Source organism: Rutidosis leptorrhynchoides, chromosome 4, assembly GCF_046630445.1.
Source record: "Rutidosis leptorrhynchoides isolate AG116_Rl617_1_P2 chromosome 4, CSIRO_AGI_Rlap_v1, whole genome shotgun sequence".
Classification (NCBI taxonomy): Eukaryota; Viridiplantae; Streptophyta; class Magnoliopsida; order Asterales; family Asteraceae; genus Rutidosis; species Rutidosis leptorrhynchoides.
This window is the reverse complement of record NC_092336.1, coordinates 268,400,942-268,473,030: the sequence shown is the minus strand read 5'-3', so window position 1 is coordinate 268,473,030 and position 72,089 is coordinate 268,400,942. Positions and strand designations below refer to the sequence as shown.

General features: G+C 32.1%; 3 protein-coding genes across 7 annotated transcripts; 1 reads left to right on the top strand and 2 right to left on the bottom strand.

The window, feature by feature from the left end:
• The first annotated feature begins 31,497 nt into the window (after positions 1 to 31,497).
• Positions 31,498 to 42,018, top strand: LOC139904544 (E3 ubiquitin-protein ligase UPL5-like). 4 transcript variants are annotated; one of them, XM_071886466.1, is made up of 9 exons: positions 31,498 to 31,780; positions 32,041 to 32,135; positions 32,996 to 33,211; positions 35,627 to 35,667; positions 35,754 to 35,826; positions 35,930 to 36,008; positions 38,397 to 39,589; positions 40,001 to 40,590; positions 41,467 to 42,018. In XM_071886466.1, exons 6-9 carry the CDS (start codon positions 35,944 to 35,946, stop codon positions 41,728 to 41,730), a joined length of 2,112 nt encoding a protein of 703 aa, XP_071742567.1. In that variant the 5' UTR covers positions 31,498 to 31,780; positions 32,041 to 32,135; positions 32,996 to 33,211; positions 35,627 to 35,667; positions 35,754 to 35,826; positions 35,930 to 35,943; the 3' UTR covers positions 41,731 to 42,018. The 4 variants fall into 4 exon arrangements, with proteins under 4 accessions (XP_071742567.1, XP_071742563.1, XP_071742564.1 ...); XM_071886462.1 differs by having other exon boundaries at positions 35,930 to 39,589; XM_071886463.1 differs by having other exon boundaries at positions 35,627 to 35,826.
• A 118-nt stretch (positions 42,019 to 42,136) lies between these two features.
• LOC139845250 (uncharacterized) lies at positions 42,137 to 43,341 on the bottom strand. The gene is made up of 2 exons (XM_071835502.1): positions 43,290 to 43,341; positions 42,137 to 42,743 (listed from the first exon to the last, which is right to left on the bottom strand). Exons 1-2 carry the CDS (start codon positions 43,302 to 43,304, stop codon positions 42,294 to 42,296), a joined length of 465 nt encoding a protein of 154 aa, XP_071691603.1. The 5' UTR covers positions 43,305 to 43,341; the 3' UTR covers positions 42,137 to 42,293.
• Positions 43,342 to 49,127: 5,786 nt separating this feature from the next.
• LOC139843536 (uncharacterized) lies at positions 49,128 to 52,863 on the bottom strand. 2 transcript variants are annotated; one of them, XM_071833638.1, is made up of 9 exons: positions 52,642 to 52,863; positions 52,440 to 52,533; positions 51,468 to 51,587; positions 51,317 to 51,365; positions 51,110 to 51,209; positions 50,921 to 50,982; positions 50,005 to 50,063; positions 49,785 to 49,897; positions 49,128 to 49,515 (listed from the first exon to the last, which is right to left on the bottom strand). In XM_071833638.1, the coding sequence occupies exons 1-8, from the start codon at positions 52,791 to 52,793 to the stop codon at positions 49,793 to 49,795; spliced, it is 741 nt and encodes a 246-aa protein (XP_071689739.1). In that variant the 5' UTR covers positions 52,794 to 52,863; the 3' UTR covers positions 49,128 to 49,515; positions 49,785 to 49,792. The 2 variants fall into 2 exon arrangements, with proteins under 2 accessions (XP_071689739.1, XP_071689738.1); XM_071833637.1 differs by lacking the exon at positions 49,128 to 49,515 and having other exon boundaries at positions 49,540 to 49,897.
• Positions 52,864 to 72,089: the final 19,226 nt, after the last annotated feature.

Sequence of the window (72,089 nt, the reverse complement as noted above, 5' to 3'; positions counted from 1 at the left end):
AAAATGATTTTTATTATGAACATGAAACTATATCCAAAAATTAAGGTTAAACTCAAAGTGAAAGTATGTTTTCTAAAATGGTCATCTAGACGTCGTTCTTTCGACTGAAATGACTACCTTTTCAAAAATGACTTGTAACTTATTTTTCCGACTATAAACCTATACTTTATCTGTTTAGATTCATAAAATATAGTTCAATATGAAACCATAGCAATTTGATTCACTCAAAACGGATTTAAAATGAAGAAGTTATGGGTAAAACAAGATTGGATAATTTTTCTCATTTTAGCTACGTGAAAATTGGTAACAAATCTATTCCAACCATAACTTAATCAACTTGAGATACCATAGACATGTATACAATGTTTTGACCTATCATGTCGACACATCTATATATATTTCGGAACAACCATAGACACTCTATATGTGAATGTTGGAGTTAGCTATACAGGGTTGAGGTTGATTCTAAAATATATATAGTTTGAGTTGTGATCTGAAAGGACCCGTTCATATATAATCGTGACGAGATACCCTGGAAATGAGAGAGAAAATGGTGTCTCGAACAGGTTCGCCGGTAAGTGCTTCAGGTTCTTCGCCAAGAGGGCAATGTGGTGGATGGGAAGGATCGCCTTCTTCTTGTTTCCAATGATTGAGGAGGCTACGAACCCATCCCCAGTTCATCCAGAATAGGTGATGACTGATTGGTTGATCCATTCCGGTCACACTGTTTTCGGAGCTTGAGTGAGATTCCATTTCGGAATCCGAGTGACTTGAACTGATGACAAATTCCATTTCGTACGATTGGATAAAGGATTTTTCGATATAAAATGATTTTTCGGCTATCGGGTGGTATTCTATTTACATAGGATATCTATATATAGAGATCAAAAGATTTCATAGATTACGGAGGAATTTGCGGGATATGTCAGGCAAAGTTTAAAGTAACAGATACGATAAGATATGATTTAGCAGATACGCTAAGATATGAATTTTGTCTATACACTACTCATGGAATTAATGTAGCAAGACGTGTCTAGACTAATAATGATAAGCAGGTAATTTCATATGGATGATAAGCAGATGATTTCCGACTAGAAATGATAAGCAAAACTTTTGACATGCAGACACGGTCGAAGTCCAGACTCACTAATGCATCCTAACGACTTATCAGTTAGACATACTAATGCAGACCTGGTTCGCTAAGACCACCGCTCTGATACCAACTGAAAGGACCCGTTCATATACATTATAAATGATTCACAATAGTTGATTACATCGCGAGGTATTTGACCTCTATATGATACATTTTACAAACATTGCATTTGTTTTTAAAAGACAAACTTTTTTTACATAAAAAATTGACAGGCATGCATACCATTTCATAATATCCACTATCCAACTATAAATTGACTTAATAATAATAATAATCTTTAATGAACTCAATGACTTGAATGCAATGTTCTTCGAAATATGCCATGAAAGACTTCAATTAATATCTTTAAAATGAGCAAATGCACAGCGGAAGATTTCTTTAATACCTGAGAATAAACATGCTTTAAAGTGTCAACCAAAAAGTTGGTGAGTTCATTAGTTTATCATAATCATTCATTTTCATCATTTTAATAGACCACAAGAATTTCATTTCCAGTTCTCATAAATATACGTCCCATGCATAGAGACAAAAATCATTCATATGGATTGAACACCTGGTAACCGACATTCACAATATGCATATAAGAATATCCCCATCATTCCGGGATCCTCCTTCGGACATGATATAAATTTCGAAGTACTAAAGCATCCGGTACTTTGGATGGGGCTTGTTGGGCCCGATAGATCTATCTTTAGAGTTCGCGTCAATTAGGGTGTCTGTTCCCTAATTCTTAGATTACCAGACTATATAAAAAGGGGCATATTCGATTTCGATAATTCAACCATATAATGTAGTTTCGATTACTTGTGTCTATTTCGTAAAACATTTATAAAAATTGCGCATGTATTCTCAGCCCAAAAATATAAAGGGTAAAAAGGTAAATGAAACTCACCATACTGTATTTCGTAGTGAAAATACATATAACGTCATTGAACTAGTGCAAGGTTGGCATCGGATTCACGAACCTAAATTAATTATATATAATTATATGTTGGTCAATATTTATCTAACAATTAGGTCAGGTCATAGTGTACCACAATCCTAATGCTCGAGACTAATATGCAAAAGTCAACAAAAGTCAATTTGACTCACAATGATTTCCAAAATTTATACATGATTATAATATATTTTAAATATCGTCGTTTTATATTTTTAAATATTTTTAAAAGATTTATTAGAGTAATTAATATAATTCATGTATTAATAAATAAAATTTTATATTAAAATTTATATAATAAAATATACTTTTATATATATTAAGTAATAAAATTTATAGGGTTCATTTAATATCATAAAGATAATATGATAGGTATTATTAAAGTAATTTATTATACGTAGTAAAATATGTTTGTATTACATATTTATTTGATAAAATAATATCTATAATGTTAGTAAGTAAAATTTGTATTATTTTGTAATAATAATTATTATTATAAAAATATCAATATTTATAATTACTAAGATGATATTATGATAAAATGATAATTCTAATTATGATAACTTTAATATTTACGATAATTTTTAATATTATCTTTAAAATAATAATTCTATTTAAAATGATACTAAAAATGATATTTTATAGTAACAATGACATTTCTATTAAAATGATAATTTTTGTTAAAATGATAATTTTTGTTAAAATGATAGTTTTGATACTAACGATACTTTTAATAATAATAGTAATGATAATTTTATCTAAATCAATATCTTATAATATTTTAATTTCATCATGATACTCTTACTCATTATTTTCTAATCGTTTCATTTAATAGCTTTTAATCGTCTTTTATATCGTGTTCATAATAATGATAATAATAGTAATCAAAATAATTAGGTGTTACTAATATTAGTTTTAATTAAAATAATACTAATAATGATAATTACTATGACATTATTAACGATAATGATTATATAATAATAATAATAATAATAATAACTATTTTTAAATAATGATATATATATTAATAATGATAATAATAATAATGATAATAATAATAATAATAATAATAATAATAATAATAATAATAATAATAATAATAATAATAATAATAATAATAATAATAATAATAATAATAATAATACTAATACTAATTATAACTTTAATGATAATAACGATAGTAATAATAATAAAAATAACAATTTTTAATGATAAATCCTTTTATTGATAAAGATAATAATAATAATAATAATAATAATAATAATAATAATAATAATAATAATAATAATAATAATAATAATAATAATAATAATAATAATAATAATAATAATAATAAGATAAAACTAGAACGACGATAATAACAACGATAATAATAATCATTTTTAATAATAATACAAAAATTCGATGGACAATAACTTCAAATCCGTTCATCGAAATCATTCGATATCTAAATGAAAAGTTCTTAATTTTTCACTAGCTTTCCAACGACATGCATATCTTATACCTTATCTCAGTCGCATATATAACTAATTCAGGATTCAACATAACCTAACGAAAGGCAATATCAAAAGTACAAACATGCATAATCCTATATACTCGGGCACTAGTCAGGGATACACTATTAGTATGTAAAAGTTAAATTATGAGTACTCACGTATCAATATTGAGATTCAATATTGCAGGAAAGGTACGTAGACGCAACGGAGATGATAAACACTATATTGACCTCACGAGCATACCCATGAACCATACCCAATCACCTCCATAGCTATAACCCATAATTTCCTTAATCCAATCCCACTCGAAAAATAATTTTGAAATCACTCGGACAGCACTCCGACGTAATATTTTATGTATACTAATAATATCTTGAAATAATACGGAGTAAATATATATATATGTAAATCGATTGAGAGAGTTTAGAGAAAAATATTTTCAAGTTTCTATGAAATAATGAAACCTATTGAATTCTATTTATAATAGATTTTTGAATTATTAAAGTGAATTATTAAAGTATGAATTATTAAAGTAAATTATTAAAGTATGAATTATTAAAGTGAATTATTAAAGTGAATTATTAAAGTATGAATTATTAAAGTGAATTATTAAAGTATGAATTATTAAAGTTAAAGTAAAGTAAAAATAAAGTAAAGCTAAAGTTTAAGTATAGTAAAAGTATAAAACTATGTACGTATAATACGCGTATAAATATATATAATATTAATTTAAATTGTTATATATATTTAATAAAATAAAATATAAATATCGTTATATTTATCATACTGGTTAAGTAATGAGTTGTCAAAAGTGGTTCTAGATATTTATAAAAGTTATATACGTTTTAATAATAAAGTTCTTTTTAAACTGAAAACATTTTTGTACGTTTGAAACTAAATCAAATAAATATAATAATTTTGTTTTCCAAAACCAAATATATTTTTAAGAATCATTTTGTTTAAAGGTTAAAATAATGGAAATCGTTATATCATAAAACATTTTAGAAAAGTAGAATCATATATATTCATAATAGGTTTTAAGTTTTTAAATTACAGTCTGTTGGTGAAGCATGGGATAAAGTTCAAAGGTTAAATAAACGTATGAAATCATCTTAATGAAAAATGTCGAGTTACTTAACTTTTCGATATCCAACATCTAAGTTAGTTACACTTCACGTTCTTACTTATAAATCACTTTACCATTTTCCGAATGTTGTCAAAAAGAATAGATTTCTTAAATCACAGTGGACCTCATAACATAGACCCATAATCATATCACAATGTATCTGATAAATCAATCATTTGATATTATCTTCTAATTCTATCTATAAACATATTGAAACAAATACGTTCATGTAAAGTATTATACGTTTAATACTTTATTAATATTCTCAAGTTATAATATATATACATATATATACATATTTATTTATATATAACGGTTCGTGAATCGTCGGAATTTGGTCGAGGTTATAATGAATGTATGAACACAATTTAAAATTCTTGAGATTTAACTTAACAAACTTTGCTTATCGTGTCGGAATAATATAAAGATAAAGTTTAAATTTGGTTGAAAATTTCTGGGTTGTCACAGTACCTACCCGTTAAAGAAATTTCGTCCCGAAATTTGAGTGGAAAGGTCGTGAATGATAATAAGTATGTTTTCATGATGCATACAGGCTGAAAATTAGAGTTTTATCATCAGCGAATAATTTGGATAAACAATCCATTTATATGAAGAGTACGAATGAAGCTAACATAGAAGAGTGAAATGAGTAAGTGTAGATTCATCTTATCATTTGACGTAGATATGATTGATTTCCAGATTTCAAGGGATTTGAAGAAAATCTTTGTAATAAGATTTGATTCTCCGGTAACAAAGGGAATTAGGATCCGCTTTAAATGCGATCGTCCATTTTAATTGTTCTGTCGGAGATTTTCTTATAAATTCACCTCCTTCATTTTCTTACAACTCACACCTTCTGTTGATGCATTTTATGCAAGTCCCTAGACATCTACCCACGTCCATTGCAGGTACAACAGTTTACAGACCACCATGATTGTTCGTTATTATCCTATCCGTGTTTTTATGTGGTTACAGGAACTGTAGGAACGAGATTTGGATGTTTGACTATGTTAAACTTAGTCAGACGTCCGAGTGAAGCCTCACTCGTACGGCTGACAGGCTCATACGCATGGTTGATGCTGAGCTAAGTCACAATTACAACCTAAATGAGAAGACACGAGTGAGTGATCACACGTACGGCTGATGAAGCCAACTCGTATGTGTGATGGATGAATCGTACGGGTGAGTCAACAGCAGGGGTATATAAAGTCTTATGTTCTTCATTTTAGGTTAAGCCTCTCATTTTTTACGCACACTCAGATCTGGTGAGCTCCTCCGATTCTCTCTCAACCCAAATCACCTAGGTGGTGAATAATAGCTCTAGGTGTGTATCTAATCACATTTGATTTAGTTGTGGTATGACTAAATTAATCCCAAAAAGCTTAACCTATTCACTAGAGGGTTTGATTCACTTATTCCGTCATTGTGTGAGTTAAATCTGTTGATTTCTAAGTTCCTAGTCATGTTTCATCACCTTCTATTCTTTCCCCCTCAACTCATATTTTAAAGTATTCATCAATATGCTCCATCCAGTTCTGATTCTCGATATACTTCTAACTTTCATATCGGTCATTCTTCTTTTTCATCTACCGCCGGAAGAATCTATTTACTTCTACTATACTCTTGGGTTTATAGTGTTTCTAGTTCTCCCGTGTCTTTATATTGCTATATGCATTGATATATATGGTTTATAACTTTTGGTTTGTCATTTGGCTTTATATCTTCCCTTATATTTCAAAGTTCTCTGTTTCTATCTTCTATAATCATTATCATCCACAGTTAATGCTCTCTTTTATTTGCTGCAATTTATACCCCAATTTCTATTTCAGAGTTTTGTCCTTTCGTTTCTTCTTCTTGCGATTAAGCACCACTTGTAATGGTCCAGAATTTGCATATTTGAATTTTGGAATGAACATTGTTAATGTTCTAGGAAGAAAACTGTAATGGCACGATCTTGACTTGTCAAATTACCAGAATACCTCAGAAAAAGCCAAATCATCAAGAAATATTTTCTTGATATTTTAGAGGTTAAATAGAATACAAGAGTCGTATAACATGGCACATGATGATGTTATGATCTGTGAATCATCACGTTCCATTTAGAAACTCAGCATGAATTACTGTAATATAATCACGTTGATCAAGTGTCATTATATTATACTAACTCATGCTTCAGTTTCCAATACTACTTCAAAAACATTCATATTTTAAACTCAAAGATTTACAGAGTATAGGAACTAAACAGTTTCCTTTTTGATGTAATACAGATAGCGCAAAGAGATAAATGATTCCAGATAAGAATAGTTATGGAAATATCTTCAGAAATATGGAGGATATTTATAATGAAAGATACGATGATATCTTAGAATTTCTAATATCAGAGGATGATGAAGTATATTGTCTGTAAGGGTTTAGTGTCCGGAGCAAGGTATTCGTTAATGACTTCAGCAGACACTGAATCATTTGGATTCTTTGAAGGCAGGTTCAGTCTTTATGATTTGTCCACAGCCTCCTTCATACTTTGCTTAATCCATTTTCCAGTTCCAAAACTTCTCTATTTATGAGCTTTGCTAATACACTAATCTTTATCATCAAACTTTTTACTGCTAAGGTCGTTTACAGTTTTTGTTGCTTCATCAGCATTTCGAGAACTAGTTCGCGGTTCAGAGTGTTTTTCAGAAACTTCACATTCGAAGTATGTAAGCCTTGGAAATAGACGTTATGTATAACTGTTGGCGTCAACATGCTGTGAGATTTCAAAATACTGATTGCTAATTCCCAATGATTCGTATGGCAATTCTCGTTACAAGAGGTAGATGAGTAAATGATGAGGTTTCGATAAATATAATGATTCTTCAGAATTCCCAAGATCAGTGAAGTTGTTGGTAAGTTTATTGCTAATGTGGTGGAATATGAAAGGTTCTCCGGTAACAAAAGGGTAATCACGTATATCAAAATTATGATAAGGCTACTCCGAATGAAAAAATCGAAGTTGTCTTGCTGGAGCTGTGATATAATTTGCTACTTTGCAAAGGAATTGCAAGGTTATTTTTGCTAATAAATGCCAAAAGATCTGACACAGATATGTGTTGAATTATGACTTTGGTTTCGAGAGCTTTTTAAGTACATAACTGTGGGTAATATGTGGTTGGATCATCATCTCGATTGCTCATTATTTGAAGTGTCTTCAGAGATTTTTGAAGGGTTTGAACACAGATTGTAATCGTTTGTATACATTTGATGTTCTAACACACTTTTGAAGTCAAAGTATAGCTTTGAAATATGTAGGAATCTAAAAGTGATGGTACCGGTTATATCTCAAATTGAATTCTGAGATTTTAAAATCAGAATATGTAATTGGGTTTGAATGAGTATGGTTGTTTTGATTTCTATGAAAGAATGTATATTATTGTGAAAGTAGGAAGTATAATTGATAATTTTCTTAATCTGATTCGAAGAATGTAACATATTAATTGTGAATTTATATATATCTCTCGGGTATTACCTACCCGTTAAAATTTTTTTCACAATTAATATATTGTACATAAGAATTTTATTACAGTCTTTATGAAAATATATATGTATATATTCTCCTCAGATGTAACATAGATTTTAATGAGTTAATACTAAATTAAACTCATTCGATTTACGGTTGGAACTAGAATTGAATAATTCCTTGAAGGCTTTAGAGGTTACATAAGTATTTCTTCAATAATATTGAAATTATGAATCAATACTTCGTTATTTGTTGAGATGTGATGTTGGTTTTCGTTAAATTCTTGTGAACTTCGCAAGGTACGAATGATGTTATCTGAAAAGTTTCGGTTACATCAATGATGAAGTGTAAAATCAAATATACACTTGATTTATTAGGAATTGGAATTTGTTGAATTGAGACAGAGATTGTAGTTAACGATGGTTAAGTCGCGGGCGAGGGATGTACATTATTGCATATTTATAATATGAATTAACCGAGTAGTTAAGATTCACACACAATAGCTTAGCACGGAAAGATTTATTTTTTATTTCAAAATATATATATATATATATAAAATATATATATAATTTCTTCAGAGGGAATGAGTTAATTCTTCATAACTTGTTGATACAATATACACGTTATTGATTCGTAATGATGTCTACAGTGATTCTTGAACTGACGGAGTTTGTGATGTTATAGGTGTTGTTGATTCTGATGTTGACTGTACTGACGATTCTGGTGACGTTGACGGTACTGTTGATGCTGTTGGTAAAATAAGTTTAACTTGTTAATCACACACCATTTTTGTCAGGGTTTCTACTCTTTCTTCTATCATTTTGGTTCGCTTAACTGATTTATGGTTAGGGCTAGATTAGATAATCTCTAAGACTTTAGAGATTATATAATCGCCGCGGAATGTTTCTCCAATGAATTTATGAATTAATACTTCGTCAGTTATTGTTGTTGGTACTCCTTGGTATCTATGGTGCGTATGACGTTGATGCTCGTGGGACAGATTGTGAAGTTGAGGTTTACAATGCGGTTGTGGTTGGAGGTGGTAATGGTACTGTTGGCGTTGATGATGGTGGTACTGGTTATGCTGCTGGTGCTGCTACTGGTGTTTGTAATCTCTGCACCATATTCTCCAAAGCCACTACCCGAGCGCGAAGTTCGTTGACTTCTTCTATTATTCCAGGATGATTGTCGGTCGGAACGAGCGGATAAATAAAATCTAGAATTTGATGTAGTATATAATCGTGACGAGATACCCTAGAAATGAGAGAGAAAATGGTGTCTCGAACAGGTTCGCCGGTAAGTGCTTCAGGTTCTTCACCAAGAGGGCAATGTGGTGGATGGGAAGGATCGCCTTCTTCTTGTTTCCAATGATTGAGGAGGCTACGAACCCATCCCCAATTCATCCAGAATAGGTGATGACTGATTGGTTGATCCATTCCGGTCACACTGTTTTCGGAGCTTGAGTGAGATTCCATTTCGGAATCCGAGTGACTTGAACTGATGACAAATTCCATTTCGTACGATTGGATAAAGGATTTTTCGATATAAAATGATTTTTCGGCTATCGGGTGGTATTATATTTACATAGGATATCTATATATAGAGATCAAAAGATTTCATAGATTACGGAGGAATTTGCGGGATATGTCAGGCAAAGTTTAAAGTAACAGATACGATAAGATATGATTTAGCAGATACGCTAAGATATGAATTTTGTCTATACACTACTCATGCAATTAATGTAGCAAGACGTGTATAGACTAATAATGATAAGCAGGTAATTTCATATGGATGATAAGCAGATGATTTCCGACTAAAAATGATAAGCAAAACTTTTGACATGCAGACACGGTCGAAGTCCAGACTCACAAATGCATCCTAACGACTTATCAATTAGACACACTAATGCAGACCTGGTTCGCTAAGACCACCGCTCTGATACCAACTGAAAGGACCCGTTCATATACATTATAAACGATTCACAATAGTTTATTACATCACGAGGTATTTGACCTCTATATGATACATTTTACAAACATTGCATTTGTTTTTAAAAGACAAACTTTCTTTACATCAAAAATTGACAGGCATGCATACCATTTCATAATATCCACTATTCAACTATAAATTAACTTAATAATAATAATCTTTAATGAACTCAATGACTTGAATGCAACGTTATTCGAAATATGCCATGAAAGACTTCAATTAATATCTTTAAAATGAGCAAATGCACAGCGGAAGATTTCTTTAATACCTGAGAATAAACATGCTTTAAAGTGTCAACCAAAAGGTTGGTGAGTTCATTAGTTTATCATAATCATTCATTTTCATCATTTTAATAGACCACAAGAATTTCATTTCCAGTTCTCATAAATATACGTCCCATGCATAGAGACAAAAATCATTCATATGGATTGAACACCTGGTAACCGACATTCACAATATGCATATAAGAATATCCCCATCATTCCGGGATCCTCCTTCGGACATGATATAAATTTCGAAGTACTAAAGCATCCGGTACTTTGGATGGGGCTTGTTGGGCCCGATAGATTTATCTTTAGAGTTCGCGTCAATTAGGGTGTCTGTTCCCTAATTCTTAGATTACCAGACTATATAAAAAGGGGCATATTCGATTTCGATAATTCAACCATATAATGTAGTTTCGATTACTTGTGTCTATTTCGTAAAACATTTATAAAAATTGCGCATGTATTCTCAGCCCAAAAATATAAAGGGTAAAAAGGTAAATGAAACTCACCATACTGTATTTCGTAGTGAAAATACATATAACGTTATTGAACTAGTGCAAGGTTGGCCTCGGATTCACGAACCTAAATTAATTATATATAATTATATGTTGGTCAATATTTGTCTAACAATTAGGTCAGGTCATAGTGTACCACAATCCTAACGCTCGAGACTAATATGCAAAAGTCAACAAAAGTCAATTTGACTCAAAATGATTTTCAAAATTTATACATGATTATAATATATTTTAAATATCGTAGTTTTATATTTTTAAATATTTTTAAAAGATTTATTAGAGTAATTAATATAATTCATGTATTAATAAATAAAATTTTATATTAAAATTTATATAATAAAATATACTTTTATATATATTAAGTAATAAAATTTATAGGGTTCATTTAATATCATAAAGATAATATGATAGGTATTATTAAAGTAATTTATTATACGTAGTAAAATATGTTTGTATTACATAATTATTTGATAAAATAATATCTATAATGTTAGTAAGTAAAAGTTGTATTATTTTGTAATAACAATTATTATTATAAAAATATCAATATTTATAATTACTAAGATGATATTATGATAAAACGATAATTCTAATTATGATAACTTTAATATTTACGATAATTTTTAATATTATCTTTAAAATAATAATTCTATTTAAAATGATAATAAAAATGATATTTTATAGTAACAATGACATTTCTATTAAAATGATAATTTTTGTTAAAATGATAATTTTTTGTTAAAATGATAGTTTTGATACTAACGATACTTTTAATAATAATAGTAATGATAAAAATAATAAGAACGATAATTTTATCTAAATCAATATCTTATAATATTTTAATTTCATCATGATACTCTTACTCATTATTTTCTAATCGTTTCATTTAATAGCTTTTAATCGTCTTTTATATCGTGTTCATAATAATGATAATAATAGTAATCAAAATAATTAGGTGTTACTAATATTAGTTTTAATTAAAATAATACTAATAATGATAATTACTATGACATTATTAACGATAATGATTATATAATAATAATAATAATAATAACAATAACCATTTTTAAATAATGATATATATATTAATAATGATAATAATAATAATGATAATAATAATAATAATAATAATAATAATAATAATAATTAGATAATAATAATAATAATTAGATAATAATAATAATAATAATAATAATAATAATACTAATTATAACTTTAATGATAATAACGATAGTAATAATAATAAAAATAACAATTTTTAATGATAAATCCTTTTATTGATAAACATAATAATAATAATAATAATAATAATAATAATAATAATAATAATAATAATAATAATAATAATAATAATAATAATAATAATAATAATAATAATAATAATAATAATAATAATAATAATAATAATAATAATAATAATAATAATAATAATAATAATAATAATAATAATAAGATAAAACTAGAACGACGATAATAACGACGATAATAATAATCATTTTTAATAATAATACAAAAATTCAATGGACTATAACTTCAAATCCGTTCATCGAAATCATTCGATATCTAAATGAAAAGTTCTTAATTTTTCGCTAGCTTTCCAACGACATGCATATCTTATACCTTATCTTAGTCGCATATATAACTAATTCAGGATTCAACATAACCTAACGAATGGCAATATCAAAAGAACAAACATGCATAATCCTATATACTCGAGAACTAGTTGAAATGTCCCGTTCTTATTGATTAAAAACGTTCCATATTAATTGATTTCGTTGCGAGGTTTTGACCTCTATATGAGACGTTTTTCAAAGACTGCATTCATTTTTAAAACAAACCATAACCTTTATTTCATAAATAAAGGTTTAAAAAGCTTTACGTAGATTATCAAATAATGATAATATAAAATATCCTGTTTACACACGACCATTACATAATGGTTTACAATACAAATATGATACATCGAAATCAGTTTCTTGAATGCAGTTTTTACACAATATCATACAAACATGGACTCCAAATCTTGTCCTTATTTTAGTATGCAACAGCGGAAGCTCTTAATATTCACCTGAGAATAAACATGCTTTAAACATCAACAAAAATGTTGGTGAGTTATAGGTTTAACCTATATATATGAACTCGTAACAATAGACCACAAGATTTCATATTTCAATACACATCCCATACATAGAGATAAAAATCATTCATATGGTGAACACCTGGTAACCGACATTAACAAGATGCATATATAAGAATATCCCCATCATTCCGGGACACCCTTCGGATATGATATAAATTTCGAAGTACTAAAGCATCCGGTACTTTGGATGGGGTTTGTTAGGCCCAACAGATCTATCTTTAGGATTCGCGTCAATTAGGGTGTTTGTTCCCTAATTCTTAGATTACCAGACTTAATAAAAAGGGGCATATTCGATTTCGATAATTCAACCATAGAATGTAGTTTCACGTACTTGTGTCTATTTTGTAAATCATTTATAAAACCTACATGTATTCTCATCCCAAAAATATTAGATTTTAAAAGTGGGACTATAACTCACTTTCACAGATTTTTACTTCGTCGGGAAGTAAGACTTGGCCACTGGTTGATTCACGAACCAATAACAATATATACATATATATCAAAGTATGTTTAAAATATATTTACAACACTTTTAATATATTTTGATGTTTTAAGTTTATTAAGTCAGCTGTCCTCGTTAGTAACCTACAACTAGTTGTCCACAGTTAGATGTACAGAAATAAATCGATAAATATTATCTTGAATCAATCCACGACCCAGTGTATACATATCTTAGTATTGATCACAACTCAAACTATATATATTTTGGAATCAACCTCGACCCTGTATAGCTAACTCCAACATTCACATATAGAGTGTCTATGGTTGTTCCGAAATATATATAGATGTGTCGACATGATAGGTCGAAACATTGTATACGTGTCTATGGTATCTCAAGATTACATAATATACAATAAAAGTTGATTAAGTTATGGTTGGAATAGATTTGTTACCAATTTTCACGTAGCTAAAATGTGAAAAATTATCCAATCTTGTTTTACCCATAACTTCTTCATTTTAAATCCGTTTTGAGTGAATCAAATTGCTATGGTTTAATATTGAACTCTATTTTATGAATCTAAACAGAAAAAGTATAGGTTTATAGTCGGAAAAATAAGTTACAAGTCATTTTTGTAAAGGTAGTCATTTCAGTCGAAAGAACGACGTCTAGATGACCATTTTAGAAAACATACTTCCACTTTGAGTTTAACCATAATTTTTGGATATAGTTTCATGTTCATAATAAAAATCATTTTCTCAGAATAACAACTTTTAAATCAAAGTTTATCATAGTTTTTAATTAACTAACCCAAAACAGCCCGCGGTGTTACTACGACGGCGTAAATCCGGTTTTACGGTGTTTTTCGTGTTTCCAGGTTTTAAATCATTAAGTTAGCATATCATATAGATATAGAACATGTGTTTAGTTGATTTTAAAAGTCAAGTTAGAAGGATTAACTTTTGTTTGCGAACAAGTTTAGAATTAACTAAACTATGTTCTAGTGATTACAAGTTTAAACCTTCGAATAAGATAGCTTTATATGTATGAATCGAATGATGTTATGAACATCATTACTACCTTAAGTTCCTTGGATAAACCTACTAGAAAAGAGAAAAATGGATCTAGCTTCAACGAATCCTTGGATGGCTCGAAGTTCTTGAAGCAGAATCATGACACGAAAACAAGTTCAAGTAAGATCATCACTTGAAATAAGATTGTTATAGTTATAGAAATTGAACCAAAGTTTGAATATGATTATTACCTTGTATTAGAATGATAACCTACTGTAAGAAACAAAGATTTCTTGAGGTTGGATGATCACCTTACAAGATTGAAAGTGAGCTAGCAAACTTGAAAGTATTCTTGATTTTATGAAACTAGAACTTTTGGAATTTATGAAGAACACTTAGAACTTGAAGATAGAACTTGAGAGAGATCAATTATATGAAGAAAATTGAAGAATGAAAGTGTTTGTAGGTGTTTTTGGTTGTTGGTGTATGGATTAGATATAAAGGATATGTAATTTTGTTTTCATGTAAATAAGTCATGAATGATTACTCATATTTTTGTAATTTTATGAGATATTTCATGCTAGTTGCCAAATGATGGATCCCACATGTGTTAGGTGACTCACATGGGCTGCTAAGAGCTGATCATTGGAGTGTATATACCAATAGTACATACGTCTAAAAGTTGTGTATTGTACGAGTACGAATACGGGTGCTTACGAGTAGAATTGTTGATGAAACTGAACGAGGATGTAATTGTAAGCATTTTTGTTAAGTAGAAGTATTTTGATAAGTGTATTGAAGTCTTTCAAAAGTGTATAAATACATATTAAAACACTACATGTATATACATTTTAACTGAGTCGTTAAGTCATCGTTAGTCGTTACATGTAAGTGTTGTTTTGAAACCTTTAGGTTAACGATCTTGTTAAATGTTGTTAACCCAATGTTTATAATATCAAATGAGATTTTAAATTATTATATTATCATGATATTATCATGTATGAATATCTCTTAATATGATATATATACATTAAATGTCTTTACAACGATAATCGTTACATATATGTCTCGTTTAAAAATCATTAAGTTAGTAGTCTTGTTTTTACATATGTAGTTCATTGTTAATATACTTAATGATATGTTTACTTATCATAGTATCATGTTAACTATATATATATCCATATATATGTCATCATATAGTTTTTACCAGTTTTAACGTTCGTGAATCACCGGTCAACTTGGGTGGTCAATTGTCTATATGAAACATATTTCAATTAATCAAGTCTTAACAAGTTTGATTGTTTAACATGTTGGAAACATTTAATCATGTAAATATCAATCTCAATTAATATATATAAACATGGAAAAGTTCGGGTCACTACACTAGTCAGGGATACACTATTAGTATGTAAAAGTTAAATTATGAGTACTCACTTATCAATATTGAGATTCAATATTGCAGGAAAGGTACGTAGACGCAACGGAGATGATAAACACTATATTGACCTCACAAGCATACCCATGAACCAAATATTATCAAAACCACTTGCAGTCCTTGGCAATTTAGTGATGAAATCCATGGTAATATTTTTCCATTTTCATTCCGGGATTTCGGGTTGTTGAAGTAGACCTGATGGTTTCTGATGCTCAGCTTTGACCTTAGAACACGTCAAACATTCTCCTACATATTTAGCAACATCGGCTTTCATACCCGGCCACCAAAAATGTTTCTTAAGATCCTTGTACATCTTCCCCGTTCCAGGATGTATTGAGTATCTGGTTTTATGAGCTTCTCTAAGTACCATTTCTCTCATATCTCCAAATTTTGGTACCCAAATTCTTTCAGCCCTATACCGGGTTCCGTCTTCCCGAATATTAAGATGCTTCTCCGATCCTTTGGATATTTCATCCTTTAAATTTCCCTCTTTTAAAACTCCTTGTTGCGCCTCCTTTATTTGAGTAGTAAGGTTATTATGAATCATTATATTCATAGATTTTACTCGAATGGGTTCTCTGTCCTTCCTGCTCAAGGCATCGGCTACCACATTTGCCTTTCCCGGGTGGTAACGAATCTCAAAGTCGTAATCATTCAACAATTCAATCCACCTACGCTGCCTCATATTCAGTTGTTTCTGATTAAATATATGATGAAGACTTTTGTGGTCGGTATATATAATACTTTTGACCCCATATAAGTAGTGCCTCCAAGTCTTTAATGCAAAAACAACCGCGCCTAATTCCAAATCATGCGTCGTATAATTTTGTTCGTGAATCTTCAATTGTCTAGACGCATAAGCAATCACCTTCGTTCGTTGCATTAATACACAACCGAGACCTTGCTTTGATGCGTCACAATAAATCACAAAATCATCATTCCCTTCAGGCAATGACAATATAGGTGTCGTAGTTAGCTTTTTCTTCAATAACTGAAACGCTTTCTCTTGTTCATCATTCCATTCAAATTTCTTCCCTTTATGCGTTAATGCAGTCAAGGGTTTTGCTATTCTGGAAAAGTCTTTGATGAACCTTCTGTAGTAACCAGCTAGTCCTAAAAACTGGCGTATGTGTTTCGGAGTTTTCGGGGTTTCCCACTTTTCAACAGTTTCTATCTTTGCCGGGTCCACCTTAATACCGTCTTTGTTCACTATGTGACCGAGGAATTGAACTTCTTCCAACCAAAATGCACACTTTGAAAACTTAGCGTACAATTCTTCCTTCCTCAATACTTCTAACACCTTTCTCAAATGTTCACCGTGTTCTTGGTCATTCTTTGAGTAAATAAGTATGTCATCAATGAAAACAATGACAAACTTGTCAAGGTATGGTCCACACACTCGGTTCATAAGGTCCATGAACACAGCTGGTGCATTAGTTAAACCAAACGGCATGACCATAAACTCATAATGACCGTAACGTGTTCTGAAAGCAGTCTTTGGAATATCATCTTCTTTCACCCGCATTTGATGATACCCGGAACGTAAGTCAATCTTTGAATAAACAGACGAGCCTTGTAGTTGATCAAATAAGTCGTCGATTCTCGGTAGTGGGTAGCGGTTCTTGATGGTAAGTTTGTTCAACTCTCGGTAGTCGATACACAACCTGAATGTACCATCTTTCTTCTTGGCAAACAAAATAGGAGCTCCCCACGGTGATGTGCTTGGTCGAATGAAACCACGCTCTAAAAGTTCTTGTAATTGGCTTTGCAATTCTTTCATCTCGCTGGGTGCGAGTCTGTAAGGAGCACGAGCTATTGGTGCAGCTCCTGGTACAAGATCTATTTGAAATTCAACGGATCGATGTGGGGGTAATCCCGGTAATTCTTTCGGAAATACATCGGGAAATTCTTTTGCAATGGGAACATCATTGATGCTCTTTTCTTCAGTTTGTACTTTCTCGACGTGTGCTTGAACAGCATAGCAACCTTTTCTTATTAGTTTTTGTGCCTTCAAATTACTAATAAGATGTAGCTTCGTGTTGCCCTTTTCTCCGTACACCATTAAGGGTTTTCCTTTTTCTCGTATAATGCGAATTGCATTTTTGTAACAAACGATCTCTGCTTTCACTTCTTTCAACCAGTCCATACCGATTATCACATCAAAACTCCCTAACTCTACTGGTATCAAATCAATCTTAAATGTTTCGCTAACCAGTTTAATTTCTCGATTCCGACATATATTATCTGCTGAAATTAATTTACCATTTGCTAATTCGAGTAAAAATTTACTATCCAAAGGCGTCAATGGACAACTTAATTTAGCACAAAAATCTCTACTCATATAGCTTCTATCTGCACCCGAATCAAATAAAACGTAAGCAGATTTATTGTCAATAAGAAACGTACCCGTAACAAGCTCCGGGTCTTCCTGTGCCTCTGCCGCATTAATATTGAAAACTCTTCCGCGGCCTTGTCCATTCGTGTTCTCCTGGTTCTGGCAATTTCTAATAATGTGGCCCGGTTTTCCACATTTATAACAAACTACATTGGCATAACTTGCTCCGACACTACTTGCTCCGCCATTACTCGTTCCGACACCATTTGTTCCTTTAGTTCTATTAACCCCTGGTCCGTAGACCTCACACTTTGCCGCGCTATGACCATTTCTTTTACACTTGTTGCAAAATTTGGTGCAGAACCCCGAGTGATACTTTTCACACCTTTGGCATAGCTGCTTCTGATTGTTATTGTTGTTGCGGTTATTATTGTTGTTGGGATGATTGTTGTAGTTGCTGTTGTTATTGTTGTTGTTGTTGTTGGGCCGTTTGTTGTAGTTGCGATTGATGTTGCGATTGTTGGGATAATTGTTGCGATTATTGCTGTAATTGCTGTTGTTGTTGTATTGGTGATTCTTATCACCGTTTTCCTCCCACTTTCTTTTGACTTGCTTCACATTGGCCTCTTCAGCAGTCTGTTCTTTAATTCTTTCTTCAATCTGGTTCACTAGTTTGTGAGCCATTCTACATGCCTGTTGTATGGAGGCGGGCTCGTGTGAACTTATATCTTCTTGGATTCTTTCCGGTAATGCTTTCACAAACGCGTCGATCTTCTCTTCCTCATCTTCGAACACAATAGGCACAATTCTGTGAATCGTCTTTCGTACGTGGTAATATCAAATCCTTGGGTTCGTAACCCTCTAAGTTCTGTCTTGAGCTTATTGACCTCGATTCTGGGACTGTACTTCTCGTTCATTAAGTGCTTGAATGCTGACCACGGTAGTGCGTACGCATCATCTTGTCCCACTTGCTCTAGATAGGTATTCCACCATGTTAACGCAGAACCTGTGAAGGTATGCGTAGCGTACTTCACTTTGTCCTCTTCAGTACACTTACTTATGGCAAACACCGATTCGACCTTCTCGGTCCACCGTTTCAATCTGATCGGTCCTTCGGTTCCATCAAATTCCAAAGGTTTGCAGGCAGTGAATTCTTTGTAGGTGCATCCTACACGATTTCCTGTACTGCCAGATCCAAGGTTATTGTTGGTATGTAGCGCAGCCTGTACTGCGGCTATGTTTGAAGCTAGAAAAGTACGGAATTCCTCTTCATTCATATTCACGGTGTGTCGAGTAGTCGGTGCCATTTCCTTCAAAATAGTCAAATGGAACAAGTTAATCATACAGAATATTAAGAGTAGTTAATAGTATTTTGTAGCATAATATGAACTCATTTATAAAAGCTTTTTCTTCATATTAGCATTTTATAAGTTTAAATTCGGGTAGTACCTACCCGTTAAGTTCATACTTAGTAGCTAATATACAATTCAACTACTACAATTCTATATGAAAAACTGATTGTAATAATATTTCGCGTTCAAACTTTTATACAATATTTTACAAACTTACAATACCGCTTATTTTACATAAAGCATGAAATATAGCACACAATAACTTTGATACAAGATAGTTGTGAAGATAATTCTAGCTAGTACACAAGTCGTTCATCAAAGGCAATAAAGACACGTAATTCATACGTCCAGAAACAAGTCATGCATTCTGGTTTTACTAGGACTACTTCCCATCCTTGGTCTTGTGGAACATAACCGTTATGGCCGTTGATAAGACAGCGTGTTGTAACGTCGTCAAAGGGACGAGGGTTACGTAATGACCAACAGTCTCGTAATAACCTAAAAACCTCATTTCTTACCCTAATTACCGACTCCGTCACTTGTGGGAACGTTTTATCTAATAGTTGTAGCCCGATGTTCTTGTTCTCACTTTGGTGAGAAGCGAACATTACTAACCCGTAAGCGTAACATGCTTCTTTATGTTGCATGTTAGCCGCTTTTTCTAAATCACGAAGTCCTATATTCGGATATACTGAGTCAAAATAATTTCTTAACCCGTTGCGTAAAATAGCATTTGGGTTCCCCGCAATATATGCGTCAAAGTAAACACATCGTAACTTATGGATTTCCCAATGTGATATCCCCCATCTTCCGAACGAAAGCCTTTTATAAACCAAGGCATTCTTGGAACGTTCTTCGAATGTCTTACAAACTGATCTCGCCTTAAATAGTTGTGCCGAGGAATTCTGACCGACTCTAGACAAGATTTAGTCTCCGGGTAGGTCTCTTAAAATATTGGGTTGTCTATCCATTTTGTGTTTTTATACTGTAAAATAGACAAGAGTTAGATTCATAAAAAAAAATACTTATTAATACAAGCAATTTTTACATATATCATAAAGCATAAGCACACTATATTACATATATTACACCACACGAATATAACTATCTTATTCCGACTCGCTCGTTTCTTCTTGTTCGGTTTTGGTTCGTTTTGCCAAGTTTCTAGGGATATATGATGTTCCCCTAATACGAGCCGTCGTTGTCCACATTGGTTTAGAAAAACCTGGTGGTTTAGAGATTCCCGGGTCATTGTTACAACTTAAGGACTTCGGGGGTTGACGATACATATAAAGTTCATCGGGGTTGGAATTAGATTTCTCTATTTTTATGCCCTTTCCCTTATTATTTTCTTTTGCCTTTTTAAATTCAGTTGGGGTAATTTCTATAACATCATCGGAACTCTCGTCGGAATCCGATTCATTGGAGAATTGGTAATCCTCCCAATATATTGCTTCCTTGGCGGAAACACCATTGACCATAATTAACCTTGGTTGGTTGGTTGAGGATTCTCTTTTACTTAACCGTTTTATTATTTCCCCCACCGGTTCTATTTCTTCTTCTGGTTCCGATTCTTCTTCCGGTTCCGATTCTTCTTCCGGTTTCGACTCTTCTTCCGGTTCCTCTTCGGGAACTTGTGAATCAGTCCACGAATCATTCCAATTTACATTTGACTCTTCATTATTATTAGGTGAGTCAATGGGACTTGTTCTAGAGGTAGACATCTATCACATAATATCAAACACGTTAAGAGATTAATATATCACATAATATTCATATGTTAAAAATATATAGTTTCCAACAAAAATGTTAAGCAATCATTTTTAAAGAAAACACGATCGAAGTCCAGACTCACTAATGCATCCTAACAAACTCGATAAGACACACTAATGCAAATTTTCTGGTTCTCTAAGACCAACGCTCGGATACCAACTGAAATGTCCCGTTCTTATTGATTAAAAACGTTCCATATTAATTAATTTCGTTGCGAGGTTTTGACCTCTATATGAGACGTTTTTCAAAGACTGCATTCATTTTTAAAACAAACCATAACCTTTATTTCATAAATAAAGGTTTAAAAAGCTTTACGTAGATTATCAAATAATGATAATCTAAAATATCCTGTTTACACACGACCATTACATAATGGTTTACAATACAAATATGATACATCGAAATCAGTTTCTTGAATGCAGTTTTTACACAATATCATACAAACATGGACTCCAAATCTTGTCCTTATTTTAGTATGCAACAGCGGAAGCTCTTAATATTCACCTGAGAATAAACATGCTTTAAACGTCAACAAAAATGTTGGTGAGTTATAGGTTTAACCTATATATATCAACTCGTAACAATAGACCACAAGATTTCATATTTCAATACACATCCCATACATAGAGATAAAAATCATTCATATGGTGAACACTTGGTAACCGACATTAACAAGATGCATATATAAGAATATCCCCATCATTCCGGGACACCCTTCGGATATGATATAAATTTTGAAAAAGCATCCGGTACTTTGGATGGGGTTTGTTAGGCCCAATAGATCTATCTTTAGGATTCGCGTCAATTAGGGTGTCTGTTCCCTAATTCTTAGATTACCAGACTTAATAAAAAGGGGCATATTCGATTTTGATAATTCAACCATAGAATGTAGTTTCACGTACTTGTGTCTATTTTGTAAATCATTTATAAAACCTGCATGTATTCTCATCCCAAAAATATTAGATTTTTAAAAGTGGGACTATAACTCACTTTCACAGATTTTTACTTCGTCGGGAAGTAAGACTTGGCCACTGGTTGATTCACGAACCTATAACAATATATACATATATATCAAAGTATGTTTAAAATATATTTACAACACTTTTAATATATTTTGATGTTTTAAGTTTATTAAGTCAGCTGTCCTCGTTAGTAACCTACAACTAGTTGTCCACAGTTAGATGTACAGAAATAAATCGATAAATATTATCTTGAATCAATCCACGACCCAGTGTATACGTATCTCAGTATTGATCACAACTCAAACTATATATATTTTGGAATCAACCTCGACCCTGTATAGCTAACTCCAACATTCACATATAGAGTGTCTATGGTTGTTCCGAAATATATATAGATGTGTCGACATGATAGGTCGAAACATTGTATACGTGTCTATGGTATCTCAAGATTACATAATATACAATACAAGTTGATTAAGTTATGGTTGGAATAGATTTGTTACCAATTTTCACGTAGCTAAAATGAGAAAAATTATCCAATCTTGTTTTACCCATAACTTCTTCATTTTAAATCCGTTTTGAGTGAATCAAATTGATATGGTTTCATATTGAACTCTATTTTATGAATCTAAACAGAAAAAGTATAGGTTTATAGTCAGAAAAATAAGTTACAAGTCGTTTTTGTAAAGGTAGTCATTTCAATCGAAAGAACGACATCTAGATGACCATTTTAGAAAACATACTTCCACTTTGAGTTTAACCATAATTTTTGGATATAGTTTCATGTTCATAATAAAAATCATTTTCTCAGAATAACAACTTTTAAATCAAAGTTTATCATAGTTTTTAATTAACTAACCCAAAACAGCCCGCGGTGTTACTACGACGGCGTAAATCCGGTTTTACAGTGTTTTTCGTGTTTCCAGGTTTTAAATCATTAAGTTAGCATATCATATAGATATAGAACATGTGTTTAGTTGATTTTAAAAGTCAAGTTAGAAGGATTAACTTTTGTTTGCGAACAAGTTTAGAATTAACTAAACTATGTTTTAGTGATTACAAGTTTAAACCTTCGAATAAGATAGCTTTATATGTATGAATCGAATGATGTTATGAACATAATTACTACCTTAAGTTCCTTGGATAAAGCTACTGGAAAAGAGAAAAATGGATCTAGCTTCAACGGATCCTTGGATGGCTCGAAGTTCTTGAAGCAGAATCATGACACGAAAACAAGTTCAAGTAAGATCATCACTTGAAATAAGATTGTTATAGTTATAGAAATTGAACCAAAGATTGAATATGATTATTACCTTGTATTAGAATTATAACCTACTGTAAGAAACAAAGATTTCTTGAGGTTGGATGATCACCTTACAAGATTGGAAGTGAGCTAGCAAACTTGAAAGTATTCTTGATTTTATGAAACTAGAACTTTTGGAATTTATGAAGAACACTTAGAACTTGAAGATAGAACTTGAGAGAGATCAATTAGATGAAGAAAATTGAAGAATGAAAGTGTTTGTAGGTGTTTTTGGTCGTTGGTGTATGGATTAGATATAAAGGATATGTAATTTTGTTTTCATGTAAATAAGTCATGAATGATTACTCATATTTTTGTAATTTTATGAGATATTTCATGCTAGTTGCCAAATGATGGATCCCACATGTGTTAGGTGACTCACATGGGCTGCTAAGAGCTGATCATTAGAGTGTATATACCAATAGTACATACGTCTAAAAGCTGTGTATTGTACGAGTACGAATACGGGTGCATACGAGTAGAATTGTTGATGAAACTGAACGAGGATGTAATTGTAAGCATTTTTGTTAAGTAGAAGTATTTTGATAAGTGTATTGAAGTCTTTTAAAAGTGTATAAATACATATTAAAATACTACATGTATATACATTTTAACTGAGTCGTTAAGTCATCGTTAGTCGTTACATGTAAGTGTTGTTTTGAAACGTTTAGGTTAACGATCTTGTTAAATGTTGTTAACCCAATGTTTATAATATCAAATAAGATTTTAAATTATTATATTATCATGATATTATCATGTATGAATATCTCTTAATATGTTATATATACATTAAATGTCTTTACAACGATAATCGTTACATATATGTCTCGTTTAAAAATCATTAAGTTAGTAGTCTTGTTTTTACATATGTAGTTCATTGTTAATATACTTAATGATATGTTTACTTATCATAGTATCATGTTAACTATATATATATCCATATATATGTCATCATATAGTTTTTACAAGTTTTAACGTTCGTGAATCACCGGTCAACTTGGGTGGTCAATTGTCTATATGAAACATATTTCAACTAATCAAGTCTTAACAAGTTTGATTGTTTAACATGTTGGAAACATTTAATCATGTAAATATCAATCTCAATTAATATATATAAACATGGAAAAGTTCGGGTCACTACACTAGTCAGGGATACACTATTAGTATGTAAAAGTTAAATTATGAGTACTCACGTATCAATATTGAGATTCAATATTGCAGGAAAGGTACGTAGACGCAACGGAGATGATAAACACTATATTGACCTCACAAGCATACCCATGAACCATACCCAATCACCTCCATAGCTATAACCTATAATTTCCTTAATCCAATCCCACTCGAAAAATAATTTCGAAATCACTCGGACAGCACTCCGACGTAATATTTTATGTATACTAATAATATCTTGAAATAATACGGAGTAAATATATATATGTAAATCGATTGAGAGAGTTTAGAGAAAAATATTTTCAAGTTTCTATGAAATAATGAAACCTATTGAATTCTATTTATAATAGATTTTTGAATTATTAAAGTGAATTATTAAAGTATGAATTATTAAAGTGAATTATTAAAGTATGAATTATTAAAGTGAATTATTAAAGTGAATTATTAAAGTATGAATTATTAAAGTGAATTATTAAAGTATGAATTATTAAAGTTAAAGTAAAGTAAAGGTAAAGTTTAAGTATAGTAAAAGTATAAAACTATGTACGTATAATACGCGTATAAATATATATAATATTAATTTAAATCGTTATATATATTTAATAAAATAAAATATAAATATCTTTATATTTATCATACTGGTTAAGTAATGAGTTGTCAAAAGTGGTTCTAGATATTTATAAAAGTTATATACGTTTTAATAATAAAGTTCTTTTTAAACTGAAAACGTTTTTGTACGTTTGAAACTAAATCAAATAAATATAATAATTTTGTTTTCCTAAACCAAATATATTTTTAAGAATCATTTTGTTTAAAGGTTAAAATAATGGAAATCGTTATATCATAAAACGTTTTAGAAAAGTAGAATCATATATATTCATAATAGGTTTCAAGTTTTTAAATTACAGTCTGTTGGTGAAGCATGGGATAAAGTTTAAAGGTTAAATAAACGTATGAAATCATCTTAATGAAAAATGTCGAGTTACTTAACTTTTCGATATCCAACATCTAAGTTAGTTACACTTCACGTTCTTACTTATAAATCACTTTACCATTTTCTGAATGTTGTCAAAAAGAATAGATTTCTTAAATCACAGTGGACCTCATAACATAGACCCATAATCATATCACAATGTATCTGATAAATCAATCATTTGATATTATCTTCTAATTCTATCGATAAACATATTGAAACAAATACGTTCATGTAAAGTATTATACGTTTAATACTTTATTAATATTCTCAAGTTATAATATATATACATATATATACATATTTATTTATAGATAACGGTTCGTGAATCGTCGGAATTTGGTCGAGGTTATAATGAATGTATGAACACAATTTAAAATTCTTGAGATTTAAATTAACAAACTTTGCTTATCGTGTCGGAATAATATAAAGATAAAGTTTAAATTTGGTTGAAAATTTCCGGGTTGTCACATGATCAATACTGAGATACGTATACACTGGATCGTGGATTGATTCAAGATAATATTTATCGATTTATTTCTGTACATCTAACTGTGGACAACTAGTTGTAGGTTACTAACGAGGACAGCTGACTTAATAAACTTAAAACATCAAAATATATTAAAAGTGTTGTAAATATATTTTGAACATACTTTGATATATATGTATATATTGTTATAGGTTCGTGAATCAACCAGTGGCCAAGTCTTACTTCTCGACGAAGTAAAAATCTATGAAAGTGAGTTATAGTCCCACTTTTAAAATCTAATATTTTTGGGATGAGAATACATGCAGGTTTTATAAATGATTTACAAAATAGACACTAGTACGTGAAACTACATTCTATGGTTGAATTATCGAAATCGAATATGCCCCTTTTTATTAAGTCTGGTAATCTAAGAATTAGGGAATAGACACCCTAATTGACGCGAATCCTAAAGATAGATCTATTGGGCCTAACAAACCCCATCCAAAGTACCGGATGCTTTAGTACTTCGAAATTTATATCATATCCGAAGGGTGTCCCGGAATGATGGGGATATTCTTATATATGCATCTTGTTAATGTCGGTTACCAGGTGTTCACCATATGAATGATTTTTTTCTCTATGTATGGGATGTGTATTGAAATATGAAATCTTGTGGTCTATTATTATGATTTGATATATATAGGTTAAACCTATAACTCACCAACATTTTTGTTGACGTTTTAAGCATGTTTATTCTCAGGTGATTATTAAGAGCTTCCGCTGTCGCATACTTAAATAAGGACCAGATTTGGAGTCCATGCTTGTATGATATTGTGTAAAAACTGCATTCAAGAAACTTATCTTGTTGTAACATATTTGTATTGTAAACCATTATGTAATGGTCGTGTGTAAACAGGATATTTTAGATTATCATTATTTGATAATCTACGTAAAGCTTTTTAAACCTTTATTGATGAAATAAAGGTTATGGTTTGTTTTAAAATGAATGCAGTCTTTGAAAAACGTCTCATATAGAGGTCAAAACCTCGCAACGAAATCAATTAATATGGAACGTTTTTAATCAATAAGAACGGGACATTTCATAATTCATATGTGCATTCGACATTATTTCACTAAGTCAAGGTGGCGTGTCAATCAAATTAAACAACGTGAGATTAAGATGAAATAAGAGTAGATATGAGTAGAAACGTTCGAGTATAAATGCACAAGTAGTAAAGTAATTCCTACTTCAAGTCTATATGCCGGTTGTAGTCTAGACTCACTAATGTACCCTATGACTCGGGGTTGACACCAATGAACTCTAAATCCCTACAACCAACGCTCTGATACCATCTGTAGCGACCCGACAAAATCGTCATTGACGGCGCCGTCTACTTAGGTCCCGTTACGTGGTCATAAGTCTTTAAAACAACGTTTGACCAAAAGTATGTCGCATTCATTTCAAAAGTAAAGATGTTTCAAGGTTTACAAAGTAATTCGACAACTAGTTACGTTACAAAGTTTAAAGTACAAATGAAATATATGCGACACAATTTAAAAGTAACCAAAAGACGCTCCACGAATGCATGTATACTTGACATCCAAGCAAGTATCAAAAGTAATGAGCGGAAGCATGTATCACAAAACGTTCAAGGACCTGAGAAAAACATAGAAATCTGTCAACGAAAACGTTGGTGAAATCATAGGTTTAAGTAAGTAAGTATAAGTGAACCACAAGATTTGCAACATTGATATAATAGTAAACCATTCCAAAATTTGTTTCACGAGCACCCAATTATCAATGCTTAACATTTCCTTCCATAGAACCCCATCACAATAGTGTCAGAACATACACTGTTTCTCGAAAATATATTCCATTCATAAACGGTAGCGAACCGTTTGAATGAGGGTTTGTCAAACCCATATGGCCATATAACATAAGTTCTCACTTACACCCGGCAAGTGTAACTAATGATAATCGAATTGAGGATTTTTGTTCAAACTCGTATGTAGAATGTTTGTTTTCCTGTACTTGTGTTCACTTAGTAAAAAGAAACGTTTATGTTTTCTCATCCCAAATGTAAGTTCAAAAGAGTAAAAGTGGGACTATGATCTCACCTTGAGTGTACGTATGTAAAAGTACTTCAACAAGTAAACGTGTGCAAGAACGAATGCTAGTCTTGACCTAAACAAATAGGTTTGTATCAATATCGGTAAACACGGTCGGTCAAAGCGTTCAATTAGTCTTATGGCTCGTTATGACTCGATTACAAAAGCATGTGAGTCAAATTGTCATGTTTCATGCAAGGTACAAGTATAAAAGCATGTTAGAACGATTGCACAAACATTTGGTTAAGTTTGATTAAAAGTCAACTTAGGTCGGGTCAAAGTCAACGAAAAAGTCAACACGTTCGGGTCGGGTCCCGAACTATTTTTCTGAGGTTTTTAATCATATATGAGCATGTTAGAACAAGTTACATGTGAATCGGAGGTCCGTAGCATGGCAAACATTTTTCATAATTTGACCAAATTGGACAGCCCACTTTGGCGCGTCGCGCGGGTATATGGCGCGCCGCGCCATTACCTGTGCAGAGAATTCTGGCAGTTTTTAAGTTTAATGCACGAACCTAACTTCAAACAATCACCATTTATGACCCGCAAACAACCAAAACATATATCTTATATCATCGGAAAGGTATTTTGACAAGGAAAACAACTAAACACATTTCATCAATCATATTTACTTTTACAACAACCAAAATCACATCCAAAGCTCCTCATTTAATGCATTCAAGTTCATAAATGAAATTCGATGATTCGGCAACCAATTTTCATGAATGATATGCCGTTTCGAAGGTGATCAAGCATACAATACAACCTAACACTTACAAATAACATTTCATGTCATTCAAAGCATCAAAAGTCCATTTCAAGTTCATCAAACCCTAACCCAATTTCCCCAAAATCACTAATCAAGTTCATGAAGTTTTCTAAAGCAACCTACACATCAAATTGAAGCTAGTGATACTAGGAACACATTTAATACTTGCACTTTATCATAACAACAACATTAAATCATCCAAAACTTAAAATCAAACACACACTATTCATGTTCATGCTAGTTACACTAAAACAACGAGATCGAGCATATAAATCATATATTCATGTTAGACTTGATCCATAGACACTAACTAACAACTTTATAAGTTAAAAACATCAAGAACACAAAATCTAGTGATTTTAGAAAGTTATCCAAATGTAATGAAATCGGTATGGAATCGAAGAGGAAGTTGCAAGGATTCCAAATATGCAATTTGTTTGGATTGAAGCTTGATCGATTTGATTTAGATGATAAATCTTTGAAATGGAGAATTGAAAGAAAATGTGGAAGTATGAAAAGAAAATGAAAATGAAAATGAAAAGAATGGGGAGGTGGGTGTTGACTAGTCAAAAGATAGTCACATCTTTGCTCCCTTGGCGAAACTAGTCCCTCGAGTTCGGTTGCGGGTGCGTGAATTATCTAAACGAGATAATTTAAAACGCATTTTAACGGAAGATGTTATAGTCATATAACGGACTTAAAATAAATAAACGAAAAAGTAAACGGAAAAAGGCGGGATGTTACACGCGTCAGAGGTGATGCTTAGGTGGCGTCAGTTGCTTTTGAGAGTGAGGGACAGATAACAATATTTCATTGGTTGGTGTATGTTGACTGGCTCCAACGGTCATAGAACCGTTTATTTATTTTAATGTCTTCTAAATTTCAAATCTAATTCAAATAATAGCAATTCTAACTATATAAACACATATACTCCATTTTTATCATTCACATTCATCTTTATCATTTAAAAACTTATATAAAAAAGAAACTTTATCTTTATCATCTAAACACTTCAAAAACAACAAAAATGTCTCACCCGAATCAGGTGAATCAAAGACCATCAAATCTAAACTAATTTAACGGCGGTTCATCAAACCCGAATAATCTAATAATAGACATACATTAAAACATAAGGATGTCAATATCCGTGTATCGGCAAACTCTATGCAAGAGCTTCTTATATCTATATGTTGTGTTTGAAAAAAAATACATAGGTAGAGGAAGTCATACCACATTAAGGGCATGTTTGGCAAGGAGCTTTTAGAAGCTTTTAAGAGTTTTTAGCTTTTAACTTTTTAGAAAAATCTCATATCTAACAAAAAGCTTTGTTTGGTGGTAAAAGCTTGTAGCTTTTTGTGAGATTCAAACGCTCTTATGAGAAACGCTAGTAAGAGTAGCGTTCAAAACAAGATAGGAGCTTTTTGGTGTTTCAATTACTTAAATATCCATCCATACCCTATTGATATATGCTCCGTAATAAATTGACTCGAGTAAATTGGATGTATATCCAATACTATCCAATAGAGATGTATCCAATATAATAATATACTGTAGGCTTTTGCTATTATTCGTTTATACACTATTAAATATCAATATTTTATTTTTGTTCATCATCTTTGTTTATATAATCATGACGTGTTTATGACTAGTACTGTAGTAATGTTGGTATAAAGTTATTATGTACGAGACTATTTTTGTTTTGAGGTTGATTATAAACAATATTAATATTTTTATTTTTAGCATTAAGTATTTTTTCCGATGTCCAATTTTGTCATTTTATCATTTTTCTAGCATCTCCAGCTACTTTTCCAAACATCTAAATATATATAACAGCTAAACGCTACCAGCTACCAGCTAAACGCTACCAAGTTAACAGCTACCAGCTAACAGCTAGTTTTGCCAAACATACCCTAAATGAGGAAAAGAAAAGGCATGAAAAAAAATGAGAGTTTAAACATTTGCTACAAGTTAATTCATAATTATATATGTCTTTAAAAAAACATAACAGAAGTTAAAAATTTAATAATATAAGGTAGGTGTATAGCTCGTTCCACTAGATAAGCACGTTCGACTCGTTATGTTTGAAAAGCTCGTTCAATTCGAATAAGAAATCGAGTTTTCGAACGAGTCGAGTCGAATACTAGTTTTTAAAGATCGGCTCAGTTAATTAATCGAGACTAACTTTTTGTTCGAGCTCGACTCGATTCGAAATTGATTATGCTATAACTTGTCTTAAACGAGCTCTAATAGTCGTGAATTGCCCGGTTTGTTAACACCCCTACTTGCAAAGTGCTCCCGGAGAAATCAAAAGAAGTGATACTCCAGAAATCGATTTTTTAAAAGCAAGAAATCGATTTTTTAAGCCATCCTATCACATTTGAACATTATCACATTTAAATATGAGATCCAACCAATTGAACCAAAGCAGCGTGCTTCAATTTTAGTATTTAATCGTATACACAAATTGAAGTCGATTTTGAGTCTAACGAATTCAGAAGACAATTTCCTGAACAAGCATCAAATATCGTTCATGGCCACTTACGTACATCCGCATATGGTAGGTTATCTCTTTTTATTCTGATCAATTGTATACGATTAGAATCTGGCTTACATTAACTCTACTACTAGGACCGATTGAAGCCAATTTTATAGGATATATAACTAACCACTCAACAATATAACTCTCTAACAATCGTAAAATGGATATTAAAAAGTTGCACGCCATGTGTTTGATAAAATTGCTGTGTGAAAAAAAAAAAAAAAAAAAAAGGATTATTTTCATTGACCAAGAGTCACACTCTTCACTTTGCGTAACAGATATTACAGTGTTCAATTCCCCAGCTAACAATTCGACGGTTCGATTTACTACAGCTGTTGATATGTCACACCACACACTCCTGTTATCATCAATGGTACGCACCATATCTTGTAACTTGTTAATATTAATTTTTGCATGCACCGTTTATTCATACTTAATAATAGATTTTTGAGTTCGTGCGTTGTATAGTGTTTAAAACAATGATCCAATGTTAAAGTTGTTACATCTTTTTATAGTCAAATGTAATGGTAATTACATTAGCATGAATGTGTCTCTGATATCCGTAAATCATATTTCATACGTATTATACATGGTAGAATATCACACGTTACAAAACAGATATGTCTAATAATACTTTCGTAAATGCTCTCATGAATTCGTTGCTTCAAATAATAGTTTAACCATATGTATGTTCTTTTTCAATCATTTTCCAACTCCTGCTATATTTATATTCAAATAACACTAAGAATCATAGAAATCAACGGAATCAGATATTAAAAAGTTTGAATACAGAATTAGACTTAAAAAGATGTATTCACCTCTTTCTATATAACATATGTTACTTAAAATGTTGTATCCACTTCATTAGATGTATGCCATCTAATGATCACATGCTCCTATATTTTTGTATTCAATTTCTATTTAGAATGCAGATGGGTACAATATCAACCAAAAGTAAATCTACTGGTGAATCCGTTTTTTAGTTAATCGGGTTGCAATTATAATTATAACTTTAACGAGTCAAATGGGTAAACTCATCGGGTTGAAGGAATTGAAGTAACCTGAAGGGTTATAGATGCTTATAAAGTGTGTAATAAATTTAAAAATGATAATGTGTCCGATTGATGATATACATAAGTGCACATCGGAGTGGCTGTGCAAACAGATAATAGACTCTTTGTCCTTGCCATAATGCTTAGTCATTGTGTTTATTGACATTACTATACATGGCAGGTGAAAAATTGGACGGGTCGGTTAATGGTATACGATGTTTGCTTGACAACTAACATTGGGATAAAATGGTATATGACGATGTGCGCTTGACAACCAACAATGGGTTAAAATTTACGACGAACATTGTTTACGGATTGAAGTGATATGTTCTTGATGATCATAGAGCCAATGATGGTTGTTCAAGTCGATGCATATGGACAACATTATGTTTTTAAGGTAATTATTCTATCCCTTTTTACTATTAAAAGAAGTCTGTTCGTTGGAGGTGGCGAGCAGGGTGGGTCAAATGGTTTGACTTAGTGGTTTTTATTAAAGTTGGTCATTATGCATAGTAACTGTTATAATCAAACATTATATATAGTACTGGTTGAAATGAGTCATTAAGTAGTACCGGTTAAATGGGTCATTGACCACTTTAGTCAAAGGTCTTTATTTGAATGAGTCCAATAAGCTCAGTCAAGCAGGAATTTGGGACCGTCTATATGGTAATACCACAGGTGCAATCAATCTATCTCTTTATATCTCTTTATACTATTAAAAGAAATATGTTCGTTGGATGTGGCAAGATGAGTGGGTCAGATGGTTTGCGTTAGTGGTTTCTATTATAGTGGGTTATATGTAATATGTATGGTAACTGTTAAATTCGGTCATTATATATAGTACTGATTGAAACTGCAATAGATGGGGAATGAATGATTAATTGATAAATATTACTAATAAGTTATGAGCACCTCAAACTAAAGTGGTTATGAATTTGTATTTTGTATATAATTTATTATTGGAAATGATTGATTATAAATACTACTTCGTACCACATATTTTATATACACAAGTAGTATTTCATGTCTTGAACAACTGCATCCTAAGAGTCTAACCAGGTTTTTTTATGATCAGAATTGCTAATCTTGTTCCCTGTGTCGTAGAATACTGCTTCTCTGAATATGTTGTTGAAGCAAAGCCTCCTCACGACTATTTCACGTCCCCTGTAAGGACCCCCTGAGAGAAATGTTACATTATAGACATCTAAAACATAACTCGTGGTTCTCATTTTTAGTGATTTGGTCGAGATCACCACCTTGCATTTTGCAGAGACATATGGAACTTTTGTATCAATTGAACAACTCAAATCTGGTTAAATTAATATCGGCATTCCAAGATTGTCGATGTGTCCCGCTTCATTGCTCAGATCTTTTTGAGTTATATGTATACATGTTTTATGTTAACTCTTAGGCATATAATCAGAAACTAAATATCGCTGTATGAGCATATTATTTTAGTATTGAATGCCAAAAACAGAAATGGTTTTTGTATTTATTTCAATAGTCTTTAGACTTGCAGGTATTACATCATTCTATTTAATTACATCGAGCAAAAAATTACTTTCATAATCCTGCGAGTTCGCGGTATTAAACTAGTTATAAATTTAATAATAAAAAGTTCAAGGTTAAAAGAAAGTATATGGAGAGTTTAGTAAAAGGTTAGTGAAATGTCAATAAAGTAGGTGGTGCTGATGTGGAGTAAAGTACTTCTACATATATTTTCAAAACGATAAAAAATCACTTAAATGCCCTTGTGAATTCTGAATGTTTGTCATTCACTTGACCTACATCATCACTTCATTCTCGCATGTATTCTATCTGAATCATGCAGTGTTATTTGTTTCTTGATTTTTCATATCTATTCTTTTAGTTTTAGTTACATCTATATAGGGTTTTGAATAGTAAGTTGTTGTCTTTTCATTTTCGAGTCCTTTTGATTTTTTATTCATCTTGATTATGTTTACTTTTTATATTTTGGTAATTGTGATTATAAGCTACCAAAATGGCTTGTATGAAGTTGGATCAAAAGCATATATGCTTTCAAGAAACAAGTTCAAACTTCGTATGTTTAATGCAAACTGTTATAAGTTTCTTAAATCTAGTTTAAGCAACTAATTTAATACCCATCTTCAGTAACCTTATTGTTTGTAGTATATTGTTGACACATCACTATGTTTTTATTGCATATTTATGTTTTTTTGTTGTTGGGTAAAGTGCATATTATGTTAACGGATAAGGTTTACACTGTTTGGGTTACATGGAGTAATTAAGGTGTTAGCATAAACCACTAGACGACTCAACACAAATATATGCTTGAGACTTCATATGAGGGCAATATTCATTAGATGCCATGTTTTATGACCCCCATAATAGAGATAGTAGATTGTAAAATGAGACTAAGAAGTAATTCACTACATGTTATAGTTTACGATGATGTGCTTCATGAGATAGAGTTTTTTTAAATCTGGATGTCTATTTAAAGTCAGATTCACTTTTTAATCATGCTATGTAAAACATCGTAAGGGAATTGACATTATGCTTTAACATGTTAGTATAATATATTGCAGCTTGTATTCACTGCATTTTTTGTATGGATATGATGTTCAAGGTTACTATATTTAGTTAAGAAAAGTTATAATAACATGAAGACTTCTCGCTAACAGTTAAAATTGCTATTATTTAATGGGGAAATTATAAACTAAAGATCGGGATCTTGTATTGTGGCATGTGACCAGAGGAAAAAACAGGCTGTGATAAACAATTTTTTTTTATTTGATTTACTTCTACTCAGTAATATTTACAACATGTGCAGGTTTCGGAGAGTGTTGATGATGCTGGATGCTACCAAATTTGGTGAATCAAACATTTTTATAAGTAAACCTGCATATGAAATTTGACGTACGAAAAGGGAATGAAACCTTGCCATGCATATTTTGCAGAACAGAGGATGATTGAATTGTTTGATATTTCAATCATGAGGGAAATTGAGGTTTCACTATAGAGCTTTTCAAGGTACTGTTGTGGAAGTAAGGTCTCGTACTACATAGTATAGTTTAATGTTTATAATGTGAAACATTATTTATAATTTACCAGCAACCTTTTTCATGTTCTACAGGCGAAGCTTGACAAATGGATAAATTGAAGGATTTTAACAAGTTTTCAGATCTGAAAAGGATGAAAAAAGGGGTGAAAAGGTCTTTTCTTACTCTCTTTTTTTTAGCTTCCAACAAACTTTATCTATGCGGGATATAAGTTCTTCTGGTATAACTATTCTCAAACTTTTGATGAATAGTTGTTCGAGTCAAGTGAAATAAAGGGAAAAATAGTGTATGCTTTAAGTACAAGAGGTATTGTATGACTACTCTAGTATGAAGTTACTTACGCCAGACTCTTTCGGCAATCCAAGTTTGTTTATTGATAAAATTTCATCACGTCACTTGATCTAATTGATTTCTATTGAGGAACTAGGTTACTCTTAGGTTTTTTTTGGTTGGGGCCTGATATAATCATTAGGGCTGCTTTTGCCCATGTCATGAATGAGAGTGAGTTCAGTCTCATCTCATGTTTAAATCTCGTTAGCAGCATATCTTTGGGGTGGCTAGAGAAAAGGGTTCAAACGGTCACCAGATGATCTGACCCTTCCCTTTCCCTTTCTTAGGTAGCTTTGACATAGTAAACCTTATATGTTTACTCATTTAGTTTATCTTCTTTATTTATATCTAGGGACAAGGGTATGTATTATAAGGAGGGACAAAGGGTATGCATTATAAGGAGTACATAGGGTACCTACTCTAAAGGTTAAATTATTTATATTTATTTTCGAAAAGGCTTTCTTAGACTTCGATTTATGTACACTCTTAATCCCTCAAATGAAAATATCAAATGATTGTTGAACCTAAAATATGCAATGTGATACGATACAAGTCATACCTTATATACTTATATTATTTATTAGCGAATATGTAATTTATTTGATAGTTCTTCTTAAATATATTATACAAATTTATTTGTATAATATATTATATCCTGTGTTTTAGGGTTCTCTAGTTACCTTTAATGTTAAGGTTTTCTCTAGAAACGATTCTTTTACCTAGGCCTGTAAACGAACCAAACACACACAAATGTAGTTTGTACGTGTTCGTTCATTAAGGCTTTACCAAACAAATGACCGAAGGCGAACATATAAATAAATGACTTGTTCATGTTCTTTCATTAATAAAATATGTTAGTTCATTAACATAAATGAATATGTAAGTTAATGAATCACATAAATAGTAATGTACAAAGTCAAAATCACAAAAACGTCTCTAAGATGAATATCATTCTCAATAAAATATGATGTTTAAACAATTAACATTACCATAAGATAATTATAAACTATAAACTAATAAATTATAAATAAAGTATATAAAAGTTTATTTAGCTACAGTAAACCTACAACAATACCCAAACCTAGGAATGTGGAGTATGAGGAGGTGAGATGAAGACAATCATTCCTCTACACTAGAAATTTGGAAGTCATTTCTTCACTTCAGGCTCTTCAGCCAAAAGTAGAAAAAGTCATCACTCAGCCACCTCGAAGGCAGAGAGATCAACCATGAGTAATAAGGTATACCATGAAATGAAATGAAATAATCGTAAATAAGTACTCCTTCCGTCCCACCACAAGTGTCCACATTACTATTTTGGGATGTCCTATTTCAAGTGTCCACTTTGTATTTTATCTATTTCAAGCGATGAGAAGTGGTTAGAGAGATTAGATTTATGATTGGTGGAGAATGAAAATAGTGGGATTTACCGAAATTGTATGCAAAAAATAAGTGGAACTTGTAATGGGACGGAGGTAGTATATTAACAAAATAATAATCTACTCATGAATGAAGATCAACCAAAATGGTTGTATTTTACTTTTTGCATTTATCTCGGTATTTATTTATTCATTTTTGTTCTAACACGTTTAATGCATTGTAACTGTAATGACATGTTTTTGACGGTGCTAGTAATTATAGTATACGCACTAATATATATGCATACACAAATGGTTTTGCTCCAGTGAATCTTATATAGTATACAATCGCCGGCGAACTTACCATGTCAATCACTCAATCTCTATTAAATAATTACATTATCTACCGGACTTTACAGGATAACGTTCGCGATCCCTTTTCTAATTCCGATTTAGTTTCCATTTTCGAAGCGAAACAACATCCTACCCCTATCCCTACCCCTGATCATGATCCAATTACATTAAATTTCGATCAAATTACGCTTCGAAATAGATATGATTCGTCTAATTCCATACAATTCTTTGTTCGTCTGATGTCGGAAGGTAAAACTTTAGTTATGCACAGTAGACCTAATGATAAAGTGTATTCTATTCATGCGAAAATACAAATGATCACCGGAATACCGATTACTGAACAACGATTAATATACGGTCGTAAGCAGCTGCAGTTTGAGCAAACTTTGTATGAATGTATGATTTCAAATGATTCTGGATTGCAGTTAGTTGGTAGAATGAGAAGCTGTTGGCATCCTGAATCATGGCAGATTATAGATGACTTGATTTCAACAATTTGCAGGTTTTGTAAAGGCGAAAAGTTAGGTTTTTGCTCTGCTTCAGTTAAAAGGAATTTAAAGCATTTCTTGAAGCTAATGCCGACAAAAGACGTTGAGCTTGCTAAATCTTTTTTGAGTGTTTTGGTATCCTTTTGTGTTCCTGAAGCACTTGTGATGCTGTACAAGTGTACTGGTAAAACACTTGTAGTAGATATTGTTCGAAGTTTTTTGACTGACATCATATATATGTTGCCACAACCTATAGCATCCTTGTGCATGCCTGTTGTGTTGAAATTGTGTTTATTGTTCCGTACATCAGATGGTAATTATGGTGATGTCTATAAGTTATGTAGGTTTCATCTAGTTTTGATGGTGAAACAATTTAAGAGTTTTAATCGTTCTAGTAACAAACAGATGCTTAATTTTGGTTCCGGTCTTGCTTGGAAGATTTCGGAAGATTTGGTACTGACTATGGAGGAGTCTACAAGTAATTTTGGGCCTTCGAAAAATGATATTGATCGATTTGTGGCCTTCTTGCGCATGTTGAAGGTTGCAGTTAAAAATGAGTCGATGACACCTATATCGATCTCCACTCTCTATAGGCTTCCTCTGAAAACGAGTAGGGTTAAGTATCTTTATGTGCTATTTGATGATATGTTGACCAAGATGGTTATGTGTCTTGATACAATGGAGGATGGAGTGAAGAAAAATAAAGTGAATGGTGGATGGAGTCAATATCTTGTTATATTGAATGAGTTGAATGATATTTCGAAACTTTATGACGGTGCAGAAAAGGATTTTTGGAAAAGATTAAGGTATAACAAGGTTTCGTTGTGTTATTTAGTTGTTAGTTATGCTATTAGGGGTGAGAATTATGAATGGATTCTTGAGCATAAGGAGCTTACAAACTTTGAATCTAGGAGCCATTTGGTACGGTTGTTACTTCCACAAGTGTTGGATGATGTTGATTATGATGATGTGTATCACATGCTCGTTGATAGATCACAACTGTTGGTCGATTCTTTTGAGTATATTGCTCACGATGAGCCTCGGCACTTGCGTGTTGGATTGAATATGGAGTTTCTTAACGAAGAGGCAAGCGGCCCAGGTGTACTGCGTGAATGGTTTTTATTGGTGTGTCGAGAAATATTTAATCATGAAATTAGTTTATTTATCGCTTGCCCAAATGACTGTAGAAGATTCTTTCCGAATCCAGGTAACGTTAATTCTATCCCTCCAACATACACTCATCCGTAACTGTCCCATTTGACTTTTTAAAGTATTTTTCTCACAACTTTGACTTTAGATATTTTTGTTAGTTTCACACATTATGTGACAAAATTTATATGAATAGATTATGTTTTAAACATGTTTTTTTTTTTTTTTTTTTTTGTATCACTTTCATTATATATTACATAACACATACAAAATATTTAAAGTTAAAGTTGAAAAAGAAAGATTTCAAAATGGGAGAGTTATTTTGGGATGGAGGGAGTATAATTTATCATTTTGTTTAGGCATCAGTTGTCTCTCGAGTGTCACATTTTATGTAGTTACAGTTGGATATGTGTTGAGGTTATGAATTGCATTTCACATTAAAAAGTTCCCTGTTCTCGAAATTTTGCAGCATCTAAGGTGAACCCTATGCACCTTGAATATTATAACTTTGCAGGCAGGGTAATTGCCTTAGCCTTAATGCATAGCATACATGTTGGTATTGCGTTCGATCGATCATTTTATTTGCAATTGGCGGGTGTAAATGTCTCTCTAGAAGACATAAAGGATGCCGAGCCATATTTATATAGTAGCTGCAAGAAAATATTGGATATGGATCCTATTGATGTGGATCAAGATGTTCTTGGGTTAACATTTGTTTCGGATATCCAAGAATTTGGATCCGTAAAAGTCGATGAGTTTTTTCCAGGTGGCGCACATGTGACTGTAAATAGCAGAAACAGGAAAGAGTATGTTGATCTTCTTATTCAACATCGTTTTACGAAATCCGTTTCTGAGCAGATAAACGCTTTTGCAAAAGGTTTTAGTAATATTGTTGGTGAGGAACGAATTCAGAAAATATTTTTTAAAAGTTTGTATCTTGACGATTTTGATAAGATGTTGTATGGAAATGAAAGTGATCTATGCGTTGAAGATTGGAAAGCGCATACGGTTTATAGAATTTATGAAGAAACTGATACCCAGATACGCTGGTTCTGGAAGGTATGTGCTTGAAAGATTTTAGCTTTTCTTTTGTAATTTTGATTGCTTTTGGAACACTTTTAGAGTAAAGGTGGCTATTTCAACCCATTAACTTGTGAATCAGTTTTTTTTTTTTTTCTTTAAACGGCTATTTCGACATCGAATGCTCTCATTTGTCACCCACACACGCGTTAGGAGGAAACTTTTCACACTATCGCCGCATTAGGTACCCGGTGTGGTTTGGATTAAACCCAGTGGCTTAGGGCATACACCTTTATTCACCACAACAGAATCCTTGAGAAAACCTCCCCTGGATTCGAACCTGCGCCAACTAGGACTCAGATCCAACCCAAAGCTTATATCACTCACCTCGGTGGTTAACTTGTGAATCAGTTGATTTAGTCTCTGGTTTTTTTATTTAAAATTATCACTAAAAGTGGAAACGGGTAATATGGGTTTCGGATTTTTCATATTTACTACCCAATAAATCATTTTATATTAGGTTATGAGGATATCATATTATTGTAATTATTAGTTTTTCTCAAGTAAAAAATATACGACACATTCCTTCTATTTAAAAATGTTAAAGTTTAAACAAATGGTTATAGGAAAACCTGACCCATTTAACCTTCACTAAAAACAAATCATTCCAACCTCAACCTATTTTTACCCTTTACCCAGCTTAGTGATCATTTTTAGGCTGCAAAGTGCCAATGTGGTTTGAAGTGGTTTCAGGTCTTAAATGTTTTGCATATTCTTGTAATGGTTGGAATTGAACTTAATTTAAATGATTTTGATATTTCATGCATCCAAAGTATACCCCAAATGTTATGCGTATTCTCATGTATTGTGTATTATTTGATCAACTCTTGGTCATCTAACTTACAATTTGTGCAGATTGTTGGTGAGATGACAGCCAAGCAGCGGAAGGCGCTTCTTTTCTTTTGGACATCAATTGAATATTTACCAGCAAACGGGTTTAGTGGTTTGGTTTCAAAGCTTATGATTCATAAGTCGGACGAATCCATAAATCGTCAACCGTCTTCTCATACATGTTTCTATCAACTTTGTCTTCCTGCTTATCCTTCCCAATCCATCATGCAAAGCCGCCTAAATTTCATCACTCAAGACCATGTCGCCTATAGCTTTGGTTCTGTTTAAAATAGTTCTATTATCAATACCTGAAATTTTGACATCAATTGCTCATATTAGAGTTAGGTTGTGCCCTGCTTGTACAAAGAGTAAACCATTACAGTATCTCTGATAGTTACAGATAGAGAGGTCTCAGATGGTACAAATGTTTGTTTCTTGTTTTAATTTTGGTGTTTGTTGTATATTCATAGTTATCAGATCATATAATTATACAACAATGTAATCAATCAGGTTTTTATTGCTTGTTTGAACATCTTGCTTTTGTAATATTCAGAGCTCAAATTTGAGCACATGCAACTAAAATAAAAATGTCCTTTTCATTGTTACAAGTTTAGAACCTTCTCTTAGTATCGATATATGCAAATGTGAAACCTTTGCAAAACGCAATTTTTGCAACAGACATCATATCATAGAAAAGAAAACCATTTCAATTTCAATAATACATTAAAACAACCCAAAGTGGTGTCCAATTTCTTTTGATCCAACAAAACATAATAGAAACAAAAGCTTGACCATGCTAAAAATATAAAGTAACATAATTTTGACAATCCAACTTTTGAAATCCCTCCACTCTATTCCTCTGATGCAACTTCAGTGTCAGCTTGCTCTGCTTTTTCCTCCACAGTCTCTTCCAAAACTGCCTCGTTTGCAGCTGGAATTTCTTCCACAACGGCTTCGATTGTCGCAGGAGTTTCTTCAACGATTGGTTCTGTGGGGGCCGCAGTTTCCTCATTGGTTTCCTCAGCTCCTTTAACTTCTTGAGTTGTCTCTGGTATTGGTTCTTCTACCTCAGTTTGAGGTTCCCCTACCACTTTAGTCTCGGTTTCAATCGGGACTTCAGACGTGGGTGGCGTTTCTACCGGTGCAGCCGCATCGACAGTGATTTCTTCCGTTGGTTCCTCCACCACCGGCTCCGCTGCAGGCGGTGTAGCGGCAGCTATTGGCTCGACCACTTCTTTCGGTGCTTCTGTTGGGGTGTTTTCCACCACCTTCTCTGGCAAGATGTTTGCAGCTGATTCAACCTGAAACATTCATTAAAAGAGAATGAACAATAAACGTTAAACCTACAATCTAACATTCCAACTCATATAATATATATATATATATATATATATATATATATATATATATATATATATATATATATATATATATATATATATATATATATAATTATTATTAATATTATCTAAAATAAAACTCTAAAAGAGTCGCACAATATCATCATCATCTTTATATATAAGGGTCAAGAATGTGACCCATTGGCCAATAAAAGTAGTAAGTTTCTAATCTAAAGTTACTATAAATGGATTTGGTTGACAAGTCTACTAAATTTTGAAAATAACAAGTTCGGGTTGATCAAATCAAGGACAGACCGATCAAATCAAGTGTTCGATTATCGACGTAGTTTGTGTTAGTAAAGGAAAGTTCAAGTTTCTGATTCTTAGCTTCTGTTGGCTTGATCATAAACTTGATAACATAATCTTTATAAAGTTCTTACTTTTTCTATAAAAAATACTACATGCTTAGCTAGCAAAGTAGAGAGTGATCTGTAGTGAATAAACTACCTCAACAGTTGCCATTGGGATTGGTTGGAAGGGTATGAATAATGAGAGGTATTTGAGAGTGGAGTGAGTGAAATACAAGAGATATGAAACCTATTTATAGAACCTCAAACGCACATTACAAGTATTGTATAACTGTGTAAGTGTATGGCTAGCTGTATGATAAGATTAGATAAGTACTAGTTAATTATTTTTACTAAAAAAACTGTATGATTAGAAGAAAATTTTTTATTATTATTATTATTATTATTATTATTATTATTATTATTATTATTATTATTATTATTATTATTATTATTATTATTATTATTATTATTATTATAATAAACTTAAAAGTTTTAAAACTTACAAAAAATTAGTGGGAAGCCTAGAGACAATCTGGGCCTCCACACCTCTAGCAATAGCAAAACCTATCCTAGTAAAAATATGAGCAGCAGCACCGGCACCAATATCTTGCGCCATCGAACTCTTCTGAACCCGCTTTAGCAAAGAAACAGCCTCCTTCTCTAATTCCTCAAGGGAAGAAAATGAGAAAGGAATGAAACCATAACCAATCGCCAGACAACTAGATTCGTACTTGACCCGCTTCCGACGAGCCGCATCAATCACAGCACGTCCAGGGACAAAGTCAGAAAGCCCAGACTGTGTCAAATGAGAAGATCCTGTCAAGTTTTAAATTATTATTATTATTATTATTATATGGTTTTGTTAGCCCAAAAATATCAAAATCGAAGGAGAAATTGTCGGTATAGGCATGTAAGCATCCACTTCGAATTGATGTCATCATATTTGATGAAGTGGCAACCATGTCATCGTCTCTTTGATGGTGTTTCACATACAAGTCGGATAACGCGATAAGGCAGTTACACTCCTCCGCTTGACATTCCAGTTTAAATACTAGTGAGGTAGACAACCTCATGTCATGAGTGAAAATAGTAAGGACTTTGCCTACGGGCTCATTGGGACACTCAAGTACAAAGGAATTTTCCGCTTAATTAAGGAAGGTTTCAGAGACAGAGGATCAAAGCAATGTAAAAGCAAGGGAACGAGGCGACCGGAGTGGATGCTTACGTAATTAACACTTCATTCTATTCAATGAGATGGCGTCTTTATAAAATAATATTCTCTAAAAATTCAAATATTTGAAAAACATTGTTTTTTCATCATAGATTAGAAATCCATATCATTTTTGATCAATTGTAAAAGTAATACCGTTATTAAAAAAGTTTGACGTCAATAAATTCAAAAGGACTAGATATAGAATTAGGGATCACACACCAGTTTTTGATCCATTTACACTTTTGTCACCTAAATTCACAATTATGCCCTTAAATTATTCTTGGAGTTGAACTTATATTATTATTGTAAGTATAATTAAGGGTAAAGTAGGTAATTATTTGTACATGGATCAAAAAGTGGTGTGTGAGGATCACCTCGAGTTACTCGTATCAATTATCTAAATTGAAAAATAACGTATTAGTGTTACTTTTGGCCCTGATTTGAAAATTGGCGAGTTATTTGATTTTGTTCGTATTTACTCTTTTTCTTCACTTAAATATAGCGCTCGTAACATTGTTTGTTGGAATATCAAGCTTTTGTAATCAATCTATCCCCTTGCTAGACTTTTTATGGTTAATATTCATTGTTAAAAAGACATTATACACTTGATAAATTTTGTATTTTCGGTGTATTTGATTATTTAAGAGTTGTAAAGTGTAGTTGTTAAATGAGCAAGTCACATGGTTATAAAGGTGGTGTATTGCGGGCTTAATTTCATCTTTATTTGAGTGGAATTCATGTTGTATGGTCCGAGACGATAATGTTTCAATGTATTAGTCTCACAAGCTTTTTCGAGCTCAATATAAGAAGCTGACCACTAAATAACCTTTGAAATCGGACAACCAATTGGGGAGCCTAAACATCAATGAGGATGAGTCCACCGCTAATTTACACCCTTGGTCGTGATGGTTTCATAGGCCGGTGGCAACATGGCCCACACACAGTGGTGGAAGCAGGATTTTTCTTCACCGGGGGCGAATTTTTTTTTTTTAAACCGTAGCAATTTTTTTGGCAAAATACGGAGTTTTTGGGACAAAAATTGGAGGTTTTTAGGCAAAATATTGAGGTTTTTGGATAAAATTTGAAGGTTTGTGGGCAAAATTTGAAGATTTTGGGTCAAAATTTAGAGAATTGTGGACAAAATTTGAAGGTTTTGAGGTAAAATATGTATGTTTTGGGGCAAATGACTTTTGGGTTTGGCGCAAATGACTTTTGGATTGGGAGCAAAATAAAAAAATCTAATTTTTTACACTAAAATTTCGAAATCGACCGGGGGCGGGCGCCCTAAATTCGCCCCTGACCACACATGTTGATCATATACAGTTTAAAGTTTGCAATCAAGGGCCATGATGTGTGGTGGACCCAGTAAACATGACCATTTTACTTTTTGGTGCGACAGTGGACCCTCACATTCGGATGCCTTTTTGAAGATATAAGTACAGCTCGTGAATTTGAGATCCACATCTGATTTACCATGTGGATTACAGTCATCTTCTTCATTCATGTTCCCTTCATTCATCTCCTACTTTTATACGAGTACAATAAAGATAATTTAAACCACACAAGCGTTGGTTACTGAGTTGTCTGATGAAGCACACAACCCGGGTTCGAATCTTGACAAAGTCATTTCGTTTAAAAAGGGAGTGTGACCAGAGGGTGCGCCTTGCGCGTAATTCTCCCGGTATCAGGTCTTGTGCTCAGGGGACTTGATTACCCGATGTTCACCCTCTATAGGGAGTCAATGTACCGGTTAATAGGGGTCTCCTCGCTAATCCAAAAAAAGAAACATAATTTATTATTGTTCCTAAATTCTCTTAACTATATATTCCTTATGTTCATGCATTCTTCTAGTTTAATACAGTACAATTTATTATTGAAGTTTGTAAAATATAAGAAGATGTTTTGCTTTTTATTCTATGCACGTTTCTAGGGTGATCAACCTCACAAGACCTCTAAATTTCTGGGTTGTGTGATGTTTTTCGGTTAAAAAAATTGTCTAATTTAATATTTTAATTGTTTCAAAATAATTTTCTACTTGCAACAAATAACTATCAGACATCAAACTCTCAAATTTATCCTTAAAATCATTTATCTATTATAAAAAAAAATAAAAAAAAAAATAATAAAAAATAAAAAACATTTGAATTTACCTTAAGGGCAAACTGACATTTACCAAACTAACTTAAAATCCTTCAAAAATTCTTACTGAAAAGTGTTTTGAGTACGAATGGAGTATATAGTGTGTTTGTGAACATATCAATTAGTAAGTTTATTTCAATTTGTTTGACAGAGTGGTTTGAACTGAACATTAAAAAATTCAGAGACAACCACGGTGTATGTTTAAATATAGGAAAAAGTATATGAAAATGCATTGAACTTTTACCAAATTTTTATTGTACACATCTAACTTTCAAATCTTCTATTGTATGCATTTAACTTTATAAATTGTCCTATTGTATGTATTTAACTTGCTATAATAGATAACCTTTTATTAAATATTTAAATTATTAGCCCCTCATGTTTGTAAATTCTAATTTCATTGGTCCCTCATCATCTTTCATTCATCTTCATCATCCCTCATTATCTTCATCATCTTCCATTCATCTTCATGAATAAAAAAAACTTTTTGAAAAACATGAATAAATTATTTCAAGATTTCATCATTTCTAGTTGAATAAATTCATCAGACAAAACTTCCATTTCAGAACCAATTGAAAACCCGGAATCCGATTGAAGCATCCATTTCATCAAACAAAACATCCATTTCAGAACCAACCATTTCATAACACAAAACATATCGATCCAATTGAAAACCCAGAATCCGTTTCAGAACCAAATCACAAATGATGATGATATTAGAAGAAAAGCGTCCAGCAAAGGGGAAAACTATTAACATGGATTTCCAAAATAACATTTTCTTTAATTATTTTCATCCATTCAACAACAAAAATTGAATTTGTTGTTAGGTAACTCTCCATCGTAATCACGCAGTCAAAGGCAATAAAAAAAATGATTGTAGCTATCCTTTTATTCAAACAGGAACATAAGTCATTTGTTCAATCATGTTTCAATTTTAACTTAACATAAAAATTGATGAGTGGAAGCTTAAATTACGGATCTGAATACCCTTGATGATGAAGAAGCCGGATCTGAAAACCCCTCCACCACCACCGGATCTGAAAACCCTTCTTCCGTCGGCGTAAACGAGTAGGTCGGTGAAGCCGGTGGATTTGTTCTGTTTACGCACCAAAATTGACTCACCTACAGAAGTGCGTTTCGGTGATTGCTGCTTTTCAGGTGGTCGATTCTTCAGTTCTTCACCACGCTACCACATGGATTTCACTTCTTCAGTCATTCACTTCTGCGATTCTAAGAGAAAATGGGTTATTAATTTTAAGGTTACAAATCTTGTATGTAATTTTCATTTTGAAACACGGGGATGCGTAGAATACGATTTTACTAGAGATGAGAAAAACATGATTATATTATATACATAATAATATCGATGTAATATGTGGAAAATTGTTTAGAGATTTTTAACGGAGATAACTAACATTCGTTTGTGGAGGGACCACCTGCGTCAAAAAATTAATGTTAGTAACTTGATACTTGTTGTATAAGTTATAATAAGTTGCATACAATAGTACATATTTAAAAGTTGAATGCATATAATAGAAGTTCTAAAAGTTCGATGCATACAATAGTAATTTGGTGAAAGTTCAATGCATTTTCATATACTTTTCCCTTGAATATAAGAACAAGTTGATCATTGTACGTTTTTTGCTTTTCGTGTCACCTTAAATAAACAACAAAAAATTCAAGATACATGGAATATGGGGATGATTCTCACACACACTTTTTTGATCCTCACACACCTATTTTAACCTTTTACTCTTCTAATAATACTCAATTGGTGTGTGTGGATCAAAAAAGTGTGTGTGAGAATCATCCCCCATGGAATATACGTAAAGCAATCATGAAGGAATATTATATTCATACAACTGTAGAAGAAAAGGATCTTAAACGATACGAGATTTGCATATCGTTTCAAAATTCGATTTATGATCTAAGACACGATGCAAGTAAAAATCATACATTTTATGTGAAAATTGCTTTGGGAAACTCCTCAAGTCTTGCATATAACAATTAATCGAGCTTGTTTATTATTTATTTATTTATAATCATCGTATTAAAAAGACCTACATATGTATTCATAAGAGATGGCACCCGCGTGGGCATGAATCCTTAATATCCACGACTTGCCCGCAAAAATTTTTCTTTACCCGCATGTGCCCGTTCACCCTCCATCAGGTAAATTTTTTACCCGTGCCCGTGACCCGCGGGTAAACCCGCGAATAATTATGAAAATACATTAAGAAAATTAAATTATTTGTTATATAATCAAGTATAATATATGCGGGTAAACGAGTATACCTGTGGGTGCTCAAACAGGCATAACTGATTGACGGGTGGGGGTTTACCCGCAATGGGTATGGAATCCCGCGACCCACCAACGGGTACAAAATTTTACCCGACCCGTGCCAGTGGGCACTTTTTTTTTTAGGAATCCAGCCCGTCACAGATATTAGAAAGATGATTTTGAGTTCTTGAGATTTCCATTAACATGATTTAGAGATTTCCATTTATATGATTTAAATATGGAGAGCATATAATGAAGCAAGTAGTTATAATATGTTTATAATGGTTAAACAAGCAAACGGATAATGTTTTTTCCTATCTAGGGGTATCTTGAAATCGAATTTACTCAAATACAGATAACGCATTTATGGATCGAAGAATAATGGCAGTATCCTTACATGGTCATTTTCTATTCAGAAGAATTAAATAAAATTGTCTTTTGGAGATTGAAAGTTTATCACGCTGAAAAATAGATAGATCAAATGCCGCATTCAATAAAGATTTATGATACATGTATCGTGTGTACTCGATGTGCCTGAGCTTGTCCCACGGATGTATTTACGTAGCCAATCCTAACATTTTTCCTGCCAATGCCAATGCAGGTTTGAACCAGAAACTTCTAGTGAAGATATGAAGACCTCATCACTATCTATCTATCTTGAGATGTCTCATTTTATTATTTTGGACCAAAAGTAACTTCATCTCGACCAAGTTCAAAACTGTCCCAGTTTCCGTATTTGAACGTTCGATTCTGAAGTAACACAGCATTTATAAGAGTTCAAAAACTACTACTGAGCAATTCCAATGAAGATACAGAATACTGTTATCGATACTATTACATGTTTACAACCAAAATAAGTTCAATTTAAAGACGAATGAATAGTCAAAAACTAACATCAAAAGATCTACAATAATAACTCAGTATGACTAGTATCCAGTTCCAAGCCAGATTGCACAATGAAGATAAACTGATCCAATCCAACCGTGTACAGAACTAGAAATGGAGTTGTGTTATATTACCCATTGATTTAAATAAGGCGCTTTCGGAGTACAGCTTCAGCACGCTGCTCGAGTTTTGGTAGGACCCAATCATGCTGAACAATGTCTAGACCATCTTTCTCTGCACCCAAACTCTACATACATAATGCAAAATATTATAAAATTATTCATTCATGATAGGGCACTTGCTAGGTTCGAGTATAATAGCACATGTTTTTATGTGACGGACAAATATGAATACCTTAGATGGATCAAACCCAAATCCACTCATTTGCATCATTCGTTGTGTATCGTCTGTGGCTGCATCGTTAAATAATGACAAAATTAGCTTAGAGGTAGCCATTTTAACTCATTTATGGTCACACAAGTCAACTTGGGTACAAAAATTTTTTGAACGTGCTTATCATCATAACGGGTCAAGTTTGGCAAACGGCTGAAAGTTATTCAAAATGCATTAAACTTCCAAAATAATCATTTCAAAGATTAGTTACTGCTATATAAAATACAGTAGTTTTTTCTGGTCAAAATTAGAGCAATAAAGTTACCAGTTTCCTTTACCCACCCATTTTGCAACCTTTAAATTAGGTTCAAGTAAACTACTTACAGATGTGTGAAAAGTAACCATTAACACAGTCGACTAAAATGAAATTACAAGTGCAAAGCATGTACTAACTGAAGAAATTTGGTACCAGATTATGAAGACAGAATAGTAAAATATAAGAACAAGAACTTATTGGAAATCCTTCTCCAATTATAGAAAAACTCTTATTACAATCATGTTATTACATAAAGCAACTATCCCTATTTATAGTTGATTAAACTTGTCCATTAAGCAAGTCTAGAATAATCTAGGATAATCAAGTTTAGAATAATCTAGGATAATCAAGTTTAGAATAATCTAGAAAAGTCAAGGAAGAAGCAAAATTGAAAACAATGACGGCTAGCCCACTTGTTATCCGTTCACATGTTCCACCTCCTCAAATCCATTTGAGATATAATTTCACAAAATAAACCTCTAACTATTACTTTATGTCAAGATTGGTCCAACACTAACCATTTTCCTCTCCCAGATGTTCCACCTCAAATCCATTTGAGATATAATTTCACAAAATAAACCTCTAACTATTACTTTATGTCAAGATTGGTCCAACACTAACCATTTTCCTCTCCCAGAATGAGACTGAACAGGCCTCTCAATCCAAACAAATTAAGGAAGTACCTGAAAAGAACATTATCCATCATCAAAAACCTCAGTATCGCTACTGAATGAAACAGACGTGTTGTTTTCATATATATTCAAATTAACATTATTAAGCAGCAAGCTTTATATATGTATAATGGCATACCAAGAGCGACTGCTAACGTAGCTGACATCAACAGTACTCAAATCAATCCCGTTCTGTAACATGGACCTAAACCTCTGAGTCAATGGAAAAGGTATCTTTGCTGAATAAACACACAAGGAATTAGTTACTAGAGATATACAATCAATCGAGTACTAAGATGGAGCAAACTAGTATGTTCATAAAACAAAAGAAAAAAACAGAGCATACCTGCTACAAACCCGGAAAAGAAGAAGTTAACCCATGCAAAAGTGAGGGTCTGGCAAAGGCAAAAATGTGATACGATTAGAATCCACATAGATGACGTAACATTTAAGGTACTGAATAATTATGAAGAAAAGAAAAGAAAAAAAAAACATACTTGTGGAATGATCATAGATAGATTCTTCTTCATCATATCCATAGCCATGTTCGGATCTGAAAACATTTGTGCCTGTGGATTCTGAGCCTCACCCTTGGGAACATGAAGTAAACCGTTTTCCTGCTTATTCAAGGCCAAAATAGTCTATTTATCATATGCTTTAGAACATAAAAAGCATCACACATAGTGAAATCTTCTTTTGAAAGCAAGATATAGTTATGACAACAACATTCCCCAAACACATTTATTGTTAACTCATGTACCAAACAATCAAACATGGTCACCAAATCTTCTATGAATAGCTTGATGGTAAGTGCAAGCGGAAAATAATCGGGTACTTCAGATTTAATTTTAGTTTTCACACATTAAATAAGAGCACACAAAATGTTTTAGTGATTCACCTGAGGATGTCACATAAAAAATTAAACTGTCCTGTTAACAAGTTTAAGCAACCTAATCATGATCACAAACAGTGAACCCATCTTTAAAACATTTCATAATTACAATCACAAAAACCAAAACTAGAAAGACATTTTAATTTTGATACAGGCTTCATCAAGAATGCAAGTTATACGTACTATATATCAACTCATTCACAAAATCGTTTTAAAATCAAGCAACATATTAGCTATAGCTTCAGTTTTCAAAAAGTGTTACACATTAATTACAATTACAATTACAATTATTTTACCAAGCGAAAAGCAATTAATCCTAATATCTCTATCTCTCAAAGTCAAAACTTCCTGTTTTTCTAGATAAACTACATAATCAGTCAACAAAATAAAAACTTTTCAATTTATTTCTGCACAACACACACAAACTAAATAAAGCATTAAAAAACTAATTAAATAACTAAAATAACATCCAAGGCTCCTAACTTTCAACTATTACAACTAATATCATCATCCCATCTTAAAGAACCCTAAAATCCCAAAATTAAGTAATAATAACAGCTCAAATCAAAATTCAAACCTCATTAGTATAATACAACTTCCGAGCACGAAATGACTTCACCGGAATAAAATTAGCAGCTGCTCTTAAATTCCTAGCCCTAATTATAACCTGCCTAATAATTCAACCAAAAAAAAAAATTAAAAAAAAATCAAAATCATACAAATATATATATATATAATCATATATTGATCAAGCTACAAAATTTGAATTATTAACTAACCCTTCTTTGATGATTTTAGCATCTGGTGATTGAGTTGTTCGCATAAGTTTAGAAACAAAGTAACGCAGAACACCAATTAGAACCATAACTACTGATAATGGAATTAAAACCCAATCTCTGATTGCTGTATCCAAGACTAATTCTTCCGCCATTGTTAGATCGATCGATCAGATCAAGATTGAACTCTCGATCGATTTGATTACTGTTTATCCCTAAAATCTTGTTACTATCAAGAGTGTGTTGGGTTTATATTGTATGGGTTCTTTACGTTTATATGGGCCTGTTATTATAATTCAAAATTAGGCCGGGGTTCTAAATATAAGCCCATGCAGAAAGTGAAAAGCCTGTTCCTCATTCTTGAAGATCCAAGAAATAAACATAAAAATTACAATTACAATTACAATTAAAATTAAATGCTCGAATCTATGACCTGCTGTATTGATGATGAACAAATTTGATCGTTGTAGTAGGGTTGTAAGTGACATAAAATTATGGAAAGGTTGTGGAAATGGGTGTAAGATCGGTAGTAACACATCGTTCAATATTTTTTTGAATAAGCGATGAAACTCTCCTATGAACGAGCACATTGGCACCCCATAGAAGGTAAAATCGGATAATCAAGCCCCCTGAGCGCGAGATCTGTTACCGGGTGAATTGCGCATTATGCGCACCCTCTAGTCACACTCCTTTTTGAACAATTTGGCATAGTCATAAATTGAACTCAAGTGGTGTGCTTCATTGGGCAACTCGGTGACCACTCAGGCAAGTATGCGTGGTTACATCGTTAAATATTAAATGTAACTTAAGATCTTACTTTTGGGTGTTCAGTCTTAAGCGTTCTTAAGCGTTCATGCTCTAAACATAGGCATGAAACGCGTTTTTAAGCGTTCACACTCTGAACATGGGCACGAAATGAACTTCACTGGCCAGATATATTTTTGTATTTGTTATAAAAGTTAAATTGGATGTTAATTTTATTATTATTATAGATATTGTATAGTAGATTTTTTGAGTATAAATATGTGTGTTATGAGTTTATAAAACACACACTAAATATATTCTCTCATATTCTCTCTATATACTTATTAGTAGTCTACAGTCAAGAACTAGGCCACTAAAGGTAGTTATAAGCCTACTGAATTATAACACGTTATCAGCACGAAGTGCTCCGTATAATCAAGGTTTATCTAATCAAGCACACGTCACTAATCAAGGTAAGAAATTATCTAACTTTTATTAACTTCACTAACATTTATATTTATGTTATTTAAGTTATATATGGTCGGTTATACCGCCTGAATTATATTTCTGTAATCTAACTTTTATTAACTTCACTAACATTTATATTTATGTTATTTAAGTTATATATGGTCGGTTATACCGCCTGAATTATATTTCTGTAATCTAACTTTCATTAACTTCACTAACATTTATATTTATGTTATTTAAGTTATATATGGTCGGTTATACCGCCTGAATTATATTTTCTGTAATCTAACTCTTATTAACTTCACTAACATTTATATTTATGTTATTTAAGTTATATATGGTCGGTTATACCGCCTGAATTATATTTTCTGTAATCTAACTCTTATTAACTTCACTAACATTTATATTTATGTTAATAAGACCTCATGATTGTACGCAACACGTCATTTGACAACACGGTACTTTATGTACGCAACACGTCATTTGACAACACGGTACCATGGGTCGAGATTAATTCCGATCAATACGAATACGATGGGGTCTTTATATGTTATCTAACATTTATGATTACTTATGCAATTAATCATTATTTATTTCATGCATACTAATGTTTATTCTTAAAAGTAAATCTTAAAAGTTAAAATAAGAAAAAGTAGTTTATATTTTTATTAAAAGTAAATCTTAAAAGTTAAAATAAGAAAAAGTATTTTGTATTTTTATTAAAAGTAAATCTTAAAAGTTAAAATAAGAAAAGTAGTTTGTATTTTTATTAAAAGTAAATCTTAAAAGTTAAAATAAGAAAAGTAGTTTGTATTTTTATTAAAAGTAAATCTTAAAAGTTAAAATAAGAAAAAGTAGTTTATATTTTTATTAAAAGTAAATCTTAAAAGTTAAAATAAGAAAAGTAGTTTGTATTTTTATTAAAAGTAAATCTTAAAAGTTAAAATAAGAAAAAGTAGTTTGTATTTTTATTAAAAGTAAATCTTAAAAGTTAAAATACGAAAAAGTAGTTTATATTTTTATTAAAAGTAAATCTTAAAAGTTAAAATAAGAAAAAAAAAAATCTTGTCCTTTATATTACTCATACGCGTTTTGATATAGTGACTTTATTCGTTAACGTCAACTAACGACGTTACAACGGTCATATATACATAACGGTTGTTAACGTCAACTGACGACGTTACAACAACTATATTTTTCAAATATAAAATAAACATCTCCGTTTTCACATTTTCACAAATCAATCTTCCTTTTTCAGATTACTACTCTCAAAAAGTTTTTGTAAAAATGATTCACACAAGGATGATTTTTCCTATTGTATTGGTCATATTAACTATCATCATTGTTGCTAATATACCACCGGGTGAACCTATATTCTATCCTGCCCTTGTGGTTTTATTATTTGTAATCATACCATTATTCTGTTGTTTGCTACTTATGAATTTAAAATGATTCTAATTTCATTTTATTATTTGTCTATGAATAGAAGTTGATTATGATTATGATTTATGTTATTCATCTTTATGATAATAGAAAATGTCGAATTTAAAAAGGTTTAAATTTGCTCATTTAGAACAAGTGGGAACAACTACTTAACATGGATTATGAATGTAGAAAAACATCTCGAATCAAACGGTATTTTAGAAACCCTGAATGAAAATAACAATTATTCCGAACAAGAGAAAGCAATAGTAAGTATTTTTCTTAGCAAACATATTGACGAGTCCTTAGAATCTACATATTATATGATCGAAAATCCAAGTGTATTATGGAAAATACTCAAAGATAGATACGATATTAATTATCAAAAAAAAAAAATAATAATAATAATAATAACAGTGATCCATGAAAGAATAAAATTAAAGATATTAGTAGACGCTCTTATAAGAATTCCGGAGATTCTTATTAATGATCTGGTAACGTGGATCATCAGTCTAGTATTTCTTGAATACATGAACATCTTGTTTAGCTCTACAAATAAGTCCCAAAAGAAAAGAAAACGAGAGTGAATCTGTTGACAAATCTTGATTAAATTAACCCTGAGCTACCTTGAGACTTGAATGGTTTGAATTTTCTAAGATGCCTAGTTTTTTTTTATGTATCACTCATAAATAAATGGTTTTAGACCATAACGCATATGTTTTATTAAGTGTTATCTTTTATGTACTTCAGATTATAACTTGTTTGCAGGTAATATAATTTGATTATCTTGCTGAAATATAACTCATTATTTGCTTATCTTATTTGAAGTTTTAGTATGAATCCTGCAGAAATACAACATCAATTAAATGGTAAAGACCTATGTATTGCAGATAGTAGTAACATACACATTATGATCAAATCTAAGAAATATTTCATTGATTTAAATCAAATGAAGGAATTATAAATATTATATCAGCTCTTGCAAACTTGATATAAGAAACGAAAACGGCAAAATTTCATATTACCAAATGGTACGAATTTTTTGGTAAACAATGTCTTGTTTTCTCCCAAATCAAAGAGAAATTTGTTAAGTTTCTCTGATATATATCATAATGGATATGATTATCAGTCAATGATAATCAAAAAATGAGAAATATCTATGTAGCACCGAAAAGCGCATAGGATAAAAAGCGCATATGATGAAAAGCGCAGCGCATATGATGAAAAGCGCATCGCATATAATTAAAAGCGCATATAATGAAAAGTGCATATGACGAAAAGCGCAGCACATATGATTAAAAGCGCATATGGTGAAAATGATATATGATGAAAAGCACATATGGTGATTAATGAAAAGCACATATGGTGATTAATGAAAAGCACATATATTGATTAATGAAAAGCACATATAGTGATTAACGAAAAACACATATGGTGATTAATGAAAATCACATATGGCGATTAATGAAAAGCACATTGCGAAATAATCACCAATGTTTCTTGAAAGAATTCAAGGGTATATATATGGACCAATTCATCCATCATGTGGACAATTTTTCTAATAGACGCATCTAACGCATGGTCTCATGTTTGTGTGTTATCAAGCCATAATATGGCATTTGCAAAGTTTCTTGCACAAATTATTAAATTAAGAACACATTATTCTGATTACACCATTAAAAGGATGAGACTTGATAATGCTGGTGAGTTAACATCTCAAGCTTTTAATGATTATTATATGTCTACAAGGATTGTTGTTGAACATCCAGTTGCTCATGTGCATACACAAAATTGGTTTAGCTGAATCAATAGATAAACGCTTACAGCTAATAACTAGACAATTAGAAATGAGTACAAAACTCTCAATATTTATATGGGGACATGTAAATTTACATGATGTGACATTAATTCGCATTAAATCAAGTGCAAGTTATAAATATTCTTCATTACCGACTTAATTTTGGTGGAGACCAAATATTTTCCATCTTAGAACATTTGGTTGTGCAGTGTATTTTTAATTGAACAATCACAACAAATGGTTCCTCAAAGAAGGATTGAAATATATGTTAGATATGAAACATCTTCAATCATAAGATATATTGAACCCATGACGGGTGATGTTTTTACAGCAAGTTTTGTCGATTGTCACTTTAATGAAACATTGTTCCCTATATTAGGGGGAGAAATGAAATATAAATAAAATGATGTTTCATGGTGTGAACATCAATTAAGGAATATTGATCATCGCACAAAAGAATGCGAAAAGAAAGTTCAAATATAATGCATATGCAAGAACTTGCAAATTAATTACTTTATGCATTTAAAGATACAAAAAATAAGTGACTAAATCATATATACCAGCAGTAAATGCTTCAGCTAGAATTGAAATTACAAAAGCTGGCAATAATGTCACTCATGAGTCTTTGCTACGGCAGAAACGTGGGAGACCAATTGGTTCCAAAGATAAAAATCCTCGAAAAAGAAAATCAGCTGATAATGAGGTAAAAGAAAGTGTTCAACAAGAACCACAAATCAATACTCCTTCTGCAGAGGATATTGATAAATGTAAATACATAAATTGCAATAAATTATGCAATATTATGAAACTGAAATGAAATGAAAAATCTTGATGAGATATTTTCATATAATGTTACAATGACATCATGAATAAAGATGATGATCTGGAACCAAAATCTGTCATTGAATATCAAAATAGACATGATTGAGCTCAACAGAAAGGAGCAATACGAGCTGAATTAGAATCACTCAATAAAAGAAAAGTTTTCGGATCAATCGTTATCACTTTTAAAGATGTGAAACGTATGGGATATAAATGAATTTTTATCCGAAAAAGAAATGTGCAAATGAAGATACAAGGCAAAACTAGACTTGTAACTCAAGATTTCCCACAAAGACCAGAAATGAATTATGAGGAAAACTTATCCTTATGTAATGGATACAATTACTTATTAGATACTTAATCAACCTGGTAGTTACTTAAATGCATCTCATGAATGTTGTTACTACTTATCTATATGGATCACTTGATAGTGATATATATGAATATACCTGAAGGGTTTAAGGTATCAGAAACATCTAACGCAAAACCTAAAGAAATGTATTCCATTGAATCACAAAGATTTTTATATGGGTTGATACAATAGTATAACGGATTAAGTGATTACTTGATAAGAAAAGTGTATACATATAAACTTATTTGCACATGTGTTTTAATTATGAAAACAATGACCAGATATATATCGTAGTTATTTATGTCAATGGTCTTAATATCATAGGTACAAAAAAAGAGATCCATGAAGCCATTTAACTTCTAAAGAAAGAATTTGAAATGAAAGATCTCGGAAAAACCAAGTATTGCCTTGGTTTACAAATTGAACATATGCCTAATGGTTTACTTGTACATCAAACAACATATACTGAAAAGATTTTAAAACGTTTTAATATGGACAAGGCAAAACCATTAAGTACTCCTATAGTTGTTAGATCACTTAATGTTGACACTGATCCATTTCTTCCCTGTGAAGATCATGAAGATATCCTAGGACCAGAAGTACCATATCTTAGTGCAATTGGAGCTCTTATGTATCTTACAAATTGTACAAGATCTGACATTTCTTTTGCAGTTAATTTGTTGGCAAGGTTCAGCTCAGCTCCTACCAAAAGACACTGGAATGGGATCAAACACATATTTCGATACCTTCGAGGAACTACTGATTTAGGATTATTTTATTCTAACGAATCGAAACAAGATTTGGTTGGTTATGCAGATGCAGGTTATTTATCTGATCCACATAAAGCTAAATCTCAAAATGGATATGTATTCCTAAATGGAGGTACCGCAATATCATGGCGTTCTCAAAAACAAACACTTGTTGCAACATCATCAAATCATGCCGAAGTGATTGCATTACATGAAGCTACTCGGGAATGTTTTTGGTTGAGATCAATGACACAACTCATTACTGATTCTTGTGGACTAGAACGCGATAAAAGTCCAACAACTATCTATGAAGATAATGTAGCTTGCATAACACAGATGAAAGAAGGGTATATCAAAAGTGACCGAACAAAACACATACCTCCTAGATTCTTCTCATACACTCAAAATCTCATTAAGGACAACCAGATTGAAATGAGATATGTTCAGTCCAGTAAAAACTCTGCTGACCTTTTCACCAAAGCACTTCCAACTGCTATTTTCAGAACACACATTCATAATATTGGCATGAGGCATGTTCAGAAGATGTAACAATTCAGGCGTTGCCTACTTGAGGGGGAGTCAACTCTATGCTGCACTCTTTTTCCCTTAGCTAAAGTTTTATCCCAATGGGTTTTCTTTAGCAAGGTTTTTAACGAGGCAGTACTAGTTATTCTCTAATAAAATTGTCATCCAAGGGGGAGTGTTATAAAAGTTAAATTGGATGTTAATTTTATTATTATTATAGATATTGTATAGTAGATTTTTTGAGTATAAATATGTGTGTTATGAGTTTATAAAACACACACTAAATATATTCTCTCATATTCTCTCATATTCTCTCTATATACTTATTAGTAGTCTACAGTCAAGAACTAGGCCACTAAAGGTAGTTATAAGCCTACTGAATTATAACAGTATTAATATTTTCATGCTATTAAATGAAAAAGAAATTTATTAATGAAAATGAATATTAAATCAATTTGGTGGGGTTTACCTCGATAGCTTTACCGCTACATACAGGTTTTCACAGCATTTTACAATTTTACAATTTATTAAATTATCTAACTTTCCTTGCTTAAAAACAAATTATCTAACTCTCCCACAACTCTTAAATTTCTCTCCCACAACTCTTAAATTTCTCCATCACCGCTGCAAGGAGATTATTAGTAAAAGTTGTGGGAAAGGATTTTGTGATTAAAAGTACATTGATAATAACAAGATTGGGGTGCGCGCTACGCGGGTTGAATTATTGATTGCTATTCTATAAAGATAACGATTGTCAAAGTATTATATAGTTCAAAATTTACCATTATAGGTATTCATTATAAAGTTAACACACATCCGAAACTATATAACGACCCAACACGTGTTTGTCTACTACATAATGTATGGCATGACCCCGGTAAAATCTCTTGATCACGGGTACAACTTTGATGTCACCCGATCGAATTCTTTCTAGTATACCGATGTCAAGACTGGGTGTTCCCCTGTTGTTTGCTTTTGAGTGTTAATAGACCTGTAGATGGTCTGTTGATTCCATATTTTCTTACGTTTCCAATAATCAACCATGACAATAGTAAGTCTACAAATATGAAGAACATCATAAAACCACAAATTAGAAGAAGCATGATAGGTAATCAACTGATTTAGAAAGGAAAAAAAGGAAACAAAAATAACTAACAATTGCTCAACAATTTTATAAAATAAATAGGTATAACATAATTGGGCATATAAAAACAAATACCTCACAATAGAACCAGCAAGAACGTCAAACCTAACAGAGGAGAAAATAAATTCGTAAAAGTGACGATATAAGAAACAAAGAACACATGATAAAAGCTGATGTTATTTAAACGGAAACAATGAAACATACTAACCAAAAACTGATGAACGAAGTTAATTCTAGATTCACCTGCGACAACCAACATTAACATCAACTTAAAAAGTAAAAAACCATGATAACGATTATAACAACATGAAAACTAAAGATACCGAAAAAGCCAAAAGTATCCCGTTAAAATACAAAAATAAAAATAAAAATAAAAATAAAAATAAAAAAATAACACTTCATAAACACAATGAGCATAACATCAACCACATTCAACAGTTCATTCATTTTGCTCATCCAGGACAACGCAGATACCGACGACTCTAAAAATTATTAATTGTAAGAAACAAACTGAAAGTAAACCCTAACCTTTCACCATGTGGATCGCTTCAAACGGGTAAAAAATCATCGATGGGCCAGAGGACCGAGTAAAATAATCAGGGTAAAAGCAATTGTGCGATTTGAACAATCACAAAGGTTAATTGCAAGAAATAAACGGAAAGGAAACCCTCACCTTACACCATCTTCAATCGCATGCAAATTAGAGTATCAGAGAGTACGCTTATTATTAATAATAGTACTCAAAGATTACTTGAATATAGCTTTGAGTTCACTTAGCTCGGGTGAAAGTGGTTAGTAACACCCTTCACAACATGATTTGTACAATTTTTACCTCCAATTCTCACACCTATGAAACCCACCAAAATAAATAAATTGATCACAGGTTTCTACAAACCCACTTCATTACACCAAAAAGAAAAAGCCCAAGTTACAAAATCAATAAAATAGGATAAAGCAAGTACCTTTTTTGAAGATTAGGGGCATCACATTGAGACAGGTAATTGCTTCCTTGGATTATATTTTTGGTATTTTGGTTGCATGTTGTCAATTGAGGGTTCTTGTCATCCCAATCCTTGTACTCATGATTGATACTATTAATAAAATATGAAGAATTAGTTAAATATTAATATTAATACATTAATTAGTTATAAGACCCAAATCATATTTCAAAGATTAAACTCCAAATACCTGTTTGGAGTAACTTCAAATCCGACAATTCGAGCCAAATCATCAACTCCATGCACAATTATTATACCTGAACTCCGGGGCCACTGCTACTTCCTGCATAAGTATTTACAACCTTAGTATATGATTATATATTGATAGGCTAAGATAGAGCATGAAGTGAATATATAGTTCCAGTAAACAATTACCATGTGTTTCACGTGAAGAAGCCTTCCGAGATTCTAGCAACTCTTTTATTCGTTTTCTAGCCAAAGAAGCTTCTCCTATCTTTCTTTGCAAAACATGAAATAAAAATAACCATATTGAAATGTTAAAAGAGTTAAAAAAAAAAAAAAAAAAAAAAAAAAAAAAAAAACTATTGGATAAGTTTAAAACAAAAGGATTGTGACATATGGTAAGGTGGATCTATTGACTTACCATTTTCTGCCTTTGATTTTGAGCTAGTAGCTTATGCATCTCATACTCATTCCTTATGGCCTCTTTCTTAAGCTGTTCATACAAAAATATGTTTTAGCAACAAACAAATACAGATTCTTTCTTCATGATCATTACTTTTTTCAGCTGAAGAACAAAAATAACAAACAAACATATAAGTAAACAAAATTGAATAAGAACTCAAATATGTGAGAAATTTGAAAGTTCAAAATAATTAATGACTTTTCCAGATGAATCATTATACAAAAAATAAGTCCAAACATGCTAACAAATGTCGTGTAAACCTGAAGCACTTCTTTTTCGAGTGAGGCCTTCCGTAATTGTTCCTATATATTTGATCAAATACAAATACCGAGGTATTAGTAAAAGCTTTATTAAAAGTGTTGGTTTTTTAGTTCCTCAATAACATAAAAAAAAAACCGTACCTTGTGCATTTTGATTTTATGAATCTCATTCTTCGCCGCATCTTGCTTCTTCAACTCCACAACCTGAAATCCAAAATTGGGATATTAGCAGTTCACAATCGGAAACTTTTGCAATATCCTACACTAAATTAACATGTTATTGCTTCTTAGGTCAAACATGAAACATCAATTGACATGAAGTAGAGTTGATCCAAGAGATGATCTGTAAATTAAGATGAAGAACTCACTTGGGATTCCAAAAAATTCAACTTCTGAATATAATTTTCCTTCAACTTTTGAGTACTGTCATCAGAGGTGGAGGAAATTTTTGCAAGATTGCACCTAAATTGTTCGATCTCTTTCTGTCAACCAATTAGTCAAACCAAAAAAGTTAGCAAAATTATAAATTTTCTCCTTAAAATTTGAAAAGAACAGTAAGTGAAAATGGGAATTTACTTTTGAATTATTGCCAATTTGGAGTGTTATTAGAGAAGAGAATAAAAAAGTAGGGTTAAAAGATATGGTACGATTGAAGAAGTAAGGTGAAGAAAGTGGAAGAGGTGTTCAAGTATGGTGTTGGATATGGGATAAAACAAGCAATCCCTTTTTTCACGGTACCTTTGAGTCAAATATCCGCTATAAAAGTAGTTGGGCCAAGTGTACAGTTGTTGGGCCAGCAAGTTCATTTGATCAAGTTAGCCCTTTTAAAGGGTTTTTTTCTGGAAAGCAAACCACAAAGGTCAAAATAATTAAAAAAAAAAGAATACGTTAAACCTATTATAAATCAGCAGGAAAAAAAATGGGGAGACAAAAAATCGTGAATAGTGAGATTTGGATCAATGGGAGAGGGCAATTTAACCCAAAAATATTTATGTATAATTAAAAAACATTACAATACTTAAAAAGTGTTATAATATATAAATATATATATATATATAAATGGATAGTCAATTATTGATACACAAAAGTAATATTATTGTATTACCTAAACTTGTGATATTTTTGCTATAAATAGCCATGAATGCAAGCATTAAACTTGCACCATTTCTCACACTTACAAAGTGTTTCTTTCTTTCTCTCCATTATCATCTTTGTTCTTACACTTCATTATTAGTATTCTTAATCAAGAATCAAATCACTAAAGGTAGTTATAAGCCTACTGAATTATAACATCAAGAATCAAACCACTAAAGGTAGTTATAAGCCTACTGAATTATAACACGTTATCAGCACGATAATCTTAATACTAATTATGGTTGGCTCTGCCACCTAAATGATATATGGTCGGTTATACCACCTGAATAATATATGGTCGACACTGTCGTCTAATTATCATTTATGTTACTAACATTTATATTTCAATTATCTAACATTTATATGGCCGACACTGTCGCCTAATTATCATTTATGTTACTAACATTTATATTTCTATTATCTAACATTTATATGGCCGACACTGTCGCCTAATTATCATTTATGTTTACTAATATTTATATTTATGTTATATAACATTTATTAATGATTGCTTACATATGGTCGACACTGTCACCTACTTATCATTTATGTTATATTAAATTTATGTTTAATGTTTATATACTTATGAATATAAAGTGACTATAATTTATCATGTTGTTTGTTTTAATAGAAAATGTCGAATCTGGAAAAGCTTAAATTTACTCCTTTAGAATCAACTGGAAACAACTACATGCCATGGGTTATAAAAGTAAAAATGCATCTTAAATCAATGGGCATTCTTGAAGCCATAAATGAAAACAACACTTGTTCTGAAAAAGAACAAGCAACGGCATGTTGCTTTATTCATCAACATATTGATGAATGCTTACAAAATAATTATGTGACTGTAGAAGATCCCCATGTTTTATGAGAAGGTCTCAAAAGCAGATTCAATAATCAAAGAGAAATTTTACTTCCAGCTGCTATGGAACAATGGAGAACATTAAGGTTCCAAGACTTTAAGAAAGTAAATGAATATAGCTCAGCTCTGTATAATACATGTTCACAACTTAAATTCTGTGGACATGAAATAAGTGATGCAGACATGATGGAGAAAACTTTCTCCACAATGAATGCTGCAAACATCACAGTGCAAAGAAATTTGAGAATGCTAAAGTTCAAAACATATCCTGAACTTAATTCATATCTCTTAGTTGCAGAGCAAAATGATGAGCTATTAATGAAAAATCAGCAATCCTGTCCTACTGGTACACTTGCAATCCCTGAAGCAAATACTGCAAATAATTATAAACAGGGACAAGGACGCGGACAAGGTCGTGGTTATAATAACCATCACCATCATCATGCCAAAAGCCATAACTATGGTAGAAACCATCCTTATGGTAATGGTAATGGGCGAGGACGTGGTCGTGGTCGTGACCGTGGTGGTCAAAGAAATAATAATCCACGAAAATATAAATATCAACCACAAAACAAGCCCACTAAACAAGATGTTGAAGAAAATTCTTCTAAAAATTCTGAAGAATCTTGCTACAGATGTGGTAGAATGGGCCACTGGGCTAATACTTGCCGAACATCTAAACATCTTGTTAAGATGTATCAGGATTCGCTGAAAGATAAAGAAAAGGAAGTAAACTTTGTGGATAACGTCGATCCAACAGTCACTGAGAAACCATCTGATTTATATGAAGATTTCTTGAATGTTTAAGTTGTGTGTCTTTCGAAAAATAAACGATTTAATATCGTCTGTCTTTGTCATTATGTTTGCTAAATGTTTCAGTACTATCTATTTGCGTTTAAAATATTGTGTAATATTAATGTACTCACTATTTATTTCTTATATATGAAGTTCAATATGAATTTTGCTGGAATACAACATCAATCAAGTGGTGGAGATCTCTGTATAGCAGACAGTGGAACTACACACACTATACTTAAATCCGAGAAATATTTTATTGATCTAAAACCAACGGAAGGAACTATACATACAATATCAGGACCTGCTAACTTGATAAAAGGGATAGGAAAGGCAAATTTCATACTACCAAATGGTACAAAATTTTTAATAAATGATGCCTTATTTTCTCCCAAGTCAAGTAGAAATTTATTGAGTTTCTCCGACATATACCTTAACGGGTATGATTATCAGTCAGTGACAACAGAAAATGAGAAATATTTAAGTATCACTGACAAGAGTCATGTGGTTGAAAAGCTGCCAAGACTTAGTTCTGGATTACATTATACACATATAAATGTACCAGAAATACATATGGTAGTTAACGAAAAATATATTGATCCTGGTGTATTCAGTTTATGGCATAACAGATTAGGCCATCCAGGATCAACAATGATGAAAAGGATTATTGAATGTACTCATGGACATCCACTAAAGGATAGAAAAATCCATCATGATACAATGGTTCCATGTACATCTTGCTCTCTTGGAAAATTGATAACTAGACCCTCACCACTTAAGGTTGAGAAAGAATCACCAATGTTTCTTGAAAGAATTCAAGGTGATATATGTGGACCAATTCATCCACCATGTGGACCATTTAGATATTTCATGGTTCTAATAGACGCATCTAGCAGATGGTCTCATGTTTGTCTGTTATCAAGCCGTAATGTGGCATTTGCAAAATTTCTTGCCCAAATTATTAAATTGAGAGCTCATTTTCCTGATTACACCATTAAAAGGGTGAGACTTGATAATGCTGGTGAATTTACATCTCAAGCATTTAATGACTATTGCATGTCTATAGGAATTGTTGTTGAACATTCTGTTGCTCATGTGCATACACAAAATGGTTTAGCCGAGTCATTGATTAAACGTTTACAGTTAATCGCTAGACCATTGATAATGAGAACAAAACTCCCTGTATCTATATGGGGTCATGCAATTTTACATGCTGCTGCATTGATTCGCATCAGACCAAGTGCAAGTCATAAATATTCCCCCCTACAACTTGCTTTTGGTCAAGAGCCAAATATTTCCCATCTTAGAACATTTGGTTGTGCAGTGTATGTTCCAATTGCGACACCACAACGTACAAAAATGGGTCCTCAAAGGAGGTTGGGAATATATGTTGGATATGAAACATCTTCAATATTAAGGTATATTGAACCTATGACAGGTGACGTTTTTACAGCACGTTTTGCTGATTGTCATTTTAATGAAACATTGTTCCCTAGATTAGGGGGAGAAATGAAAAATAAAGAAAATGATGTTTCATGGTGTGAACCTCAATTAAAGTATCTTGATCCTCGCACAAAAGAATGCGAGACAGAAGTTCAAAAGATAATGCATATACAAGAACTTGCAAATCAATTGCCTGATGCATTTACAGATACAAAAACGGTGACAAAATCATATATACCAGCAGTAAATACTCCAGCTCGAATTGAAATTCCAAAAGCTGGCAATAACGTCACTCATGAATCTTTACCACGTCAGAAACGTGGAAGACCAATTGGTTCAAAGGATAAAAATCATCGAAAAAGAAAATCAGCTGATAATGAAGTAAAAGAAAGTGTTCAAGAAGAACCACGAATCAGTACTCCTACTGCAGAGGAGATTGATGATGTCAATACAGAAATTGCAATCAATTATGCATATTCAAAAATATTATGGAACCGAAATGAAATGAAAAATCTTGATGAGAAATTTTCATTTAATGTTGCATATGACATCATGAATAATGATGATGATCCAGAACCAACATCTATGGTTGAATGTCAAAATAGACATGATTGGGCTCAATGGAAAGAAGCAATACGAGCTGAATTAGAATTACTCAATAAAAGAAAAGTTTTCGGATCCATCATTCTCACTCCTAAAGATGTGAAACCTGTAGGATACAGATGGATTTTTGTCCGAAAAAGAAATGAGAAAAATGAAGTTACAAGGTATAAAGCGAGACTTGTAGCTCAAGGTTTTTCTCAAAGACCGGGAATTGATTATGAAGAAACTTATTCCCCTGTTATGGATGCAATTACTTTTAGGTACTTAATCAGCCTGGCAGTTTCTAAAAATTTAGAAATGCATCTCATGGATGTTGTGACTGCTTACCTATATGGATCACTTGATAGTGATATATATATGAAGATACCTGAAGGATTTAAGGTACCAGAAGCATCAAATGCAAAACCCAAAGAAATGTATTCGATTAAATTACAAAGATCTTTATATGGGTTAAAACAATCGGGACGTATGTGGTATAACCGATTAAGTGATTACTTGATAAGCAAAGGGTATACAAATAACCTTACTTGCCCTTGTGTTTTCATTAAGAAAACAACATCCGGATATGTGATCATAGCTGTTTATGTTGATGATCTTAACATCGTAGGTACAAATAAAGAGATCTATGAAGCCATTCAACTTCTAAAGAAAGAATTTGAAATGAAAGATCTCGGAAAAACCAAGTATTGCCTTGGTTTACAAATTGAGCATATGCCTAATGGTTTACTTGTACATCAAACAACATATACTGAAAAGATTTTGAAACGTTTCAATATGAACAAGGCAAAACCATTAAGTACTCCTATGGTTGTTAGATCACTCAATGTTGAAACTGATCCATTTCGTCCATGTGAAGATCATGAAGATATTCTTGGACCAGAAGTACCATATCTTAGTGCAATTGGAGCTCTTATGTATCTTACAAATTGTACAAGAACTGACATTTCTTTTGCAGTTAATTTGTTGGCAAGGTTCAGCTCTGCTCCTACCAAAAGACACTGGAATGGGATCAAACACATATTTCGATACCTTCGAGGAACTACTGATTTAGGATTATTTTATTCTAACGAATCAAAACAAGATTTGGTTGGTTATGCTGATGCAGGTTATTTATCTGATCCACATAAAGCTAAATCTCAAACTGGATATGTATTCCTAAATGGAGGTACTGCAATATCATGGCGTTCTCAAAAACAAACACTTGTTGCTACATCATCAAATCATGCCGAAGTGATTGCATTACATGAAGCTACTCGGGAATGTTTTTGGTTGAGATCAATGACACAAATCATTACTGATTCTTGTGGACTAGAACGCGATAAAAGTCCAACAATTATCTATGAAGATAATGCAGCTTGCATAGCACAGATGAAAGAAGGGTATATCAAAAGTGACCGAACCAAACACATATCTCCTAGATTCTTCTCATACACTCAAAATCTCATTAAGGACAACGAGATTGAAATGAGATATGTTCAATCCAGCAAAAACTCTGCTGATCTTTTCACGAAAGCACTTCCAACTGCTATTTTCAGAACACACGTTCATAACATTGGCATGAGACATGTTCAAAAGATGTAACAACCGAAGCGATGTCTACTTGAGGGGGAGTCAACTCCATGCTGCACTCTTTTTCCCTTAGCTAAAGTTTTTCCCACTGGGTTTTCTTTAGCAAGGTTTTTAACGAGGCAGTAACTTACAGTTGATCTTCAACAAACAAAATTGCTATCCAAGGGGGAGTGTTATAATATATAAATATATATATATATAAATGGATAGTCAATTATTGATACACAAAAGTAATATTATTGTATTACCTAAACTTGTGATATTTTTGCTATAAATAGCCATGAATGCAAGCATTAAACTTGCACCATTTCTCACACTTACAAAGTGTTTCTTTCTTTCTCTCCATTATCATCTTTGTTCTTACACTTCATTATTAGTATTCTTAATCAAGAATCAAATCACTAAAGGTAGTTATAAGCCTACTGAATTATAACATCAAGAATCAAACCACTAAAGGTAGTTATAAGCCTACTGAATTATAACAAAAAGGTTATAATAACTTACATTTCACGATTTAATCCTAAAATATAAAAATACAATTATTATCCTATTATCCTATATACTAATAATAGCCACACCAAATTTGTTCCTTCTCTTTATAAAAACCCTCAAAATGACATTACATCCGTCCCTTTTTCTCCTCTACACTCTTCTGTGCCCGACTGTTATCTACATCTACGATTTTCAATTCCGTTGCGAACGGTGCTAATTAAAGCTACGTTTCATGATTTCGCGAAACAGCCGTCATTTGATCTGATGGTTTTTTTTTGCGGCAGCGGTTTCGATTTAACCCTAGGGTTTCGGATTTTGTAGCTTTCTGTACCGTCACCCTCATGGTCGTAGCTTCGGTGGCCGTCGTTGCGGCGGTCGATTCCTTTTCCGCAGGTATTTGTGAAAATCTAATAAAGATGACTCAATCTGTCGCCGTCGTTGCCGTATTTGTTATGGTCATCGTTCCCGGTATCTCTGCCGTTACAATCGGTATATGGTATTTCTTTTGCCTGTTCTCGATTTGACGTTATTATGTTTGTTGTATTTCTTCTTACATTTGTATGCTACGGTTTTTACTTACAGATGAATATCTGGAAGTTTATCCCTTTGATTAAACCAAACGACTACAAAGGTTAACTTGCTTCTGGTCTCCATTTCTTTGATTCTAGTTAATTATGTATTGTGAGTTCATAACTTTGAGTTGATGCTTGATTAATATTTAATGTTTACTATTAACGTAATGAATATATTAAAGCATCTTCTGGGCTAATAACCAGAAGGATCACAAAATTACAAGGTGTTTTGGTTTGCTAGAGTTTTTAGTTACAAATGAATTTTGGAAAGTTTATCCCTTTCATCAAACCAAAGGACTACCAAACTTATGAACAAATATGCAAACACAGAATGTAAAATGAATAATAGTGCCCGACTTAGATGGGATTTGTATAGTATTTCGACAATAGCGGGAAAATAGAATGTAAATTGACGTTTCAGTTTTTATCAGCTTGAAATATTTGTTTAATTTTGATCGATTTGTTATCAATTTGCAGGTCTGCGGTGAATGTGGGTCCGACGATTGTTGATTATGCTGATAGACTTTTGTTCGTTTCTACTAGGTTATGTGTTGTCTTCGGACTTGGTTGCCTTCCACGGACTTGGCTGTCAGTCTACGAACTTCGGATGCCAGCCCACGAACTTCGGCTGCCAGTCTATGAACTTTGGCTTCCATCCTTTGACATACTACAATCTATGTATGTAGACGATCAGAGTGAAATATGATCCTACTGACAGCTCCCATTAAAGATCAACGAGGTTCATAAAAGAGAGTTTAAAAAACAGGGGCTATGATGATGAACATGTGGGAGCTGGATCAAGCAAGGAGACAAAATGGGTTTGTATCTTGGCGGGGCAACCTACAGGTTGCAGCCATGGCGATCCATGTTTTTTTGCTTGATTTTTATACATACATCTGAGCCCTACTTTATTATTTTTCTTTCAAATACCTGCCATCATTCTTATTTTCTTTTAATAATGTTTTTTCAATGCAAGTTTTTATAATTCGGTTGCATTTTATGTTAACAATTTTTTAAGTTGTTTGTGTACTTGCTGAATAGTGTATGGCTTATGTTTCTTCCGCTTGGTTATAACGAGGTGTGGATGTGGATGTGGAAGCTGTCTCTTGCTTTGTTATTGATTTCTCAAGATGTTGCTTTTTTGACTTACAGTGGGTATTAGTTGAGGTTGTGAAGGTAGGTCGTTGCTTTCTCATACTATGCCGTTGTTTCAAGGTAAGTGTTGCTTTTCCTTATCCTGTTTTTAAATGCGCTTTTAGTGTGATGGTACTGGTGTTTCTTGATATCTCATGTGTACCCAACCGGTACATTTTTTTAGTAATAAAGTTGTGTTTGTAGTATATTGTTGCTGATATGTTCTATCATATTCTTTGTATTTGTGGTGTTGTTGTCGTGGACTATTTTTTGTTGTTGGAATTTTGGGTTCGGGTTAAAGGTACTCATATGATTATGCGTTTTAGAGAACTTTTGGCTATTATTATTGTCATACTTGGGTATCTACTTTCATTTTTTTTCCTGCATTGGCATGGGAATTTTAATTTGTCTTCCTATAACTTCACTTTTTCTATCGTTGTTAGGCACACTGCATAGTAGTAGGTTAAAGGGTGTTGTTATGTTATTTTTAATCTCCTATATGTGTAGTTACTTATTGGCTGGTATCTTTTGTTTGGGTAAGTATTATTTCTTCGATAGAAGCTTGGATTTTATTAACTATTTAGGCCTTTTATGGTTTGTTGTTGCTTTTATTTATTTATGTACCTGAGCATTACTAATTCTGCGAGCTGCTATAAATGATAATCAGCGACATTATGTTGGTTGTATGGTAACTGTTAACTCTTAGGTGGCGTTTGGTTCAGGGATTTGAAATCCTAGGATTTGAACCTATCATGTATTTGGTTGAATCTTTTATTTGTAGGATTTCTAAGAATTTCTATCATAATAATAAAAGTACCATTTGTTAATTTCAACATGGGTGGACATAGATACGAACTAGACCAGATTACACAGCCTTAACAATTTGCTACGTATCACTTTTGTTCATCAAATTGGTAAC

Bases quoted from the DNA above. Each gene is read 5' to 3' on its own strand.
- LOC139904544 (XM_071886462.1), top strand. From the start codon at position 37,906: ATGTCAATCACTCAATCTCTATTAAATAATTACATTATCTACCGGACT. The intron at 39,590-40,000 runs GTAACGTTAATT...GAAATTTTGCAG, and splicing joins AAGATTCTTTCCGAATCCAG to CATCTAAGGTGAACCCTATG. The intron at 40,591-41,466 runs GTATGTGCTTGA...CAATTTGTGCAG, and splicing joins AGATACGCTGGTTCTGGAAG to ATTGTTGGTGAGATGACAGC.
- LOC139843536 (XM_071833638.1), bottom strand. From the start codon at position 52,793: ATGGCGGAAGAATTAGTCTTGGATACAGCAATCAGAGATTGGGTTTTA. The intron at 51,366-51,467 runs GTATGTTTTTTT...TGCCTTTGCCAG, and splicing joins TATCTATGATCATTCCACAA to ACCCTCACTTTTGCATGGGT. The intron at 50,983-51,109 runs GTATGCCATTAT...TGTTCTTTTCAG, and splicing joins TACGTTAGCAGTCGCTCTTG to GTACTTCCTTAATTTGTTTG.